General features: G+C 41.5%; 2 protein-coding genes across 3 annotated transcripts; one reads left to right on the top strand and one right to left on the bottom strand.

Annotated features, from left to right (window-relative positions):
• Positions 1-4307: 4307 nt before the first annotated feature.
• On the bottom strand, positions 4308-6049 carry ZNF830 (zinc finger protein 830). Its single transcript, XM_058560385.1, has one exon. The coding sequence runs from the start codon at positions 5932-5934 to the stop codon at positions 4822-4824; it is 1113 nt and encodes a 370-aa protein (XP_058416368.1). The 5' UTR covers positions 5935-6049; the 3' UTR covers positions 4308-4821.
• On the top strand, positions 6038-36176 carry CCT6B (chaperonin containing TCP1 subunit 6B). Of its 2 annotated transcripts, XM_058560365.1 has the most exons (14): positions 6038-6250; positions 8827-8890; positions 9458-9592; positions 14569-14742; positions 16730-16833; positions 21055-21165; positions 21324-21483; positions 23778-23860; positions 24213-24309; positions 24603-24750; positions 32224-32357; positions 33660-33762; positions 35099-35171; positions 35926-36176. In XM_058560365.1, exons 1-14 carry the CDS (start codon positions 6114-6116, stop codon positions 35996-35998), a joined length of 1596 nt encoding a protein of 531 aa, XP_058416348.1. In that variant the 5' UTR covers positions 6038-6113; the 3' UTR covers positions 35999-36176. The 2 variants fall into 2 exon arrangements, with proteins under 2 accessions (XP_058416348.1, XP_058416349.1); XM_058560366.1 differs by lacking the exon at positions 21055-21165.
• Positions 36177-60948: the final 24772 nt, after the last annotated feature.

The following is a 60948-nucleotide window of genomic DNA, read 5'->3' as shown; positions in this document are numbered from 1 at the left end:
TTGGTAACAGATCATAGCTAGGGTTGGGGGGAAACAAGCAACAATTAACGCAAGACATGTTGGTGGCTAGGACCAGTGAAGACAGAAGGAAGTGGACAGATTCTGGGCATGTTTTAGAGGCAGAGCTGCCAGGACTTAACTAATGCATTAGATTTGGGGGATAAGAAAAGGAAATGAAGAATGACTCCCGGGAGGCAGGTCAAGGCTGGGGGTATAAATTGGGAGTCATCAGTATATGGGTGATATTTAAACCCATGGGAATGGATGAGTCACTGAGGGAGGAAATGTAGACAGAAGATAGAATGTAGACTTTAGGATTTTTTTTTTGTTCCTGTTCAAATTTAAAGCTTCTAAATTCCTGGTGTCATACAGTCTACTAGACTCTTAGTATCAAAAAGCAATCTAAGGCCATCTATCCAGCCACCATTCCTACCCATATATTTACTTAAATCCCCTTACACAACATCCGGCCAAACAGCTAGCGAACTGGTGCATCATTAACAGGAAACTTACCATTCCCTTTAAGACCTTCCATTCTGTGTTTATTAGAAAGTGTTTTTTCCTCATATCAAAGTTTTACGTAGGTGAGCATATATATTTCCAAAAAGGGATAGTGTTGAGAGTGAAATTACACCAAGACAACTGGGACTATCCGGGGCAAACTTTGCAAGTAACAATACTTTAGCCATCTCTGTCTCCAGATAGTCAACCAAATGACTTTAAAAATCTCAAAGGTGAGATGCCACTTATCTCATGGCAAAATTAAGGATTTGGAGTTAAAAGAAATCTCAAGAAAACCATCTGTTCTAATTCCCTCATTTTAAAGAGGAAATTAAAGGGCATTAAATTATTAGCCTAAGATCAAGTTAGCAAGTTAGTAGCATGGGACAGACCAGATAGTACTAGTAGAAATAACTTTCATCACACTTCAGTTTATAAACCCCTTTCACACGTATGTGTCATCTGACTCTCACCACACCCTGTGAAGTACCATCATTTTTTTAGTAGAGTGAACTAAGGTTCAGAGAGGTGACTTGCCCGAGATCACTAGCCACTAACAGGTAAGAGTGGGAACTTGAACTTGTGTCTTCTGTTTTCTCTTGCTAGTTACCTTGCTCTTTCCATTACTCCATACTGATCAGGTGATTGTTGCTATTAAAGGTTTTATGCCTAAATTATGTTCTTTTTCCTGCAATTTTAACTCCACAGCCTCTTATTTTGTGCCCTGGTGTGTAAAAAGTAGTCATTACTTCCATCATTAAATGAAATATATGTGAAAGCATTTTGTAAATTGTAAGGCACTGGGCAAACGTACATGTGAAGGCTAGTTAGGAGATCAGCACTTTTTCCCCCCAATTTAGAGGAACTGTATTAAATTGGTAAGTGAAGTGGGTGAGAGGATTACTTTTGTAGCATTTATAATAATTCTAATACATTGTTGGCTGAATTAGGGGGTTCTCTAAAAAAGAGAACAAGTGACTGGACGAAATCCTTGGATTTGGGGACTAATTCTTACAACTTGGGAACATTGGTGGTGTCTTGACATGAGTGCAGCCATGTTTGGCCGTTCCATTAACCTACAGCCGCCAGCACACAAAGAAATATACAGCTGCTTTCTGTGTGTGGGAACTGGCCTTTCTCCCACGGAGACAGTTGCAACTTGTAAGAATTTCAAGGTCCTTTGGGCGTCGTAGCGTGGGACGGACCGGCCATCTGTGCCGGGCTGGGACGATAACCAGAGAAAACAATGCACGTACACAACTACTGGGCTGGGATGATAGCCAGGAAGCTCAGTGCACATATGCCACGATAACCATTTGGGCTTGGGAACACTGAATGCTTGCTCTGCAAACTCTGTAACTGCTTATATAAACTGATGGAAACTGAGGCCTGGTGAGAGTTCCACCTATGGAAGGGACACCTTGCCCAGGATGTGTGATCCCCACCCAGCTGTGTCGATTGACAGGACTCTCCCGGCAGTGGGGTGTGGATGTTTGAGTAATAGATTTATTGTGAAGTAATTGTTCTGATGTGTTCTCTTTTCAGTCAACCTGGTGTTTCCCTTTCCAATCGATCTGATGTTTTTCCCTCTTATTATATGACCTATTCGGATCTGTTTGCTGACTATCACCTTTACTATCCTCTATAATAATAAAATATACCTTCAGTCCATTTGTTTGGAGTGGAAAGTTTCTTTTACATCTCCAATCGAATCCCCGAACCTCTCATAACAGGTGGTATTCACCGTCCAATACCAAAACCTATTTGACCCAACTCAAAGAGGTATAAAGGAGCTCTCCACTATGCGGAGGATCAGGAAGGATCCACTAACCCCTGTAGTCGTGTATGTCGATCTCAGATCCAACAATGATTCACTTGATTTTGGTCAGGACCCCATCACTCACGCTCTGGGATACAGTGCTCTGTATCCCACACTTTGGGAGCAGATTTTGAGAGCTTTTTGGCTCTCCCAGAAACCCGATGGAGTTTATATGTTTAGTAACACATTCCTGGCACTTCTTAAGCACTTCTTTAACTGTGTTACAATTAAGACTTCAACAACCTCAAGGATACTTAACTGTTAACTTAGAGAAAGTTCCTACTCCTTAGAGCATGGCATTCAAGGCCCTCCACAAAGGTTCACAATCTACCTTTCCAATCACAACCTCCATTGTTGTCAGGAATGAACACTCTGCTCTAGTTAAATTGGTCTGCTCAATACCTCCTGAGCATGTTTCATTTTTCCACCTGCATACTTTTCTCTTTAAGTCTGCACTGTCATTTATGGTAGCCATTAGTCACATATGGCTAGTGAGTACTTGAAATGCGGCCAGTCCAAACTGAGATGTGCTGTGTTAGATACACTCAGATTTCAAAAACATAGAACCCCCAAAATGTAAAATATTTCATTAAGAACTGGGCCCACTGTTCAAGGCCAGCTTTGTACTTTCTCATATTCTGAAATAATAAAGCAGTGAATGATAGAAAACTCTGAATAAGTGTGGGTTCATACATTTGAGGCGGGCATGCCCTCTGTCATCAAACTGAAATTGCTAGCACTGATCAGTTGACCGCGCAAGAAAGTAGACTTTCTGCCAAAGGCAGAGTGATAACATGCTCAATGAGTGTTAGATAACTTCTTTTAGGCACTCGCTGTAAAAATCCCCCAAATCCTTGAATTCCATCTATATCCTTTTCTTCTCGCTACTAAAGTATTAGCTCTTCCTGCAAAATTCTTTCAATTCTATTCCTTTCCTCTCAATCCATACCTAATCAGAGTCTTGGTCACCTTGCTTTTAAAATCTAGTTTCCAAGAAGTCTCTCAGCTTCCTTTCCCCCTACCCATGTTCATTACATTCCATATACTGCAACTAAAATAACCTTCCATAATATTTTTTTGCAGATATAATTCTTTGCTCAAAAACTTCCACTTTTCCCTCATTGCCTACAGGAAGAACTCTTTCGTCTAGCATTCACAGCTTTTTCACACCCTATCTCTTGCTACTCTCCCCCATAAAACCTGGGCTTTAGGGAAACTAGGTTGAGTTTATGTAAAGCACTTAGAACTTTGCCTGGTCTATACTGTAAGAACTATATAAATCCCAGCTATTATTCTTACTGCTCACTTTTATTTGAATACGCTGTATGTACTTCTATCCCTTGAATACTGATAATTCCTTTTTCCTATTTGAGTACCTCTGTCTCCAAAGGGAAAAGGAGTGATTTAAACTATCAATGACAAGCACAAGCCAATTGTAACTCCTGGAGAAAACAACTTATACATTCCTCCTACAACAGATAGAACCTGTAACTCTGAACCCTAATTTACAAGAAAATGTAATAACAAAACTTAAGACTGGATGGACTATAAATAAAAGGTAATGTTTCTTTTATACGATAGACAGTAAACTTATGGAATGTGTTATTTAAAGAGAAAACAAAGCCTGAAAAAATATAAATGGGTTCTGGATTTAGGGCAGCGGCTCTCCAACTTTGGCATATATTGCAATGACCTGAAAATCTTCCGAAACAAATACGGATGCCTGGGCCCCACTCCAGATTTACTGACTCTCTTTAATGGCACGGCTCTGGCACATGAATTTCTTAAAAGTTTCATAGGTGATTCATGCACACACTTTAAAAAGCCTCATAAGTGATCTTCATGTGCAACTGCAATCCAGGAATCACTGGTTGGAGGATCAAGAGAAATTTTGGGTTAAGGAGGTTGATCATGTTTGGCATAAATATTTCTCCATGTTCTCCTAGAGCACGTTTTTGAAACAGAAACAGAATACTCAGAGAATGGATCAGCCTGAATGACTTACTTGTTTATGAGGAATGTTAAAAAAAAAACCCACAAAAATAAAACAACCCTCCTCCCAACCCTCTTGAGTTTGATTTAGGGGGTCAGAAAAGAAAAAGCCATATACATCCCAAATATCACACTTCGTTTTCATCTAAGAGCTTGTCTGTTGGTCTGACTTCTATTAATTTATAAATTTCAAAACAGAATTACTTGAGTAAATATATATTTAACTATGTACAATATTTACAGTTTACAGGTTTCACCAAAAGTGTACATTAAAATCCGTAAATGTGTGAAAAAGTTGGCATTTTAGTATATAATACTTCAAAAACTTCAAAAACAGCTTTACCTCAAAAATATTTTACACCAGTTTTCCAAAGTGCTACCATCACAGGCTCGTTGTATCTTAACCCAGTTGGGTTACCAAACGTCTAGGCAGGGAGTAACCGATATCCCATCGAGAGACGCACTTTTTATACAATGGGAGAGTGTAGAAAACTTGGGTCTTTGAAACCCTATAACAAAGCCCCTTTCACCCTCCAATCCTGAGACAACAAATCCTGTAGTTCTCCCTCATCATCGCTGTCAACGTTCTCCTCTTCCTTTTTCTGCAGTTCTTTTATGGTCAGAACCTCTTTAAGCTTACTTTTTATTTCATCCTGGCGATTCCGCAGCTTTTCCACCCGACGGTAACACTCTATCTGCTCATCGATCTCCCCAATCTGCCGGTCCAACCGTCCCTCCTCATCTTCTTCAGCAACGATGGCTTCGGAAATAGTGTTGACCTGTCTCATGGCCTTTTGAAATTCGTCCCACTCTTTGTCCATCTGATCCTTTGGGGCATCAACCTTTCGTACCCTCGCATCTATCTCGGGGTCGTCAAAAAACCCTTCCGGTAACGCCTCCGCGGTGTTTTCTCTCCTTTCCACTACTTTCTCATGTATCTCTGCTTTCTCAATTGACCCTGAATGAGGAATTAAAGGGGCCTTGGGAGGATTTGTATCCGAGAAATCCTTTGGCAGCATACCACTTGTTGCCTCGCGCGAGGAGGAAAGTGAGTGTTCCCTGCCTTGTGAGTCGGGCAGCTGCTTGCCGGCGTCCCCTCTTTTTCCTTCGCCTCCCCCCTCCTCCTCCTCCTCTTCCTCATCTTCATAATCAGGGAGTAAACCGAGTCCCGAAGCCTTACTGAGGGTAGCTCTAGCGGACTCCTTTCCTGCTTTGTCAAATCTGGTGGGCAAAGCGGACGTGGAGGGCTGTACCTGAGGCACGGGGGAGGCCTTCGCTCTTTTGGCATCTTGGCTATCCGCATCTGGCCCCTTCCTCTTGGCCGACTGAGGCCCTGCGCTGGCGGACGGACCCGGGGTGGCTTCCTTCGCGCCTTTCAGCTCTGCCACTTTCTCTCGGTGCTGCTTTCCCAGGACGTGAGTCTGCCACAGGAGCTCGCTCTTCACCGGGGTGTTACACAGGGCACAGCTCAGCTGCCCCAAACGGTTGTACTTCGCAAACGGAGATTCTATGCGCTTCCGGTTGGTGCTTAGACGCTGCTTCTCCTTCATCAACCGCCGCAGTTCATCCTGATTCACCACTCGCTTTCCCGCAGCAGTCCGAGCAGGGGCCGAGGACGCCATCTTTACGACCTGACCCAAGGCGATTCTGGCTTCCGTCCCGGCGATGCCTGATGACGTCACTTCCTATCCGGGCGGGGATTGGCTGAGGCCCAGGAGTGTGAGCCGTGGCGCCGGGTTTCCCTCCGAGCCGCGGGTCAGGCTGTTGGTGCCGGCTAGCTCGCTCTCTCAGCGGTCGGGGTATGGCTGCGGTAAAGGCGCTGAACTCCAAAGCGGAGGTGGCGCGGGCCCAGGCGGCCCTGGCCGTCAATATATGCGCCGCCCGAGGGCTGCAGGACGTCCTGCGGACCAACTTGGGTCCCAAGGGCACCATGAAAATGTGAGGCGGCGGTTGGAGCAGCGGTTAGGGCGCCGGGGTTTGTGGGGTGTCAGGGCGCGCTCCGAGGCGGACCTTCCGCGAAGATGTTGGAGCGGTGTGGACGCGCCTGTGGGGCTGGTTTCCCGCATTCTCATTCCTGCCCTGAGGTCCTCCCTAGCCGGCTGAGGGAGGAGGAGAAAAGCCTCCCCGAGGAAAGGGCCCCACGAGGGGAGCTGTGCCCCGCCCCAAGTTTTCGTTGTGTTTCATATGCAATTAGAGAGTTCATTTAGTGTGTCGTATCAAACAGAGGCCGTCTAACTCCCCTGCTCTTTGAGACTACGTACGCTTAGTTTTGGTTTCGTTGGGCGGTGTGTTGCGGAGAGGGTACGGGCTTTGGAGCCTGCTAGGCTTGGGTTCAGATCCAGGTTCCCCTTGTATCTGTGAGTCCTTAGGCAAGTTACTTGAACACTCTGCCTATGGTTCTTCATATCTGTTCATCCTTTCATCATATATTTATTTAGCACCATTATTTTCTTTAGAAGAGCCTGAGGGAAAGAGACTAGTGAGGACAAAAAGGTTTAAGAGGAGAGAGATACAGGCTCAGAGGAATGAGTAAAATAAATTAATGTTAACAGTAAAAGAGAGCCCTTATTATGTACTAACTGGGATGCTGGGATCACAGATGGCCAAGATACAGTTTCTGTTCTTAAGGAGATCTGGTAAAGAGGAAATGTGCTAAATATAGGTAGGTAGGTAGGTAGGTAGATAGATGATTATTCTGAGGAAAGGGACTAATTACTGATGGGAGAAGGAAAAGCGCCTCAAATAACATGATTTTTTTTTTTTATGGACTCCAATTGTTATTCAGAGCCCCATTTACTATATTTTTAAAAATAATTATTGAGCTGAAATTCACATAACATAAAGTTGAACAAATTCAAATGAACAATTCAATGGCATTTAGTACATTCACAGTTGTGAAATCACCACCTCATTTACCTTTAATCACAGTAACCTGACTGACTACAGCTTGTCATTCTTTCTTTCAAAAAATGCTATCTTTAAAAAAAAATTATTTTATTGAGTTCATATTGGTTCATAATATTGTATAATTCCAGGTGTACATTATTATATATCAGTTTCTGTATAGACTACATCTTGCGAACCCCTAATAGTCTAGTTTTTGTCAGTCACCATACATATGTGCCCCTTTACCCTTTTCCCCCTCCCCCTCTAGTAACCACTAATCTGTTCTCCAAATCCACGTGTTTGTTTATCTTCCACATATGAGTGAAATCATACAGTGTTTGTCTTTGTCTGGCTTATTTTGCTTAACATCATACCCTCAAGATCCATCCATGTTGTTGTGAATGGGATGATTTTGTCTTTTTTATGGCTGAGTAGTATTCCATTGTATATATATATACCACATCTTCTTTATTGATACATCAGTTGATGGGCACTTTTTTTTGTGTGTGTGTGAGGAAGGTTAGCCCTGAGCTAACATCCGATGCCAATCCTCTTTTTGCTGAGGAAGCTTGGCCCAGGGCTAACATCTGTGCCCATCTTCCTCTAGTTTACATGGGATGCTGCCACAGCATTGCTTGACAAGCAGGGCGTGGGTCTGTGCCAGGGATCCAAACCTGCGAACCCCCGGGCCACCAAAGCAGAACGTGTGAACTTAACCACTGTGCCAACCGGGCAGGCTCCAATGGGCACTTTTCATGAGAGTCTTGAAAGACTAGTTAGAGTTCACTAGTTGGAGAAGGGAGTAAAGGACTTCTAGATAGAGTAATTTTAGGAACAAGAAAGCCTAGTGGTGTAAATCCAGCACAAACAAAAACAAATGATGTATTTGAGGGAACCACAAGATTTGCCCACAAGATTTCTTTTAGTGGATGAGGCAGAAAAAATAGATATTACCCATATTGGGAAAGGTCAACGATGTCATTGCTAAATAGTTTGGATTTTATCTTGAAGCTGATGGAGAACATGAAAATCATTGAAGGATTTTTGATCAGGGAACTAACTGAGTTATATTACCTTTTAGAAAGATGAATGTGGTGTGGTGGATGGATTCAGATTCAAAGATATGAGGATGCTAAGTAGTCCAGACTACCGATGATGATGACAGTGGAAATGGAGAGGAAGGGGTAGATTCAAGAGACATTTAGATTGTAGAATTGACAGAACTTGATGATCTAATAAATGTGAGGGATGAGGGAAGAAACCAAGTTGAGTGACTGAATGGTAACATTTCACCAAAATAAAAAACCTGCTGGAAATTCACAAATTTGTGGTTTGTGTGGTTCCAAGTACTCTTCTTTGACCAAATCACTGTTCATAACTCTTCAACTGCTCTTATCCTTAACCTTGTAAATGCTCCATTTGGAATGAAATCGCCATAGCAGTGTATCTTGGGAGAAGTGATTCTGTGGGCTGCAAATGGTGGGAATTACTGTGGCGTCTCCCCATGGTACGATGGAAGTTTTCCAAGCTCAGTTCCCTATACTAAGGATAGTGGGATGGCAAGCACTGGGAGTGTCTCGCTTGACTCTTGCCACGTGAAGTTAGTAACATCACTGTTTTTTGAACAGGCTTGTTTCTGGTGCAGGTGATATCAAAGTCACCAAAGATGGCAATGTGCTGCTCCATGAGATGGTGAGCTGATGCTGCTGACTTTAATCAACCTTAATAAGCCTTAATTGAGAATATAGTACAATTTGTATATCTCTAAACCAAGGCTGTCAGCTAAATATTGCAGTCATGAGATATGCTTGTTGGATTAAACCTCAATGAAAGTTTGTTTTAGCTGTTTTCAAATCTTTGTATAGTCTAAGTAATAGCTTAGGGATACTTCCAAATTAGTTACATCTTTTAAAGGCGCTGCATTATGTTCTTTGTAATCATGGAAAAATAAAAAATCCTTTGCAATTTTAGTAAATACATTCATCTTTGAGATTGAAGGATTTAATCTTATTTTGGAAATGTCATTGCATTCTGAACCAAAGACCCTTTTATAAAATGTTCAAACTTCATTAGTTCTCAATTTTTAACTTTTGGTGTTGACGTTTATTAAGCCTTGATAATACAAAACTTGGGAGCTTGTAGATTGAAGCTTGTTTCATTTCTTGATTTTACTATTGACCCTTAGGTTATCTTGTTTTGGGTAGACTATTGCTTTATCTCATTCTCTCTCTTTTTTAACCTGTTGCTTACTTTTTGCAGCAAATTCAACACCCAACGGCTTCCTTGATAGCAAAAGTAGCAACAGCCCAGGATGACATTACAGGAGATGGTACTACTTCAAATGTTCTAATTATTGGAGAGTTACTAAAACAAGCTGATCTTTACATTTCTGAGGTATTAGAATTTCATAGAATTCACATTCCTGTGGTACTTTATTTTGAATGGAAAATTTTTTTTTTTTTGGTAAAATGGTTTAATTTTAGAGGGCAAAAGTTAATTTTTATCAAGATATTTTTGGACGATTATAAGTGGAAATAATAATGAACTTTTGTCAAAATAATGCCTTTATTGGAATTATATACCTCTTTTTAAAAAGAAATATTTAAGCTATGTAAAAAGGTAAAAAATTAGTCACGTATCCATGACTAATGACCTAAGAAAGAAAACATCACTGATAAAGTTAAAACCAAATTATGCACCTTTTAAAAAAAACTGGAGAAACATTGTTGAAGGTTTTCTACACTGTGAATTTACCTATCTTTCTAGTTTTATTTCCCTTTATAAACCATCTAGTCTAGCCAGACTCCTCCATTCACTAGCCTCTGAAATCATTATATACATTTCTACCTCTGTGCCTTTGTTCAATCTGTATTATTTTCTTAGTATTACTTATCTGTCTTCTCTAAGTATTTGAATTTTTCCTCTCCTTTAAGGATCGTTTCAGCAAAGCATAACCTGGTCAAAGTGCTAAAATTATTACTTCTTTGTGTTTCATTTAGTATTGGGAATTGCCTATTAATTTAGTACCTGCAACTTATCTCAGGATGCTTTTGGCTGTAAGCAGTAGAAACTTGACTAAAAACCACTAAACTAAAGAAATTATCTCCCATAACAGAACATAGATAAGGCAGGCTTTCAGGGTTGGTTGATTACAAAATGCAGTCAGTCACCAAATACCCAGGTCCTTCCGTCTCTCAGCTCTTCCACTTACATGCTGTCTCATCATGAGATTTATTTCCATCCTGAATGTGAGACTGTCAGAGGGGGCCGGCCCTGTGGCTGAGCGGTTAAGTGCGTGCGCTCTGCTGCTGGCGGCCCGGGGTTCGGATCCCGGGCACGCACCGATGCACCGCTTCTCCGGCCATGCTGAGGCTGCATCCCACATACAGCAACTAGAAGGATGTGCAGCTATGACGTACAACTATCTACTGGGGCTTTGGGGGAGAAGAAGGAGGAGGATTGGCAATAGACGTTAGCTCAGAACCAGTCTTCCTCAGCAAAAAGAGGAGGATTAGCATGGATGTTAGCTCAGGGCTGATTTTCCTCACAAAAAAAAAAAAAAGAAAAAAAAGACTGTCAGAGGAAATCAGGGCTACCTGCTTCCCTTAGCAACCCTCAGCAAGAGAGGGCAAGAAAAACCATTCACCCAAATATGGAATATGAGTTTTTCCTTTACATGATTGAGCCAACCTTCGTCTTATATCCATCACAAACCAGTAACAGTTATTAGGGGAATTGACTTAATCTAATTGGGATCCCCCCCTTGAGCTAGGGATAGGGTCAGCTTCCTCTGAAGCACTGGAGGAAGAGAGATACCTAAACAAAATTAGGGTTAGGTTAGGAAGAAAGAAGTTAGAGAAGGGGGAGATGCTGACAGACAATGACATAATGATGAAACTGTGTGGCAGTACGGTGATAGAGCTAGGCACAGGATATGATGGAAACGGGGAGGAGGGAGGGATCTCCTAAACTAGCCTGAGGTAGTCAGGAAGCACTTTCTGGAGGAAATAAGGCCTGGGCTAAATCTTTAGGATGAGGAGGAGTGAGCCAGATGAGAGAGTGAGGGGGAGGGAGAATGGCATTCCAGGCAGAAGGAACATGAGCAAAGGCACAGAGAAGAGAAGCACCATGGTATGTGTGTAGAGCTACAAGCAGTTTGGTGTTGGCAGAATGTAAAGTGACGTGGACAGTAGTGAATAGGCTGGAGAAGAAGGTGGGAGCCAGATCCTGGTGGGCATGTGGTACACTAACCAAGAAGAAGAATATTCATATTAACATATTAATGAGTGATATGGGCAGATTGGCATTTTAAATATTTGGGGGCCAGTTTTAAGGGAGTCAAGACTGGAGGTTTTCATAGCAGTCCAGGTGAGAACTTGTGAGGTCCTAGACCCAGGAAATATTTTGAAAATGGTTAATAACACAGGCCCTGGAGTCAGGCCTTGTGGGTTTAAATCCTGGCTCTACCTCTTACTAGCCCAGTGATCTAAGGCAAATTACATTATCCCTTTAAGCCTCAATTTCCTCATTTGTGTAACAAGAATAATAACAACACCCACTTCATAGTGTTGAGAGGACTAAAATAATATAAGTACAGCCCTTTAGAATTGTGCCTGGCAGAAATGCTCAATAGGGGCCAGCCTGGTGGCGTAGTGGTTAAGTGCGCTGACTCCACTGCGGCGGCACGGGGTTTGGATCCCGGGCGGGCACTGACGCATTGCTTGTCAAGCCATGCTGTGGCGGCGTCCCCCTCTGCTTTATATAAGCAGAGGAAGATGGGCACAGATGTTAGTCCAGGGCCAGTCTTCCTCAGCAAAAAGAGGAGTATTGGCAACAGATGTTAGCTCAGGGCTAATCTTTCTCAGAAAAAGAAAAGAAAAAAGAAAAAAGAAATGCTCAATAAACGTCAACTTTAAAAAAAATTTTTTTTTTTGAGGAAGATTGGCCCTGAGCTAACATCTGTTGCCAGTCTTCCTACTTTTTCCCTTTTTTCTCCCCAAAGCCCCAGTAGATAGTTTTATGTCATAGTTGTACATTCTTCTAGTTGCTGTATGTGGGATGCTGCCTTAGCATGGCTTGATGAGTGGTGGTAGGTCCACGCCCAGGGTCCGAACCCGCAAACCCTGGGCCGCCAAAGTGGAATGCACGAACTTACCCACTAAGCCACGGGGCCAGCCCCCAATAAATGTAAACTTTTAAAAGTTATAAATTATAAGACAGATGTAAAGGAATGGAGGAAAGGAATAAATTAAACCTAGTTCTTTCTAGCTTTCAGTAAGTTTTGTGTTATTTTTCAGAATAACCAATAGTGTTTTTTCTTTTTTTTTTTTTGGTGAGGAAGATTTGCCCTGAGCTAGCATCTGATGCTGATCTTCCTCTTATTGCTTGAGGAAGATTGTCCCTGAGCTAACATCTGTGCCAGTCTTCCTCTATTTTGTATGTGAGCCACTGCCACAGCATGGCTGCCGACAAGGGGTGAAGGTCTGCACCTGGGAACTGAACCTGGGCTGCTGAAGCAGAGCATGCCAAACTTAACCACTGGGCTACGGGGCTGGCCCCCTATAGTGTTTTTTTAAAAAAATTATTTTGTTATAATGTCAGACCTACAGAACAGTTGCAAGAATATTCCAAAGAATAACATTTCTCTCTTTCAGATGTATGTATATATATATACACACACATATACACATATATATATATATATGTAGTAATGTACATACTTTTTTTTCTGAATGGTATAAGAGTAAGTTACAGACACGATGATCTAAATATTTCAGTGTATATTTCTAAATCGGAATTCTCTTATATAACCATAGCATAGTGATCCAAAACAGGAAATAAGTATTAACATTGACACATTGATATGGTACTATTATCTAATCTGCAGATTTTTTTTTTTTGTGAAGAAGATTGGCTCTGAGCTAACATCCATGCCAATCCTCCTCTTTTTTTGCTGAGGAAGACCAGCCCTGAACTAATGACTATTGCCAATCCTCCTCCTGTTTTTCCCCAAAGTGCCCCAGTGGACAATTGTATGTCATAGCTGCACATCCTTCTAGTTGCTGTATGTGGGACGCCGCTTCAGCATGGCCAGACAAGCAGTGCGTCGGTGCATGCCCGGGATCCAAACCTGGGCCGCCAGTAGTGGAGCACGTGGACTTAACCGCTAAGCCACGGGGCCAGCCCCCAATCTTTGAATAAAATCTGAAATTTTATTCAAATTTCATCACTTGTCCCAGTAGTGTCCTTTATAGTAGAGGAAAATCTAGGCTCACACGTTGCGTTAGTTGTCCTGTCCGTTTTGTCTCCTTTAAGCTGGAATAGTTCCTAAGCCATCTTTTGTGTTTCACGACATTGCTACTTTTAGAGTACAGGCCATGGGCCAGCCTGGTGGTGGAGCGGTTAAGTTCGCACGTTCTGCTTCGGCGGCCTGGGGTTCGGGGGTTTGGATCCTGGGCGCGGAACTACTCACCACTTGTCAAGCCATGCTGAGGCGGTGTCCCACATAGGAAAAAAAAGAAAAAGAGGAGGATTGGCAACAGATGTTAGCGCAGGGCCAATCTTCCTCAAAAAAAAAAAGAAAAGAGTACAGGCCAGTTATTTTGTAGAAAGTCCCTGAATTTGGATTTGTCTGTTTTCTCATAAATTAGACTCAGGTTATGAACTTTTGGCTAGAATACTATAGACGTGCTGTAGTGTTCTTAATGCGGCATATCAGGAGGTAAATGAAGTCTATTTGTCACGTTACTGTGATATTAACACTGAACATTTGGTGAAGGTGGTGTCTGTCTGCCACTTTTCTCCAAATTAGTGCTGGTTCTTTGCATTAAAAGGAGTCTTTTGTGCCCATTCAGAAGGACACCACATCATGACAATGTGTCATAATTTTCAGAAATAGAAAGGATTTTTGGGGCCGGCTCTGTGGCTTGGTGGTTAAGTGCGCGCGCTCCGATGCTGGTGGCCCGGGTTCGGATCCCGGGCGCGCACCGAGGCACCACTTCTCCGTCCATCCTGAGGCCGAGTCCCACATACAGCAACTAGAAGGATGTGCAGCTATGACATACAACTATCTACTGGGGCTTTGGGGGGAAAAAATAAATAAATAAAATCTTTAAAAAAAAAAAAAAAAGAAAGGATTTTTGTAGTTTTTTGTACTGGACTTATAATTTTTCTGTAAGTTTGAGATTATTTTAAATATGAAGCACTGAAAAATTAATTTTATGAATTACGTACATAGACTTATATTTAGTGGCATTGATGTGGGTAGCATTACTTTTTTTGTACATACCTATTAATAGGAGAGGATGGTTACATTTACACTGGATGACTTATATACTTTGATAATTTATAGTTTTACGTTGATGTAATAGGGCCTGCACCCTAGAATAATAGCTGAAGGATTTGAAGCTGCAAAGATAAAAGCACTTGAAGTATTGGAAGAAGTTAAAATTGAAAAAGAGATGAAAAGAGAAATCCTCTTAGATGTGGCTAGAACATCTCTACAAACTAAAGTTCATGCTGACCTGGCTGATGTCTTAACAGAGGTATGTGATTAAGCTTTTGCATCCAGAACGAGTATAGACTAACACATGGTGATATTTTTCTTTTTCCTATAAGGTAATCAACCATTGCCTGTGGTTCTTTTTGAAGTACAATAAAATATGGAAGACAAACATTTATAGGCTTACTTATAGACTAGATTTGATTGGTCAGCATGAGATGTGCTGTCATATTAAGCCTTCTTTTAAGTTAACTTGAAAGTTGGAAGAGGCTTGGCTGCCCAGGGATCATCCCATGTGGAAGCCGTCCCACAGCCGTGGGGTGATGTACTAGTCTCTTAAACCTAGAGGTCCATGTTTATTATGTGAGGTGACACATGGGGAAGTTGTTTTGGTAGCGTGCCTTGTAGTTAAAGTTACCACTTTAATGAAGCATGATTGATCTAATAGATAATGTTCACATCTGGGAAATGCATATTTGTTTTGTTTATTTCTAAAGGTAGAATGTATGTAATATAAGGACAAGATTGGGTATTTCAGGAAGGCTTTTATCAGGTGGCTATAGTTTGATGATATCATCCTTGTTCCTCAGCTTTGTAGTTTCTGAAACTTGAATATATTAGTTTATCAGGAATGAGAAGGTTGTAACAAGCAAATTCACAAGTCATTGACATATAAATCAGAACACTATCTTACTAATTTGCTTTGAGAAATATAAATAACAAATGGACTGGAACACCTGAGTTGTTTCTGGTCAATTCTCTTTACCAATAGGAAAACCTACTCAGGAAATCAGATTAAGATCAGACAGTTTCTTGCTGAGCAGAGTCCAAATAAAGACTCGGCTGGATTTTCTGCTGTTGGAGTACATATATCAAGTGGCCCAGCCTCTTCATGCTATCTGGTTAGGGCCCCCATCCTCTTTTGGAGTTACAGAAACACCCATACTCTATGATTCCCTGGGCACCAAAACCAAATATCATGTTACCTCAGGCAAACTTTTCTAAGATAAATTTTTTTGCTTTATTTATATTTTAGGATGGTTGTACTATAGCTCTTAATTTCTGTAGTCAGTTATTTTCACATTACTTTCTGAGCTAAGCAATAGGGTGTGTCGTGCTATGCTTCTCAAATTGCATATCCCTGGGGATATTTGCCAGAATAAATGAGACATGTCTTTCTGGAGTGTTAATTTTGCTTTACGATTTTGGGGAAAAGCATTATTTTCACACTAAAACAAACATGTATATATTATGGTATGACATGGAAACTTTTCATGACAAAACACAAAACTGAAAAATTTCTTGTTATAGCCAGCAAATTTGAGCTCTTCCCTTAGATTACATTTCCTTCTTTTCAGGTATCCTTTTCTTTTAAGGTGTCTTTTGGTGGAGAAGTTTGAGTAGTGTTAGTACAGTAGAAAGAGTAGTGTCTGGGCAGTTAAAGATACCTGTATTCTAGTCCTGGCTCTGCTACTACCTGTTAGACCTTACTGTAAGACCATAATTTCTTTTTTTGTTTTTTTGTAAGGAAGACTAGCCCTGAGCTACCATCCAATGCCAATCCTCCTCTTTTTTTTTTTTTGCGGAAGAAGATTGGCCCTGGGCTAACATCCGTGCCAATCTTCCTCTACTTTATATGGGACTCCACCACAGCATGGCTTGACAAGCGGTGCGTTGGTGCACGCCCGGGATCTGAACCTACAAACCCCAGGCCACCGAAGCAGAGTGCACTCACTTAACTGCTGTGCCCCTGGGCTGGCCCCAAGACCATAATTTCTTAAAAGCTTATCTTAGTTTCCTTATCTGTAAAATAAAGGGTTTGGACCTGTTGATCTCTGAAGTTCCTTGCTGTAAGGTATCTATTGGCATTGGTTATTTTTAGTGTCCATGAAAAGTGGCACTTTTTTGCCTTGCCCTATGTTTTGGAGCCTGAAGCCCTTTACCTGCTTAGTCTGGTTATAGATTACTTGGGCCAGTGGTTTCTTTTAGTAGACCAAATAATTTACTGTTCTCATTCACTTCTCTTTCAGGCTGTGGTGGATTCTGTTTTGGCCATTAGAAGACCGGGTTATCCTATTGATCTCTTCATGGTAGAAATCATGGAGATGAAGCATAAATCAGAAACAGATACAAAGTAAATTATATAAACTTTGACAATACGTAGATTCTAGAATATTTGGTTATCTTCAAATATTTTTTCATTAACTTCATTGGTTACTTTTATTCCACATCAGTCTGTTCGTTCAACATATATTAATTGGGTACTTACTGTGAGCCAGTCACTGTTTTAGGTGCTAGGAGTGAAGAGTAAATAAAACAGAATTTCTTTCTCCAAGAAGTTTACATTTCTAGTTGAAGGAGATAATATACAAATGAGTGATAATAAATGCCATGAAGAGGCTGGAGTAACAGTGTGTGCGAGCGTGTGTGTGATTTTAGAGTGGTCAGGGAAGGTCGTTGTGAAAATAAACTAAACTAGAGAAAGCTAAGGAGGTCTCTGACGAATTAAGAGAGCTAGCTATGTGAATGCCTGGGAGACGAGTGTTCTAAGCGAGGAAATGACAGTTGAAAAAGCCCTGAGGCAGACGTGTGCTGGGGTGTTCCAGTGTGCCTGGCGCACAGTAAGAGGAGAAAGTAGTAGGAGACGAGGTCAGAGAGGTAAGGGACAGACCATTAACATTGTCTGAGTAGGTATGTACACAGAGTATGTAGCGTCTTGTTGATTTTGGACTTAACTCATTTAAAACTTTCTATCGTGGAAAATTCTAAACATATATAAAAGTAGAATAGAATAGTGAACTCACACATACCTGTCACTCATCTTTGTCAATGTTCAGTATATGGCCAATCTTATTTCCCCTTATGTACCCCACTTTCCTCCTGTTCCAAACCCGGATTATTTTGAAGCCAATCCAGATATCATATTCATCTGTAAATACTTTCTTATTTATTTTTAATATATGTGTGTGTGTCTTTACTTATTTATAGAAGTTCTATTTGGTTCTTTCTTAAATCTGCCATGTCACTTTTTATGGTTTTCTATTTCCTGCAGATCCTTCCAAACTTGCCTTTTATTTCTGTAAAGATATAGTTCATGTCTGATAATTACAATATTTAAAGTTTTGGCTTGTCTATTTCTGGTGTTTATCGTGTTCTGCTGGCTCCCACTCATTGTGCTTTGTTTCTGTATACGCCATTCATTGTGTATGAAAAAAGTATTTGTAGGAATAATTTGAGCCCTAGGATGAAGGTGGCTTTCTGCACAGAGAATCTGAATATGCTGCTGCAAGGAGCCCAGGGACTACTTTAAATTAAATCCACAGCTTGAGATTTTCTGAGAATATCTAGTTGTTGTGAATTCTAACTGCAAGTCGATGTGAGGGCTGCTTACTTCTGGTTCATCCTTCTGGTTTATACCTTGAGATGTAGCCCTTTGGCGTTCCAGCTTAATGTGAAGAGGGTCTTCTGTTAGTCTTTCTACCTTGGATGAGCCCTCAGTTTTTAATTCTGTCCCCCTCTCACTGTGAGGTCATCGAAACTGAAGTTCGGATTTGCCTGAATTGTCAAATGACTGTAGAATAAGAGTGCCTGCAGTTCTCTACTTACCTCTTGGAGTTCCTGTTTTATTTTCAGTTTGAAAAGAAAACTCTTGGGCTGGCCCCGTGGCTTAGCAGTTAAGTGCGCGTGCTCCGCTGCTGGCGGCCTGGGTTCGGATCCCGGGTGCGCAACGACACACTGCTTCTCTGGCCATGCTGAGGCCGCGTCCCACATACAGCAACTAGAAGGTTGTGCAACTATGACATACAACTATCTACTGGGGCTTTGGGGGGAAAAATAAATTAAAAAAAAAAAAGAAAACTCTTTACTATTTTATAACTCTCCAATGTTTTTAAGGTTTTCCTTTTTTAACTCAGCATTTTTAGTTGTTTTCAATAGTAGGGTTGGTCCAAGTTAGCCTACTATTGCTGAGGGCAACAAATTCTTGATTTGTATTTTAGAAGGACCTCTGTGGTGGTTGTGTGGTGGATACATTGTGGAGCAGGGTGGGAGGTGCAAGGGCAGAAGCAGGAGACCAGTTAGGAATCTGTTGTAATACAGGAGAGAAATGGAAATGGTTTAGATCAGGGAATACTTAGGAAGAAGGAGCAATAGGATTAGTTGATGGTTTGACATAGAATGTGACAGGAACAGAGGAGTTAGGATGTCTCTTGGGTTTTTGCATGAGCAGGTGGAAAACTGTAGGTGTCATTTCTTGGGATGGAGAAGACTGGGAGGAACAGGTTTGGGGAAATAAATGAAGAGTTTAGTTTAGGAATGTTATGTTTTAGATACCTGTTAGGTATCCATGAGGAGATGTTGAGTAGGGAATTGGGGAGATGTCTTGAGTTCAGAATAGAGGTTTGGACTGGAAATATATATTTGAGAGTCATCGGTGTATGGATGACTTAATGCTATGAGAGTTAATGAGATCATCTGGGTTCTGAAAATAGATAGAGAAAAGAAGAAATTTAAGGATTGAGTCCTGGAAACTCCAGTGTTTAGAAATTGAGAAGATGAAGAGGACTTAGCAAAGGAGACTGAGAAAGGGTAGTCTGAGACGAGAGTAGTGTCCCAGAAGCTAAGAGAAGAAAGTGTTTCAAGGAGAGAATGATCAGCTATGTCACATGCTGTTGAAAGTCTGAGCAAATTATTGTGAACTGAGAATTGACCATTAGATTTGGAAAACATTTAGTTTTTTGGTGGCTTTAATGAAAGCCGATTCAGTAAAGTGGTGGGTATGAAAGTCAGATTGAAGGTGGGCTCAAGAGGGAAAGTTTAGGGAAGTGAGGATGCAAATGTAGACAACTCAGAGGAGTTTAGCTATACAGGGGAGCAGAGAAGTCAGGCAGTAGCTAGAAGGGAATATGGGAATGGGGTTGAAGAGGAAGTATTCTTTGTTTTGAAGATGGGACTTATTATGGCAAGTCTGTATCCTGATGAGAATGCTCCTGTTGGCAGGAAGGATTGATGTGGGAGAATAGGGGACAGTGCAGGAGCAGAGAGGGGAAGTGGAATACAGTACACAAGTGGAGGGGTTAGCCTTAGAGAGGAACATGGACATTTCATTGATAGTAATAGGAGGTTCAGGTTCAAGTGCAGGTGGCTTGCTAGAGGTAGTGATGGGACAGTGTTTCTGTTTTCTCAAAGAAGCAGGGTCATTTGCTGAGAGTGAGGAGAGGGGAAGAGTGAAGGAGACTCGAAGAGTAAAGAATACTGAATGTAAAGTTTGTTTGTTTCTTCCTAAATAAAATATCTTCATATTCAGTGAGGAGAAGGAGTAATCTAGTTAGATTAAAGTTTTGAAAACTTCCTTATGTTTATTTAAAAACTATTTCTTTAATGTATAACAAATATTGGTTATAAAAGATTTGTAAGTAGAACTGCCATTGCCTAACTGGGTATAAATGAATTTTAAAAAGTTATAAGAATATTTACTCTTGAAAGAACATTTGAAAAACAGGAAAAAGTGCCCCCCCCAAATTGTCTGTATTCTTAATACCCAAGCATAACCTTACTCTTAGTTTTCTTCCATTTTTCCTTTTCAATGCCAAGGGGCTTATTATTTTTTTTGTGTGTGAGGAAGGTTAGCCCTGAGCTAACACCTGTTGCCAATCCTCCTCTTTGCTGAGGAAGATTGGCCTTGGGCTAACATCCGTGCGCATCTTCCTCTACTTTGTATGTGGGGTGCCTGCCACAGCATGGCTTGATAAGTGGTGCGTAGGCCCGTGCCTGGGATCCGAGCCTGCAAACCCCGGGCTGCTGAGGCGGAGTGCACAAACTTAACCACTGTGCCACCAGGCTGGCCCCAAGGTGCTTATTTTTTAAAATAATAGTTATAATTATGCTTTATATGCAATTTGTCATTCTCTGCTTATCAGTTACCCCTGTAAATATTTTTCCATATTATTACATAGTTTTCATGACCATCAAATAGTTGGGTCATTATTTGCTGAAGAGTACCCTATTGTTGGACATTTAAGTTAACAATTTTTAGTTGTTCTATATAATTATTTTGAACAAATGTTCCTAAGAAACTCATCGTGTGCCTACCTTTCATTACTTGATCAGCTGTGTCATATGTTTGAGCCACATTAGACACTAATTCTGGGTTGACTTTTCATTGTGACTTCACAGTCACACTGTGTTCAAGTAGATTCTCTTTCCTAATTTTACTAATTGTGTGTTAGGCTTAAAGATAGTGCAAGGAAACAATGTGTGCCCTGGCAGTTCTGTTACAACTTTAAGAGTATAGTTCTAATTTTATGCCAAATTTTAGTGTATATTCAAAGTAAGAAACATTACATATTTTTAATAGGTTGATCAGAGGATTAGTTTTGGATCATGGCACCCGTCATCCAGATATGAAGAAGCGTGTAGAAGATGCATTTATCCTTATTTGCAATGTATCACTAGAATATGAAAAAACGTATGTGTGTCAGTTACTCTTTATAACTTTTGAAACTGTTTTTGTAAAACAGTTTTTAAATCTCTTTCTTGCCTCCTAAATGTTTAGTGTAAACTCCTTCTGCCTTTTCCTCTTATTTCTCCCCTGCCTTTACTAGCTTGTTGTTATTACTCTTCTAGAGAGGTGAGCTCTGGTTTCTTTTATAAGACTGCAGAAGAGAAACAGAAATTGGTAAAAGCTGAAAGAAAATTTATTGAAGATAGAGTACAAAAAATAATAGACCTGAAAGACAAAGTCTGTGCTCAGTTCAATAAAGGATTTGTTGTCATTAATCAAAAGGTGAGAAAGAAAGTTTAGATTTGAACTACTTGTAAATGTTCTTCAGTGTTTCTCAAAGTGTGGTCTCTGGACCCCTCAGAGTCCCTGAGATCATTTGAGGGATTCTATGAGTTCAAAACTATTTTCATGATATTAATAATAATGCCTTGGCTGGCCCAGTGGTGTAGTGGTTAAGTTCACGCACTCTGCATCAGTGGCCCTGGGTTTGCAGGTTTGGATCCCTGGCATGGATCCACACAGCACTCATCAGGCCATGCTGTGGCAGCGTCTCATATACAAAATAGAGGAAGATGGGCACAGATGTTAGCTCAGGGCCAATCTTCCCCAGCAAAATTAATTAATTAATTAATTAATTAAATAAAATAAAAAATAATAAGGCCTTTTACATGTGTTGATATTTGCAGTGATGATGCAAAAGCAATAGTAGGTAAAACTGCTGGCACCTTAGTACAAATCAAAGCAGTAGCACCAGACTGTACTATTAGTCATCATATTCTTTATTGCCACACCACCACATACTTGCAGATGAAAAAAGGGCAGTTTCATTTAAGAATGTCTTAATGAGGTGGCAAAAGTTACTAATTTTATTAAATTTTATTTTATTTTTTTGAGGAAGATCGACCCTGAGCTAACATTTGCCAATCCTCCTCTTTTTGCTGAGGAAGACTGGCCCTGAGCTAACATCCATGCCCATCTTCCTCCACTCTATATGGGACGCTGCCACACCATGGCCTGACAAGCGATGCGTCGGTGCGCGCCCAGGATCCGAACCGGCGAACTCCTGGCCGCTACAGCGGAGAGCGCGCACCCAACCGCTTGCGTCTCTGGGCCAGCCCTAATTTTATTAAATTTTGATCCTTACATATGCATCCTTTTATAATTCTGCGTGACAAAATGTGAAGTATGCACAAAACACTACTACTGCATATCAAAATATCAGTCCTGAAGGAAAGCTCTTGTATAATTGAATTGCAAGCTAGACTAGCTACTTTTTTCATGGAATGCCATTTTTTACTTGAAAGAGTGACTGATAGACAAACTATGGTTTTTAGACAAGAGTATTTGGTAGGTTTTTCTCAAAAATGAATGAAGCAATCTTGTCACTTCAAGGAAAACAACGGACAGTATTTGTTGCCAATGATAATATTTGAGCTTTCAAACAAAAATTAGAATTTTTGAAACCTGTATTTGCCACTATGAGCTTGACAGCTTTCCAATACCTAAAAGACTTTTCTGATAATATTAGTGATGATATTAGCAGTTGTGATATTTTTGATATTGTATAACCATGAAATGTATCAACATGTGGAAGCTCTAACTAACTTAGTGAATCAGTATTTTCTAAATGAGTAAAAAATGCATGATTTAACAAAATCACACATGGGTAAATAATCCATTCAAAGTGCAAGATAGACAAAGGGCTTGTGATGTGAGAGAGTATGAAAAATTCATTGATATGGTTCCATCTTCCACATTGAAACTAATGTTTAAGAAACTATTACTTGTTGAGTTTTGGTATAGTATCAAAGAATAATATCCACATTTATCTGAAAAGGCTATTAAAATATTCTTCCCTTGTCTAATACATATCTGTGTGAGGCCAGGTTTTCTTCATATACTTTAATAACCAGAGCAACATATCACACCAAATTGAATGCAGAAGCAGGTGTGAGAATCCAGCTGTTTTCTATTAAGGCATACATTAAAAAGATTTGCAAAAGTGTAAAACAGTGCCACTATTCTCACTATATATATATATTTTTTGTTTAGGAAAGTATAGTAAATTTTTGTTAAAAATGTTATGTTAACATAAAATGAGTTTATTATTATTTTATTTTATGTTATTTTTTGGTGAGGAAGATTGGCCCTGAGCTAACATCTGTTGCCAATCTTCCTCTTTTTGCTTGAGGAAGATTGGCCCTGAGCTAACATCTGTGCCAGTCTCCCTCTATTTTGTATGTGGGATGCCGCCACAGCATGGCTTAACAAGGGTGTGTATGTCTGTACCCAGGATATGAACCCGCGAACCCCGGGCCGCCGAAGTGGAGTGCACAAACTTAACCACTATGCTGCTGGGCCTGTCCCTATTATTATTTTAAATGGATTAATACATATTTCTAAAATTTCCCAATTTTAATTTATAATATGATAAATATTGTAGATACAGCTCGCATAAACAAAAGCTCTTTGGGTTCTTAATAATTTTTAAGAGTGTGAAGCAGTGCTGAGACAAAAAAGTTTGAGAACTGCTGGCTTAAAACATGCTTGTAACTTTTATGTTACTTTGATTATAGGGAATTGATCCATTTTCCTTAGATGCTCTTGCAAAACATGACATAGTGGCTCTTCGCAGAGCAAAAAGAAGAAATATGGAAAGGTAAGCTTGCAGATAATTATATATCCTAAGTTTTTGAACAGATTAAATTGAAATTATCCCACGTGCGTTCCTTTTGCCTTATATGTAAACGTTGAGCAAAATAGTAGCGTACAAATTCCAAATTTTGTTCTTAATCTCATTAAATAACGGAATTGTCAAAAATCAGGATTGTTAACCTACCTCAGAACTTTGTTGAAGTACAAGGAAGGTTTTCATTTTCTTAAAACATATTTAAAAAACAATACAGTACAGCGATAATGTAGTCTTCTGTGTTAGATATCTTTTCGCCTTTAAAAAATTAGTCTTTATGTTTTCCATAACCAAAGCTATGGTGACATATCTGTAATTTCAGACTCTCTCTGGCTTGTGGTGGAATGGCTGTGAATTCTCTTGAAGACCTGAGTGTAGATTGCCTGGGACATGCTGGTCTTGTATATGAGTATACATTAGTGAGTATTTCTGTGGGCAGTGGTTATAAAGTGAACAGTGTACCTTTGTTATCTCTTTTAAGTACTAAACCTTTTAATTCAGGTTTTACATTTTGGGGCTGAGTAATCCACAGGACAGATTTTACAGTTTATTTGTTAAGAGTTCAAATGTAACTTAACTGCTTCTAACACATATTTAGTTATGCTTGATAAGAAAAATTCACATGAAGATTGGATTCTAATATTATAAATGAGGTCTTGATTTCATAATGACATTATATATTAAAGTTATATCTTCTTGTATTATCCTTTAGGGTGAAGAAAAGTTCACTTTTATCGAGGACTGTGTTAACCCTCGCTCTGTCACCTTGTTGGTTAAAGGACCGAATAAGCATACTCTCACACAAATCAAGGATGCTGTAAGGGATGGACTTCGTGCCATCAAAAATGCCATTGAAGATGGTAAGCTCTTCTTTGTAATGGATATGAACCTCATGTATTTTTAAAGTAATAATAAATCTATCATGGTATATATAGTATTTTAAAAGATATGAATGATTACTATTCCCTCATTTCACTTTGGACAATTCGTAGTTTAGATTGTGAAGGTTTTTCCTTTGGAATATTCTTAACAGTATGCTGCTCTTTTAATTAACTTCTGTTTATGAAATGAAAAAACACATAATTTAATGCTATGTTATCATTTTTAATTTTTATAAATTTATTTTTAAAACCATGAAAAAACTTTTACAGCTTAGAACTCATTCCATTACCTCAGGTGCAGTGTAATTTTAAGAAAGATTAGAAAAGAATATTAGCATTTATTATTTATTGATGATTTATTACCAGCTTCCTTCTAAAAGGAGTTAGGGTAGATAATTCAATAAAAACACACGTTTAAAATAGAATAATAAGCATATGAAAAGATGCCACATCATTAGTCGTTAAGGAAATGAAAATCAAAACCACAAAGAGATACCATTTCACAACCATTAGCTTGGCTATCATCAAAAAGCTAGATAATAATATATGTTAGCAAAGATGTGGAGAAATTGGAACTCTCATATGTTGCTGGTGGGAACTGTTGGAAAACAGTTGAGCAGTTCCTGAAAAAGTTAAACATAGAGTTACTATATGACCCAGCCAATCAACTCTTAGTTATTACACAAGAGAATTGAAAACATGTCCACACAAAAAACTTGTAGACAGATGTTTGTGGCAGCATTATTCATAATAGCCAAACAGTGGAAATAATCCAAATATCGGGCCGGCCCAGTGGCGTAGTGGTTAAGTGCATGCACTCCGCTGCTGGCGGCCTGGGTTCGGATCCCGGGTGCGCACTGACGCACCACTTGTCAGGCCATGCTGTGGCGGCATCCCACATAAAGTGGAGGAAGATGGGCATGGATGTTAGCTCAGGCCAGTCTTCTTCAGCAAAAAGAGGGTGATTGGCATGGATGTTAGCTCAGGGCTGATCTTCCTCACACACACACAAAAAATCTAAATATCCATTAGCTGGTGAATGGGTAAACAAAATGTGATATATCCATTCAATGGAGTATTATTTGTCCATAAAAAAGAATGAATACTCATATATGCTACAACATGGATGACCTTGAAAACGTTATGCTAAGTAAAATAATCTAAACACGAATGGCTATGTATTATATGATTCCATTTATATGAAATAGGAAAAGGCAAAACCATACAGACGATAGTATATTAGTGGTTGCCAGGGGTTGGGGGAGGGGAAAATAGGGAGTGATAGCTGATGAGTACAGAGTTTTTTTTGGAAAATGTTCTGGAATTAGATAGTGGTGATGATTGCACAACCTTGTGAATATATTAAAGACTACTGAAAAGTACACTTTAAAGGGTGAATTTTGGGGCCAGCCTGGTGGCGTAGTGGTTAAGTTCGCTCACTCTGCTTCAGCGGCCCGGCGTTCACAGGTTCGGATCCCAGGTGTGGATCATCAAGCCATGCTGTGGCAGCATCCCATATACAAAATAGAAGAAGATGGGCACAGATGTTAGCTCAAAGCCAATCTGCCTCACCAAAAAAAAAAAAAAAAGGCTGAATTTTATGGTATATGAGTTATATCTCAAAAAATAGAGCAATAAACTTTATAAACAATAGGTCAGATTTATCTGATAAGCAAGAACATAGATGTGAAATAATAGTAAAATAAAAGCTGGAATGGAAAATTGGAACCTAGGAAAAAAGAATATAAATATAGCAAATGTAATAGTCACTATAAATATTTAAGCTGCCAGAATATAAAGAGATGCAATCAGTTATATAGGTTTCATTATGAAAAAGGAGAAAACACATCAATTCCTAAGTTGAAAAAATATGGGGCTTTATATAAGGGTCACTGCCTTCTTTTTGTAGTTAATTTTGATAAAAGCTAGGAGCATTTTTTCAAGAAGATAAATGTATATGATTCAGGCATGAAGCCTTTAGTAGTTCCACCTGATTCTTAACATTTAGAATACACAGAAGAGTGAATGGACTACCTTTTTTTTTTATTACTTCAACCACCTGTTTTTTAAAAAAAATAATTTTACTGAGTTATAATTGACATATAATGAACTACACATATTTAAAGTGTACACCCATGAAACTATCCCCTCAGTCAAGATAATGAACATATCAATCACCCAAAAAGCTACTTCCTTGCCGCTTGGTATCCTTCCCTTCTGCCGCTCCCTGTGTCACCCCAGCCTCAGGCAACCACTGGTCTGCTTTCTGTGGCTATAGATTAGTGTGCATTTTCTAGAATTTTATATGAATGGAATAATACAATATGTATCCTTTTTTGTTTGGCTTCTTTTACTCAGATAATTATTTTTAAGTTAATTGATGTTATTATATCAGTAATTCATTCCATTTTATTGCTAAATAGTATTCTATTGTATGAATATACTACAATTTGTTTATCCATTCACCTGTTGATGAATGTTTGGTTGTTTACAATTCTCAGCTATTACAAGTAAAGCTGCTGTGAACATTTGTGTATAAGTCTTTGTATGGACATATGCTTTCATTTCTCTTGGGTAAATACCTAGGAATGGAATGGCTATGGAAGGTATATGTTTAACTTTTTAGAAACTGCCCATTTTGCCAAGTACCATTTTATATTCTTACCAGCAGTATATGAGCGATCCAGTTGTTCTGCATCCTCACCAATACTTGATATGGTCAGTTTTTTTTGTTTTTTGTGAGGAAGATTAGCCCTGAGCTAACAGGTGTTGCCAATCCTCCTCTTTTTGCTGAGGAAGACTGGCCCTGAGCTAACATTCGTGCCCATCTTCCTCTACTTTATGTGTGGGACGCCTGCCACAGCATGGCTTGATGAGCGGTGCGTGCCTGGGATCCAAACCTGTGAACCCTGGGCCACCAAAGCGGGGCACGCGAACTTAACCACTATACTATCGGGCTGCCCCAAAGTCAGTTGTTTTAATTTTAGCCATTCTGTGGCTAAAAATCTATGGTTTTAATTTGCATTTTCCTAATGGTCATTGATGTTGAACATCTTTTCATGTGCTTATTTGCTATCCACATATCTTTGGTGAAGTTTCTGTTCAAATTTTTTGCCCTTTTAAAAAAGTGGATTGTATGTTTTCTTACTGTTAAGTTTGAGAGTGTTTTGTATATTCTACATACAAATACTTTTCCAGATATATGATCTGAAATATTTTCTCCTTCTCTGTCTTGTTCTGTTATTCTTTTAACAGTCTTTCCAAGATAAATTCTTAATTTTGATGAAGTCTAATTTATCCGTTTTTTCTTTCATGGATTATGCTTTTGGTATGGTATTTAGGAAATCTTTACCTAACCCAAGGTCATAAAGGTTTTCTTCTATGTTTTCTTTTAGAAGTGTTATAGTCTTATGTTTTACATTGAGGTCTATGATTCACTTTAAGTTAATTTTTGTGTGTGGTGCAAACTATGGATCTCAGTTTGTTTTTTTTGCATATAGGTATCAAATTGTTCCAGCTCCATTTGTTGAAAAGACTATCCTTTCACCACTGAGTTGCCTTTGCATCTTTGTTGAAAATCAACTGTCCACATTGTGTGGTTCTATTTCTGGGTTCTTTATTCTGTTTTATTGATCTGTTTGTCTATCTCAATGTTAATATCATACTATCTTGATTACTATAACTTTATAATATTTCTTGAAATCAGTCTTGTTCTTTTTCAAGTTATTTTGGTTATTTTAAATCCTTTGTATTTCCGTATGAATTTTAGAATCAGCTGTCAATTTCTACTGAAAAGACTGCTGGGATTTTGATTGGAATTTCACTGAATATATAGATCAGTTTGGGAATAATTGATATCTTAACGATATTGAGTCAAGGTATATCTCTTTTTATTTGGGGCTTCTTGAATCTATCTCAGCAATATTTTGTAATTTTTGATATGAATCTTACACATCTTTTTTTTTCAGATTTATCCCTATGTATTTCATATATTTTGATCTTATCGTATATGATATGGTATTTTTAAAATTTCAATTTCTGGTTGTTAGTTGTTAACATATAAAAATACAGTTGATCTTTGCATATTGATCTTGAATTCTGCAACCTTGCTAAACTCATTTATTCTAGTAGCTTTCTTATAGATTTCGTTAAATTGTGTACATAAATGATGATGTTGTCTGCTAATAAAGACAATTTTACTTCTTCCTTTCCAATCTAGATATCTTTTATTTCTTTTTTCCCCTTATTTCATTGGCTAGAAACTTCAATACAGTGTTGAATAGAAATGGTGAGAGTGACGTCCTTGCCTCATTCATGGTCTTAGGGGGAAAACATTCAGTCTTTCTCCACTATGTATATTAGCTGTAGGTTTTTCATAGAAGCCCTCTGTCAGATTGAGGAAGTTCTCTTCTATTACTGAGAGTTTTTATCAAGAATAGATGTTGGATTTTGTCAAATGCCCTTTCTGGGGCCGGCCCCGTGGCATAGCGGTTAAGTGCCCGTGCTCCGCTGCTGGCGGCCCGGGTTCGGATCCTGGGCGCGCACCGATGCACCACTTGTCAGGCCATGCTGTGGCAGCGTCCCATATAAAGTGGAGGAAGATGGGCACAGATGTTAGCCCAGGGCCAGTCTTCCTCAGCAAAAAGAGGGGAATTGGCATGGATGTTAGCTCAGGGCTGATCTTCCTCACCAAAAAAAAAAAAAGGCCTTTTCTGCATCTATTGAGATGGTCATATAGTTTTTCTCTTTTAGTTTTTTTTTTTTTTAAAGATTTTATTTATTTATTTCTTCCCCCCAAAGCCCCCGTAGATAGTTGTATGTCATAGCTGCACATCCTTCTAGTTGCTGTATGTGGGACTCGGCCTCAGGATAGACGGAGAAGTGGTGCCTCCGTGTGCGCCCGGGATCCGAACCCCGGGCCACCAGCATCAGAGCACGCGCACTTAACCACCAAGCCACAGGGCCGGCCCTCTCTTTTAGTTTTTTAATGTAGTAAATTACATTGATTTTAAAATGTTCAATCAACCTTACATTCTTGAGATAAGCCCTATTTAATTATGATGTATTATCTTTAAAAAAATGGGTTACAATTTTTGAAATTGTGGATATGTATACATATATAAAATATGTCATTTTAACCATTAAGTGTACAGTTCAGTGGCAATAAGTACATTCACATTTTTGTGCAACCATCACCACCATCCATCAACAGAACATTTTTCATCTTGCAAAACTGAAACTCTATACCCATTAAACAATAACTCTCCATTCGCCTCTCCCCGCAGCCCCTGGAAACCACCATTCTACTTTCTGTGTCTGAATTTGACTATTCTATGTACCTTATATGAGTGGAATATAGTATGTGTCCTTTTGTGACTGGCTTATTTCACTTAGCATAGTGACTTCAAGGTTCATCCGTGTTGTAGCAGGTGTCAGAATTTCCTTCCTTTTTAAGGCTGAATAATATTCCAGTGTATGTGTATACTACATTTTATTTATCCACTTATCCATTGGTGGAAACTTGGGTTGCTTTACCTTTTGGATATTTGAATAATGCTGCTATGTGTATTACCCTTTTTATATATTGTTGGACTTGATTTGCTAAAATTCTGTTAGGAATTTTTATATCTAAATTTATAAGGGATATTAGTCTGAATATTTTTCTTATAATGCTTTTTTATCTTTTTTGCTGTTAAAATAATGCTGGTCTCATAGAATAAGTTGGCAAGTATTTTCTCCTCTCTAATTTTCTGAAAGTGTTGAATTCTTGTGTAGAGTTGGTATTATTTCTTCCTTAAATGTTTGGTAGAATTCACGAGTATAGCCATCTGGGCCCGGAGTTTTCTTCATGGGAAGATTTTGAACTACAAATTCAATCTCTTTAGTAGATGCAGGGATATTCAGGTTATCTGTTTTTTTTTTTTGGGTGGGCTTTAGTAGTTTGTGTCTTTCAATAAATTTGTCCACTTCGTTTAAGTTAAGATCATCAAACTACTGCCCATGAGCTAAATCTGGTTTGCTGTCTGTTTTTGGTAAATCAAGTTTTATTGGAACACAGCTACACCTATTCATTTATGTGTTGTCTGTGGCTACTTTCATGCTATGGTGGCAGAGTTGAATAGTTGCAAAAGAGATGGTTGGTCCACAAAGCCTAAAATATTTATTATCTGGCCTTTTGTAGAAAGTTTGCCAACCCCCAATCTAAATTTTCAAATTTATCGGCTTAAAGTTGTTTATAATGTTCCCCTATTATCCCTTTCATATGTGTAGAGTCTGTAGTGACGTTACTGTTTTCACTTCTGACACTGGTAATTTTTATGTCATTGATTTCTATTCTGGTCTTTACTATTTTCCTTCTTTTGCTGACATTAGGTTTCATTTTGTAGTTTCCTAAGGTGGAAGCTGAGGTTGTTGGTTTGAGACCTTTCTTCTTTTCTAACACAGGTGTTCAGTGATATAAATGTCTCTTTACACACTGCTTTAGTTGTAGCCCACAAATTTTGGTATGTTGTGTTTTCATAGGAGAATGGGATCAGGGAGGTTTTCAAAGCTACTCGTAATGTTCTGTTTCTTAAGCTAGGTGGTAGGTACATGGGCACATTTTTTGTACATTTATTCTTTATACATTATACATATAAATATTCTGTGTATTCAGTATGTAACAAGGAACTTTTAAAAAGTGTGAATAGGAGGTGAGGATATAATCACCTTGTGGGTGGACAACTCTTTTGAGCAGTTATGTTGTACAGCGAAGCAGAGAAGGGGGGGTAATTAAACAATGATGTGGGATAAAAGGAGAGATTCTTTTTCTGTTGTTTTGTTTTGAAGATGGGTGATTCCAAAACAAGTTTGCTGATTCAAAGAAGAGTCGTAAACTTTATAAAACCATACAAGTAGGTATAAAAATCATATCCTGGTGTGAAAACTGATGTGTTTAACCGGAGCTTTTGCCTTAGAAAAATAAGAACGCCTAAATTTTTTTCTCAGGTAGCAGTTTGGGTTCTGTTCCAGTACAGAAGTCAAATACTTCATTGAGTCCCAAGATTTCCATACCAAAAACTACAGCCAAATTATCTTGGCCCCAAAAATTTTTGAAATCAGTTATTATAATTAGTTACTTGCCACTATAAATTATAACTAACTACCTTTTAAATATAGTCATGAAGGAGTAAGATGAAGGTGGAAGAAATGCCTACTCTTATAAACAAGGAAATGAGCTGTTTGTAGCCAGCCTTCTGTACCATGCTTAATTATTTAATGGTGTATAACTTCAGGATGCTTCATAAGATATCTGAGTAATCACTGAGCTGTGCAACTTATTTTATTTCTGTATATATTTAAATACATCTTAGATGTGGGCAAGATAATAGAACACACTTGAATAGCTAGTTGCTTTTTTCTCTGGTTTTTCTGCATGGCATGTCTTGCCAATCATCTTTTTTTCTCCAATAGGTTGTGTGGTTCCAGGAGCAGGCGCAGTTGAAGTGGCAATAGCTGAAGCTCTTGTTAGGTACAAGCACAGTATAACAGGGAGAGCTCGTCTTGGAGTCCAAGCTTTTGCTGATGCCTTACTCATCATTCCTAAGGTACAGCTAACCTAATGGCCAAAGAACAACTGCTTAAACATAAGGTGTTTAATTATAAATTGCCCATATTATCTAGCAGTTAGCAGAGTAGAAAGACAGGTATTTATTTGCATCTCCCCACTCCATCTGTCCAAGATATTTTACAGCTAATGCAGGAAAACTTTTGGGATAACAGCTCAGAATCCTTATAGGAGTTTCATGAAATAGCTAAATTATCCCCTTGCTTCCATCTCTGAGCTCCAAAAATTGAAGTAACTCCAAAAATTTCCTTCAAAAATGGCTCATGATTAATCATAATGAAAAAGTTTTAAAGTTAAAATTTAATTTGATTTTTAGTAGACCTTTATTTTGTTGGTGGTATCCAAAGTGTTATCACTTCAGATTGTGGGAAGTGAGAACTTCCGGCTGTGTAGCACTCCCAAATACTGGCTTGCATTTGTCATTTTCCATATAATTCCTAGAAAAGGAGAGAAACCAGATTTTTTCCACGTATCAACAGAAGGACTGAGAACTACCATTACCTTACCTTTGCCTTAATCTGGTTGTGAACCACTTAGAAACACAGAAAAACAATTTCCAATATGCTATTACCGTGAATTAAAACATTACTGACAATGCTAGCAAAGTCTCTCTGATAATTGCTTTAAAATTATTCATAATTTGTGGAATGTTGTGAGTCAGATATCAACTTTTTTCTTTCCCCAAAGCAGCAGAGTCAGTAAGTAATGATCCTGTAGTTGACACGACTGGGTAAACCTGGTATACACTGGCGGTACCTGTTACTCATCAGCTGTTGGTTTAGGACCACTTGGAAATAAACCTGGTTTGGAGTGCAGGTATCTCCCTCCCTGTTGCCACAGGTCATGACTCTCCTCCTGTTGATCTCCTCAGAGATGCTGCAGGTTTCCTTTAGCAGGTGTCCAGGGAAAACTGGAAAACGTGCGGCTGGGGAGTTGGGGGAAACAAGAATACCATTCTACTTCCTTCCGTTGTTTTTTTAAAATCTTTTGCAAGGAAGGAAATTAATGTAGTGGGATGGGGTTTGGGGAACTCTAATGTCCTCCCCAGAATTTAGTGTGATATACATAGGGAAAATGTTTAAGTAAATAGAAAAACCACTAGATTCACAAAATAGTAATTTGATTTTGATTAAGAATGGAATTCTTCAAAAGGAGATGATTATTATCGATATGTTTTCACAAGACTAGAGAGCAGTGCCTTATTTTTTATATTTGATATTCAAATATATATATATATGAAGGTATTCCATACATATACTTGTTTTTGTTTTTATTCCTAAAGGTTCTTGCTCAGAATTCTGGTTATGACCTGCAGGAAACGCTAGTAAAAGTTCAGGCTGAGCATTCAGCATCAAAACGACTTGTTGGCATAGATCTGAATACAGGTAAGACAGTGAAGAAAAGTCGTGCTTCATAAAGAAAGAGGTTCTACTACAGTGACTCAGAACTTATAGTAAGGGGGCGAAGGTTTGGGTAACTTTAATATGTAAATTTTGGATGCCTTCAGTTTACATGTGCACTTCGTAAAAGAAAACATTCATTAAAGAGATCGTTATTGAGTGCTTGTTCTTGGACTCTTGGGATTCACACAGAACAAGATAGACAAAAATCCCTGCCCTTGTGAGCTTATGTTGTAGTGGGGGAGAATAGGCAGTAAATAGTAACCTTAAAAAGTTCCTTTAGCATTCTTAAAAGTAATAAATTCTATGGAAAAAATAAAAGAACAGTATAAGGATGACTGTGAATGCTAGCACAGGAGCGGGGGTGGGGGGTTCAATTTAAAGAGAATGGTTATGGTAGGCCTCATTGAGAATATGTCTACTGAAAAAAATCAAAGGAAATGAGGAAGTTAGCCATATGGGGCACCAGGGAAAGAGTGTCCTAGGCAGAGGGAACAGCCAGTGGAACAGCCAGTGTCTGATGTTTTTGAGGAGGAAGGAGATGAGAGAGGTAATAGGTCAGATCATGTAGGGGCATGTGGGCCAGTCTAAGGACTTTGACTTTCACTGTAGTGGAATAGGGAGCAATTTTGACCAGAGGTATGACATGGTCTAATTATATTTAAAAGGATCACTTGGGCTACTCTGTGGAAAGGAGTCAACTGAACAACTGCAGGTTGGAATTGCCACTAACTGCGTTGGAGAAGACTGTGGGTAGAGCATGTTGTGGTGGGGAGACATCAGCATTGACTTTTGGCAAAGTTCAGTTTGAAGTCTGTAGACTTTCAAGTAAAATAGACACTTGGATATATGAGTCTGGAGCTGAAGAAAGAGGTCTGGATTGGAGATAAAAACTTACGAGCCATCAGAGTGTATATGGTTTAAATCCAGAGGACTAGATGAGATCACCTAGGGAGTGAGTGTAGAGAGAGAACTCCAGGACTGAGCCTTTGGGTACTCCAACGAGAGCTCAGGGAGGAAGAGGAAGAACCAGCAAAATAGACAGAAAAATTGCCACTGGTGCAAAAGAAAAAAATCAGACAAGAGCGGTGTTGTGGAAGACAAGTGAAGACAGAGTAGTCAGGAGGGTGTGGTCAACTGTGTAAGTGCTGCTGATCCGTGAGACCTGAGAATCGACCATTGCATCTGACAGCATGGAGGTCACTGGTGACCTTGACAATAGTAGTGTTGGTGGTACAGTAAATATTGTTAAAATATACAGCCAATATTAACAGAATATATCAAGATCGTAGTATTAAAATAGTTTGTTTTTACTCTGCAGGTGAGCCAATGGTAGCAGCAGATGCAGGAGTTTGGGATAATTATTGTGTGAAAAAACAACTTCTTCACTCTTGGTAAGTTTATATTAATAAAAAGAGAAAGGGGCCAGCCTGGTGGCGTAGCAGTTAAGTGTGTGCGCTCTGCTTCGGCGGCCCGGGGTTCGCAGGTTCGTGATCCCCGGCGCGCACTGACTCACTGCTTGTCAAGCCATGCTGTGGCGGTGTCCCATATAAAGTAGAGGAAGATGGGCACGGATGTTAGCCCAGGGCCAATCTTTCTCAGCAAAAAGAGGAGGATTGGCATCGGATGTTAGCTCAGGGCTGGTCTTCCTCCCCCCCAAAAAAAAAAAGAGAAAGACTTAGGAACATAATTCATAACATTAAAATTTTTCTATTATTTTTGCCACCCTACAGTGGAAAAATGGTTAAGTATATGAAAAGGCATGGCATCCAGTTATTAAGACTAGTTTCTGTCATTTTACAGTCCCTTTTACATGTTAGTTCTAGCAGTCTAAGTTATAGGAAATGGTAATCTTACTGTTTATTTGAGGGAGAAGGGAAAGAAGGAAGTTTACTGAAGTAGTGCCACATGCATAGTGGGTAATGAGCTCAGTTTTGCTGGAATATAAAATCAGGTTTCCACTTTTATCAGCAAAGGAGTTGAAATTATAATACAAGGGGTGATGTTTGTATTTGTAATAGCGTTGTCTCATAAACTCTCACACCAACATCACTGAAGGACAAAGTACCTTTAGTAGCTGAAGATTGCTGGGGGGGAAGATAAGAGTGGGTTGGTGGGCTTAACTCACCCTGTCATGTTTTTCCTCAGCACAGGGATTGCCACCAACATTCTCCTGGTTGATGAAATTATGCGAGCTGGTATGTCTTCTCTCAAAGGGTGATTGAGTTCAAAATCAACTCTTCTAGAAGCTGAGATTTAGCACATCTTACATCCACCTACCATTATATAGCCTGAACCGTTCTCAATTTTTGCATAATAAATGCAGTTTATATTTGTTGGTCTTAGCAGTCTCAAACATATTTCCTCAAGGTGTAAAGAACACAAGAAATATTTTCACAATAAAGGAATAATAATGAAAATATTTTTCCCTAAGAGTTATAACTCCTTACCCTTTATTGTAGATGTGATATTATGATATAATAAGAAATATATATTTGGTCTTCATCCCCAGTTCCTGGCACAAGAGCTTCTAAAATCTGTGTAATTTCCTGAGTAATAGGGGTGATAGGAGCATTTTTTGTTATAATATTTGGTCTTAGTCCCCAATTCCTGACATCAGAGCTTCTAAGACCCTTGGAATCTCTGGAATAAATGAAAGTTTCTTTTTTATGCTAATGAGGTGGCTTGGTGACTCCTAGATAGCTTCAGGATGGAGGCTGGTTGCCAGAGGAACCAACCTGTGATTACAGGGTTAGAACTTTCAGCTTCCCCACCTCCCCCCATCTCCAGGGAAGGGAGAGGGGTGGAGATTGAGTTACTAATTAATCATGCCTATGTGATGAAGCCTCCATAAAAATCCCTAAACCATGGGGTTCGGAGAGCTTCCAGCTTGGTGAACACATCTATGTGCCAAGAGGATGGTGTACTCCAACTCCGTGGGGGTAGAAGTTCCTGCGCTCGGGACCCTTTTGGACCTTGCCCTATGTACCTCTGCATCTGGCTGTTTGCTATATCCTTTATAATAAACTGGTAAATGTAGGTAAGTGTTTCCCTGAGTTCTGTGAGCTGTTATAGCAAATTATTGAACGTGAAGAGGGAGTCATGGGAACCCCTGATTTGTGGCCAAGTTGGACAGAAGGGGTAACATGGGGATCCACTACTTGTGATGGGCCTCTGAAGTGGGGGGCAGTCTTGTGGGACTGAGCCCTTAACCTGTGGGGTCTGCGTTAACTCTGGGTAGCTAGTGTCAGAATTGAATTGTAGGACACCCAGTTAGTGTCTGGAGAGTTGGAGAATTGGTTGGTGTGGGAAAATCCCCACACAGTTGGTGTCAGAAGTGTTGTGAGTAGAGGAAACAGTTATCCTTTAGTATGCTGTTGCAGTTTTCATAAAATAGAATCTTTTATGATTCTTAGACCTTTTGGACAACTTTTAATCAACAAAATATGGAGCACAGGTTTTAGAGCACCCAAGTCAGTTTCCAAATTATCAAAGAGTATAAATGTAGCAGGACAAAATGTTTTAATTTTCTCTCAAAATTCCTTCAGTAACTTCCTTCTGTCACTCCTTCCTCTTGTAAATATGACATTACTTTGTGAGTAAAGGTTTGTGTTTCACTGTACCTGACAATTTATTTTGTATATAGTTTATTATATTTTTCCTGTCTCTTTGGTACATATGATCAGCAACTTAAGGCTACTGTTCTGGCGCTGGTAGCTCCCTGACTGGATGGTTAGATAGCGCAGGTCTCATCTGGAAAGGCGGGGATTGTTAGCACCATCACTGGGAAATAATTGTTTTTGGCTTTGAATGCAGCTGTTCTGTATCAGTATTATAGCAATGTCTTTCTTGTTTGAAACACTAGAATTAATCTATTATACTTTTTATTATTATTAGGCTCCTTGTAGTTAACTTCTTTCCATGGATGCAAGTTGATAAGAGATTAAAATATGGCAGGTGCATTAATGGAGCTTTGGCCTGTTAGTGCAGATAGGAGAAGATTCGTTTAACCATTTAGTGCCTTAGTTGAAAACCTATAATTTTTAGCCTGTTTTTTTCCATTCAATATGTTGTCAGCATCTTTCAAGTTAATAACCACACTTCTGAACTATAATTTTTTAATGGTTACATGACATTTCATTGTATGGCTATTCTACAATTTATTTAACTAATTATGCTTTCAATTTTTTCCCATGATAAACATCTCCTTTTTTAGCCTCTATCCTTATTTTATAGGACAGGCCTTTTAAAACAGGCATACCGTGCACATTGCCAGACCTTTCTTTGTAAAATGTTTAAATTATGAAATATCTTAAATATACTGAAAGGGCAGGAAAAATATAATAAACACCTTTGTACCCTCCACCTAGCTGTAACAAATAGTAACGTTTTGTCATGTTTGCTTCAGATTTTCTTTAAAGAAAAAAAAAAGTATAGATGTTGTGGGGTCGGCTTGGTGGTATAGCAGTTAAGTTCACGCGCTCTGCTTCAGTGGCCCTGGGGTTCGTGAGTTTGGATCCCGGACATGGACCTACACACCACTTACCAAGCCATGCTGTGGCAGGCGTCCTGCATATAAAGTAGAGAAAGATGGGCATGGATGTTAGCCCAGGGCCAATCTTCCTCAGCAAAAAGAGGAGGATTGGCAGATGTTAGCTCAGGGCTAATCTTCCTCACACACACACACACAAAAAGTATAGATGTTGTTAAATTGCCACCCTCCCTTCCCCACTCCCCATCATATGATTTTCCTACCCTTTCTTCCTAGAGAAAGACTACCTAGAAGTATATATTTGATATATATCATCCCTATGCACTTAAAAAAACCTTTTAGTATAGATGTACATGCTTGTAACAATGTAAAATTTAGTCTTTTGGGTTTTTAAGATGTGTAGGAAGTATATACTTTCACTGGTTTGATTTCCTACTTAACGTATGGTTTTGAGATTTATCCATTCATTCATTTTAGCTGTTTTTGAGTATTCCGGTGTATTTCTATATTGTAACATATTTCTCCATTGATGGACCTTTTGGTTGTTTCTAATTTTATACGGTTTTAAACACCACAGCAGTGAATTTCTGCGTACATGTCTCCTTGGGCGCATAGGTAAGAATGTTTCTAAAGATTATACCTAAAAATGGAATTGCTGGGGTTTAGGGCTCCTCATCTTTATATTTACTAAGGTATTATACCAGTTTACATTCTTCTCTGCAATGTATAATAGTTCCATGTCCTTACAATCTTGCCAATACCTTTTTGGTATTTTTGTGTGTGTGTGTGAGGAAGATTAGCCCTGAGCTAACGTCCGTGCCCATCTTCCTCTACTTTTTATGGGATGCTGCTACAGCATGGCCTGATAAGCGGTGTGCATGTCTGCGCCCGGGATTTGAACCCACGAACCATGGGCCACCGAAGCAGAGCCTGAAAACTTAACCACTGTGCCACCGGGCCAGCCCCAAGAGGTTTTTTTACAAAGTTATGATTGTTAAGTATTTTTTTTAAAGCTTCAGCCTGAGTGCCAGGTTTCAGTAGGCCAGTTTTGACCAGTTGCTTTTTTATTTATTTATATTTTAATTTTTGTTTATTCTTTTTTTAAGGAAGATTGGCCCTGAGCTAACATCTGTTGCCAATCTTCCTCTTTTTCTTTTTTCTCCCCAAAGCCCCAGTACATAGTTGTATATCCTAGTTGTAGGTCCTTCTAGCTCTTCTATGTAGGATGCCCCCTCAGCATGGCTTGATGAGCAGTGAGTATGTCCGCGCCCGGGATCCAAACCTGCGAAACGTGCGAACTTTGCTATGCCACCAGGCCGGCTCCCTGATTGTTGAATTTTATCAAATGTTTTTCTGTGTCAACTGAGACTTTTTTCTTTACTCTGTTAATGTGGGGACCTACTTTAATAGATTTTCTAATTTTAAGCTATTCTTATATTCCTGAGATAATCCCTATTTGATTGTGCTGTACCATATTTGTTGATTCTGAGATGCAGGTTTTTCACATTTCTCTAATTAGGATATGTTTTACAGTCAATGGCATTTCTAGTTGCTGTTGCTTGAACTTGGTCACCTGTAATTCCTTAGGGTTTCAGTCAACAACTGTTGAAGGACCATTTGAGGAAGGAATGTGAGTCATGATCGTTGCCTGAAAACTTTCTGTTGTTATCTTCTGGCAAGTTAAAGAAAATTTCAGCATCAAAACTTTTAGAATGTTGTCAGTGGCTTAGAAGAAAATGCCGGAGAGAATGGTAGAGACTCTTTTATGAAGTGTTGCACTACCACCTCTTGATGACAAGAATGAATATCAAAGACTCTGCGTTAAAAAGTGATTTAGAAGAGTTAGACTCTAGGGGCTGGCCCCGTGGCTTAGTGGTTAAGTGAGCGTGCTCCGCTGCTGGCGGCCCAGGTTTGGATCCCGGGTGCTCACTGACGTACCGCTTCTCCAGCCATGCTGAGGCCGAGTCCCACATACAGCAACTAGAAGGACGTGCAGCTATGACATGCAACTATCTACTGGGGCTTTGGGGGAAAAAAAAATAAATAAAATTATAAAAAAAAAAAGAAGAGTTAGACTCTAAGTATGAAGATCTTACCTGATTTATTTTGCCTATGTTTTCCTTGTTATGCATGCATAAGAATGATAGATGATGAAAATCTGTGTAAATAAGTCTAAAAAAGCTCCTTCAGTAAGTAAAAAATAAAATGTATGAGTGATAAGAGAGCATTATGCTATGGTTGAAGTGACAGCATTTTTCTTTCTTATTATGTAAAGTAATGGTGTATCTTACAATCGGTGACATTTTCCATTCTATGAAATATCGTATTAACTTTTTGTATATTGCGGGACTTGATGCTAATATTTATTTACGTTTTTGCTTGTGTTCATAAGCAAGATTGGGCTATAATTTATGTGTTCACTATCCTTGTCTAATTTTGGTATTAATGACATAGCCTCATGAAACGAGTTGAGGAGTTACTCCTTGTTTTCTTTTCTTTGGAACAGTTTGAGTCAGTAAGATGGAGGGTTCTCTCTTTCTTGACAGCTTGGTCTTGACCCAGTAGTTTTTTAAATGCAAGGGGTAGATTTTTGACTACTGATTCAATTTTCTTCATTGTTTTAGGTCTCGAGTTGTCTATTTCCTTTGAATCTGTTTTGATAATTTGTATTTTTATAGAAACTCTATACAATGATGCTTTTTCCGTTAAAGTGTTATCTTCTTTTGTATTATTCTAGCAATGCCAGCTCTTTTTGGCGTGGTGGAGTAGGTGGGGTGGGGGTTGAAAAAGGATAATATGGGGCCGGCCCCGTGGCTTAGCAGTTAAGTGCGTGCACTCAGTTACTGGCGGCCTGGGTTCGGATCCCGGGCGCGCACTGATGCACTGCTTCTCCGGCCATGCTGAGGCCATGTCCCACATACAGCAACTAGAAAGATGTGCAACTGTGACATACAACTATCTACTGGGGCTTTGGGGAGAAAAAGGAGGAGGATTGGCAATAGATGTTAGCTCAGAGCCGGTCTTCCTCAGCAAAAAGAGGAGGATTAGCATGGATGTTAGCTCAGGGCCGATCTTCCTCACAAATAAAAAAAAAAAAGAAAAAGAAAAAGGATAATATTTTTCTAGTGTATCTTTCCTGATTCTTTTACTTTCTTTGTTTTTAGTTTTTTTTTTAGGTTGTAAGTATGTCTCTAAAAATGGCCTATAGCTAGATTTTTATTATTTTTTAAAATTCAGTCTGACACTATCTTTTAACTGGCAAGATTAGTTAATTTTTTATGATTACTGATATATTGGATTTATTTCTACCATACAATTTTGATACATTCTGTTTACCCCTCTTTTTTACGCTTTTTATCCTTTTACTACCTGCTATTGGATTGATCCAATTTTTAAATTTAGTTTATTCCCCTTCTTTTCCCTCTACTAGTTTGGAAACGATATATCTTGCTATTACTTTTAAAGTTTTTTTTTTGTGTGTGAGGAAGATTGGCCCTGAGCTAATATCTGCCAATCCTCCTCTTTTTTTGCTGAGGAAGACTGGCCCTGGGCTAACATCCGTGCTCATCTTCCTCCACTTTATATGGGACGCCACCACAGCATGGCTCGACAAGCAGTGCGTTGGTACGTGCCCGGGATTGGAACCGGCGAACCCCAGGCCGCCGCAGTGGAGCGCGTGCACTTAACCGCTTGCGCCACTGGGCTGGCCCCACTTTTAAAGTTTTAACTTGCATACTTGATATAGTTAACAACTCTGCTCCTCCCTAACAATACAAAGTCCTTAAAACATTGTAAATAATCATCCCCTCTTATTTTACATGTGTTCTTATTCAATACTTTAGTACATCTTGTTTTTTAGATCTCCTGTATTAGTCATAATAATTATTATTATGTTATTATCCAGCCAGTTCCTCTTTAGATTTTCCATATGTTCACTCATTTCTTTGTTCACCATTCTTTCTTGCAGTTGTCTTCTATCTGCATTCACTTTCTTTCCTACTGATGTATAGCCTTAGTCCTTCTAGTGAGTCTGGTAGTAATACTCTCAGTTTAGCTTCCCTCGAAAGGTCTTTATTGCCCCTACTATTGAGTGGTAATTTAGCTGAGTGGAGAATTCTAAGTTAACTGTTATTTTCTCTCAGCGCTTTGAAAATATTATCCCGTTGTTTTCTATGCTTTGTAATGTCAACAAATATTGCCAACTTCCCCTCCATAGAGATTATTCCAGTTTGCACTCCCAACAACAGTTGGGACAGTTCATAGAGCATGGGACCCATTTTTACCTTTTTTGTTTTACTCAGGTGGTATAAATTCTTCATCTGCACCCGAGCATGATGCAGACCTTGGGCTTCAGTTTCTTGTAGGAGCCCTGAGCAGAGCAAGTTTCCTTACTGCTTACTTGGCAGAGGGGCAGAGTTTGTCTAGCATTATGGGGAGGCGGACTTTCCAAGGCTCCTGTTTCATTTAGGGGCCTGAGTTTCAGCTCCTTCCTTCAAGTGTGGCCCTGTTTCTGTGTGGGCATTAAAAGCTTGACACCTAGACTAGCTCTTACGTCTAGTTCTTATTTTCTCAGGTTTCTACAGTTCACCTTTAGAGCTTATCACTGTTTTGGTTTCCTCTTGAAGAAAATCTCTCTTTCTCTTTTTTAAGGTCAGCCATATAGCTTTTTTGTTTTTTGCTATTTATTTGTTTATTTTAATTGTGAAAAATATACATAACATAAAAGTTACCTTTTTAACCATTTTAAAGTGTACAGTTCAGTGGCATTAAGTACATTAACATTGTTGTGCAACCATCACCACCATCCATCTTCAGAACTTTTTTGTTTCGGACCTGAAACTTTGTACCCATTAAATAATAGCTCCTCCTTCTTCTCTCCCCCTAACCCCTGGCAACTGCCATTCTGCTTTCTGTTTCTGTCAGTTTGACTACTCTAAATACCTCAGATGAGTAGAGTCATGTAGTATTTGTCCATTTTTGACTGGCTTATTTCACTTAGCAAAATGACTTCAAGGTTCATTCATGTTGTGGCAAGTGTTAGAATTTCCTTCCTTTTTAAGACTGAATAATATCCATTGTATGTATGTACCACATTTCGTTGACCTGTTCAGCTGTCAGTGGGCAGTTGAGTTCCTTCTACTTTTTGGCTATTGTGAATAATGCTGCCATGAACATATGTGTATAAATACCTGTTAATGTCTCTTTGAGTTTTGGGGGGTGTATACCCAGACGTGGAATTGTTGGATCATACAGTAATCTGTGTTTAATTTTTTGAGAAACCACCATACATTTTGTACCTAGCAACAGTGCACAACGGTTCCAGTCTCTCTACAACCTTGCCAACACTTGTTATATTCTGCTTTTTTTTTTTTTTTGATAATATCCACCCTAATGAATGTGAAGTGGTATCTTATTGTGAGCCGTGTAGTTTCAAATATGCTGCATCTTACCTGGTGGCATTTTTCTGTGTTTGTGAATTGAGGGTGAGGTGGAGGGTTGTCCACATTAGCTAAATCTGCTATGTGCTACAACTGCCAGACCTATCTACTTTTAATGCAAGTTGTTTAACTAATTTTTCTCTGTTTTGGAGAGTAGCCAACTTTTAAGTATGTAAAAAAATGCATGACAGTTCCCTTAAAAATCCTAAGATTGTTTCATAAATCTCTCAGTTTCAGTTAGAGTATCATGAGCCAAGAGTCGTCATCCCCTGTCTGCCATTCTCCTAACAGTTTGTTTCTTACCTATCTTGTTTTTTACAGTCCTTTCCATAACACTATTTCTTTGAGATCACTTTATTGGTGCCAACACTATTGCTTTATGTTTTGAGCCTGCCTGATAGTCATACATTACTACCCTCCCAACCTCCCATAATACTGCTGACATTCCAGGGCTTTGGCTCTTGAACATAATTCAGTTTACTATCTGTAGGGGAAGAGGGAGAATCCCCCTCTGCCCTTTCCCTTAAGGTTCTTATGGCTGGCCAAATAATTAACAAGACAGGTTAGCAGGAGAAAATAATACCAAATTTAATAACATGTATACATGGGAGAAACCAGGGACACTGTGTTTCTCAACACAATAGCAGAAATTCTTGTCTTAAATACCATCTTCAGCTAAAAGACAAAGGAAGATGTTGGGGCTGGGGGGTGTCAGTTACAGGAGATTACCACTAAAGCACAGTAAACAAGAGTAAGGTTATTATGCAGATTTAAGGCCTCACCTTCCACATTGATAAGTTTCTAGAAATGAGGTCATCCCCCCTCTTCCCAATACAGAGAGGGAGATACCTTTACAAATTTAGATTTCCCTTATAAATGTAAATGTTTGTCTGGCAACTCTTCACAGGGCCATCCGGAGAATGTGGCCAGAGAGACAGAACTTCTGATAACATGGACTTGTTGGTGCCTTTTCTATTGTAACATCTATTTTACATTATGTTACAGCGATCAGATAGAAGATCTGTTCCAGGAAGGAGTTAACTACGTCAGATTCTGTAGGCAGTTAGTGGGGGAGGTCAAATGTCCCTCAAAGAAAACAATCAAGGTAAAGAGATATATTTCAGGGTGGCCAAATCTTGATCTCCCACATATCTAATACTAATACTAATACTAAGTGTTAAGGCCTTGTAAGAAACCATTCACTCTTCCTTTATAGCTGCCTATATAATTGTCAAAGAGATCTAGGGGAACAAGGATACAGTCATTAAGGACATTCCCAGTAACCCTGTAAATAATCTTGCTTTCCTTATCCTATTCTACATTGAGGTCTTTAAGCTTATCAACTAGGAAGTCAAGTGTCTCATGAATTAGGTTTAATCTTCAATCATACTTTTCCTGGCCAGATGTTTAGGCTGTATAGGAAAGGGACAGAGATGGGAAACTGGAAGATCAGTGTTTTAGTGTTTAGAAGATCAGTGATTTAGTGCTTTAGTGAAAAGCAAACATATGCTGCTAAGCTATTTATAAAGGTTGCCTTGCAACAGAGTCTTGATTGTGGATTCTGGATTAGGCTGCTCTTTAGTTATTTTATAAATATTAGCCTTTCCTTAAAAAGGAGACTTGGGGACCTGAGTTGGAGCCTTTACTGAGAGGCGTTATGTTTGAGGACAGAGAGAGAGGGAAGTACCAGGGTGCTGGTATTTGCCCAGAGCCCACAGATGGTAAGAATGGTTTTCCCATGAACTGACTTGCTGTCTTCTCCATGCTCAGTAGAGTCCTTGACAGTACAGAACTGAGCTGGTGACAGTCACAATGAGCAATGACTGCAGTATCCTTCCGTCTGAGACTTTCTCAACGTTTCTCACTTGCTTAGTGCAAGAATCAGCTGGCATAGCTCTGTGTCTGCCCACTGCCTGGGCCAGGATGGAGCCAAGTGTCTTGTTGGACAGATAGCCTGTGGGCCTGAATCTGGCTCCTGCCCATGCCTCGGAGATAAATCTAGATGTAGAGGTTGAGGAACAGGTTTGGGCCATATGCTTGCCTGGCAGGTGCTTCACAAAATCTCAAGATGCATAAGGTAAGGCTTTAAAGCAGTGAGCTTAAAAGGATCTTTCTACTGCCTCTTTATTCTGTAGCCCTGGAGCGGTAATCAAGGGCCAGTTTGTTATGCAGAGTTTGTTAGTGGGGGTGCTGTTAACATATGGGAGGCACCATTTATTGTGTTGACTATTCTGTTCATTGTGGGATGTTTCACATTCCTGGCACCTGGCACTAAAGGCCCATACACCCCTATTCTTTGTGACAGCCAAGAATGTCCCTGCATTTCCAGATGTCCTCTGGAAGGTGGTACCACTGAAGGAAACTTGAACTGTTCAGGAATCTACCCACTTGTATATCATTATTTGTATTACCTGATTCTTTGTCTTCACTAAACTTCAGCTTTAAGAGGGACTCTTTTTTACCTCACCCCCAGTCCAGGTCAGAGAATGTGATGGGCTGTCCAGTGGAGAGGGCAATGTTGGTCATGGAGTTGTCTTTGTGGAGTGGGGTTGTGCTGGCAGTTAATGCTGGCTCTGGAGCCAGAGTGCATGGGCTCATATTCCATCTCTGCTGTCTATTAGCTGTCTGATCTGGGACTGGTTACTTAACTTTAGTTTTCTCATCTGTAAAAGGGAGATAATATTGTACCTATCTTACAGGGTTGTTGTGGGGATAAGTTTGTACATGTAAATTGCTTCAAATAGTGCTTGGCCCATACTTTGTGCTTAACAACGGTTTAGCTGTTATCATTTTTATTACCATCAATGGTATGCATCAGAGAAGGGTTAGGGGTGCAGTTTGTGACATAAGTAGAGGAAGATCAACTAGTGACAGTAACCCTGCAAGCTTCTGGCTCTAGCCGGTGGAGCTTAAGAAGTGTCAACATTACTTTGACTGTAGGACCAGCATCGTGCTGTCTGGAGGCAGGTTGGACGCTTGAGAGTGTGCCAAAGGTTGTACCAAACGAGTGTTTGCTTTTCCGTCTGCCCGTTGGCACACTCAGTCTCTACCCCAGACTGTGCCTGATGAAACTTGTGCAGTTTTGGGGGCGCCTAATGTTGCTGAAAGGCCACAAGGCCTGTAAAGTCATTTTCCCTATAGTGCAGGGAGTGTTTCCACCTAAGTACTGCATGACGTGAGCTGTGAGGCCTCTTCTGTCTCTCCAGTTACACTTTCTAGAGATGCAGGCTTGACCTTACACATACATGTGGGTAAGCTAAAAGAGTATGGATTCAGGGCCCTGAAAATGCTCTGACACTTAAACCTCCCTACCTCTTGTGGCTAAAATTCCAACATTAGCATTTAATTCTTTTGTATTAACCATTATCTGCTTTCTGGGTTTTTGTTTTAAATGCAAGCGTGCAGAAAAGAGTTAACATAGCAGGCCTGACTCCTATCTTTTGAAAGGCCTGCTTCCAAGATTGGTCTTTGGTTGGCATCTGATAGCTTGGATTTCGAGAGCGTTCTCACTACCCCCAGCTGATAAGAGTGGCTCACTGTGCCTAAGCTGTCGACAATATGGTTTATGCTGAACATTTGCTTTCCTTTTGGGAGTCTGGAATTTGGGTACATATCAGGCATAGGGTGCCCATGTGACCAGCCTCCAATAAAAACCCTGGGCACCGAGTCTTTAATGAGCTTCCCTGGTTGGCAACATTTCACACATGTTGTCACAATTTCTACCTGGGGGAAGTAAGAGCATCCTGTCTGACTCTGCTGAGAGAGGGCTCTTGAAAACTTGCACTTGGCTTCCTCTGGACTTAATCCCATGCGCCTTTCCCTTTGCTGATTTTACTTTGTATCCTCCTTCCTTTCCTGCATGGTGCAGGGCAGAGAATCCAGGGTGCAAGGCTTTCTCATCCGCAGGGCTGGCCAGGTGCTGCGTGCCAGGCAGGCCATGCAGAGACAGGGCTGAAGGGCAGGGCTCCCTTCACCAACCCGGGCAGCATCCCCTGGCCCAGAGCCTGCTCAGGGCCAGGCCCGCTCCTCCGCTCCTCAGCCTCTACGTTTTGCTGCAGGCTATTAAGGGCCCCCATCTGCACATCTCTCATTAATTAAAAATGCTACAAACCATCTGTTTGAGAGGAAGCATCATAGAGGGGATGCCTGCCCGAGGCAGCATTCTCCTATACCTCCCAACTTTAATTGAAAACTTATTTTTAGAATGAAACCCAGGCCCATAAACCCTTCTTGTTGCTGGTGGCAGCGATGGTGGAGAGGGTGAGCCTGGTGAGCCCGGTGAGCCCACAGGCAACAGAAGCTTTGGAGTCAAGGACCTTGGTGTTGGGCAGAATTTAGGAGGCTTGTGTTAACAAGCTTCTCAGAGAGGGTGAAGACACAGAGGCTGTGTGCATAGGAGAAGAGAGGAGCTTAGACATAGAAGCCAGCAGCTAGACGGACAAAGGCAGAGTCGTATGAGTGGCCCAGCTTAGAGCAATACACCTTGGGCATGGGGGCAGCCAGGAGGCCCAAGTTGTCTCCTAACTCTGCCCGGATTGGATGTGGCCAGGGCCAATTCCCCAAGTCAGTTTCTTCTCCTCCCTGGGATACTGGAGTCGGGATGGGTCCTTGCTGTCTGCAATGGGATGGTTTAGAGATGGGGATATACTCGGGGATCCAGGCTTGTCACTGAGGTCCCCCTACGGGGAGTGGGGCAGACACCTGGCTTTTCTCCTGGCTCTTATTCTGCTTCCCTCTACCCTGGGTCCATTTTCCCATTGTTCCTGCCCTACCTGTCTCCCTGGGAATATTTTAAAGGTTTTGAGGTCACTGTTACTTTTGAGATGGGGGCAGGGGGTGGTGGAGATTTCAGCCAAGGCATGGCCCCTTGGATACTCTGTCCCATGGCTGGATTTCTTGGAGATGGGCAGGGCAGCTCCCTGGCAATCCTTCTCTTCCATCAACACACAGAAGGCCCTTGGGGTCACTAATGACATTCTTTTCAAATACCCCCTAGCAAGACAGAACAGGAATTATTATCCCCATTTCCCCATTTTCCAGAGAAGGAAACTGATGATAGATGTAGAAAGTGACTTGCCCAAGGCTACACAGCAATTAGAGCCAGAGCTGGTTCTACAACTCAGGCCTCTGGCACCAAGGCCAATTTTCTTTCCGCCCCATCTCACTGCCTTTTCTGGTCCTCCTCCTCCTCCGGGTCTTGGAGCAGAGAGATGATGGAGACAGGGCCAGTGTACTCTGAACCTGATGCTGAGCTGACCTAGTCCATGGTGAGCACTGCTTGCCTTTGATTTTCCTGAGGGTGACTGTGTGCCAGCCAGAAGCAGCTCATTCATGTCTGTGTCCCCAGTGCCTACTGCAGAGCCTCATGTAGGTCCTCAATCATATGTACTGAGTAAAGTGGTGAGTGAATGAATGGATGAGGGAAAGAGGGAGGCGAGCCATTCTGCCAGCCTCTGAGACTCGGAAATCAGAGCCATGCAAGCCAGGAGGAACCGTCTAATGAATCTGGACTAGCCCCACCTGCTCACTTTAAAGAAGAGGCCCAGGGGCTGGCCTGGTGGGGCAAGCGGTTAAGTGTGCACGCTCCACTTTGGTGGCCCAGGGTTCGCAGGTTCGGATCCCGGGCGCGCACCAATGCACTACTTGGTAAGCCATGCTGTGGTGGCGTCCCATATAAAGTAGGGGAAGATGGGCACGGATGTTAGCTCAGGGCCACTCTATCTCAAGAAAAAAGGGGAGGATTGGCACCTGATGTTAGCTCAGGGCTAGTCCTCCTCACCAAAAAAAAAAAAAAAAAAAAAAGAGGCCCAGACAGGAAGTGACAGGCCTGAGGCCACAAGCCAGCTGTAGGAGAGCCAGGCCTGGAACCCAGGTCTCCTGACTCCTACCCTTCCTCTTGCCCTGGGCAGGGATCAAGGACAGGAGGGTCTGAGTCGCTTAGAATGGGCCTCACGTCAAGTGACGCCAGCCTCTCTCCACCTAATCTCCCCAAATCAATTTGCAAAACTTCCATTAATACTGTAAGGAAATCTGCAAGCTGTTTAAAGCCAGGGCACCGCAGTAACTGCATAACGGCTACCTGGGGGAAGGCAGACATTAACTGCATAATTAAAGGTTAGCGTGGCCTTGGGCAGTTCAACAAAATTTACCTTTCCCGGCATCCAGAGCTGGAAGAACTTCAAGTGGTGGAAGAGCCTTACACTCACTAAGGCCAGGCCAGGTGGCTTTGCACCTCTCTTACTAACACTCTGTTGCCCCCGGGAGGCTGGGGTCTTCTCGGGAGAGGGGCAGTGGAGCAGCAACTTGTTTTGGTGGGTGGAGCGAGGCTGATCCAAAGTAATACTGTAGAACAGGGCTTCTCAAACTCTGGTGGGCAGCCACACCACCTGGGCGTCCTGTGAATGGAGGTGCTGATTCAGAAAGGCTGGGGTGGGGGCCTGAGACTCTGCATTTCTAGCAAACTCCCAGGTCAAGCCTGGGAGCTGTCTTAGAACACACAGTGAGCGGCAAAGCTGTAGAGGTAAGTCTGGAGATGAAGACGGGAGCTGTGGCTCAGACACTAATGAACGCAGGAAGAAGAGGCCAGGCACCAGGCGGTTTCAATGGTGTTTGTAAGCCAGCTCGGAGAGGGCGTTGTTTCTTACGTGGGAACTTGTGCCCCAGGGATGAAGACAGATGGCTCTGAAATTCCACCTTTCCCAGTGCAGAATCCTGGCTTTGGCATTCAGTGCCTGGAAGATGGAGATAATAATAGTACCTACTTTATAGAGTTGTAAGGACTACATGACATCATTCATTTAAAGCATTAGCTCTGCGCATGTAGGACGTGCCCTGTGTCAATGTGAGATTCCTTTCCATCCTCAAGACAGTTTGTATGGACAGAAAAAATATTCAGAAGATACTTGGGTTGTTGAAAGGAATATTTAATTTATTAAAGTTATAAATTTTATAAAAATCTAGTTCTTCCTTACATTTTAAGATTTAGCTTATAATTTTTCTTTCTTTTTCTAAGTCTACCAAAATTTAGCAATCTTTTTAAGGGGCTTTTGGATGATGTGTATTCCATTTACAAAGTTAATCAAATACCTTCAAATATTTAACATATCATTTGATAAATTTAATATATTTCATTTTATTTTTAAGTACTGTGCTTTATTACCTAACTGATAATCCTTCCCAAGTGATTAATTCTTATAAATCCAAGAGAATCTTAAGTTATCTTAAATGTTCTAACACTGTATATGAATTTAATATGATTTTTTTCAACTTAAAATCATAAATCTAACGCAGTTATTAAATTGCATTTTAGATAGAGACTGAGGGCTGTCTTGTTACTCAAATAGGCAAATTCTCAAATATTACAAATATTGCTTAAGGTACCAAATATCTCAAATATTGCTTAAGGTACCAATATGCACAGACCCTTTAACATCTAAAAATAATCATCCTGTGGGTTTGAGTTTCTCAAACATTTCTATATTTGAGGATGAAAGATCTTTACCCACTAAGGAGATTATTATACCTTCCCAAGTAGTTCTGGGGGTCACCTTCGCAGCCGGTTGAGGTTGCATAATAATCGGAGTTAGCCACAAAGCTGACTGGATTCCTATCAGTGGCTTTGATGGAACCCACTAAGCACCATGTTTACATGGTCTGTCAGAGACTCTGTAAATTAAAGAAGGAGGTGATCACACAGTCCATGCCCCAGGATTTGCATGCCTTTATTACTCAGTTCTTTAGTCCACTGCAGAAATTGGCAGCCCCCTCCTCGGCCACCACAACACGTGATCGGACTTTGCATTTATTGGCCTCTTGAGATATTTAAATATCCTCCTGTCTCCAGGCTCCAAAAAACCTTTGTCCTTGAGCAGATGTGCAGTTCTGTTTATATTCATTCTATTTCTTAGAGTCACAATTCCCTAGATATTAAAATGGTATCCTTTGGAATTCTGGTTCTCTTGTGGTTTGGTTTAGCTTCGTGGTCACAACTCCTGGGGTCACAGAGTGCTCTGGTAAATCAGTGTTAACACTAAATTATTATTATTGACACTGTCTTAAAATGAAGATGAGGTGATTCTCTGCAGACTCCTGGGATATCCAGGAGGATGCTGCACATTGATTCCCAGGCTCCTCGGATCCTGATGACCTCTGGTTGCCCCTTTTCTGGATATTTATAGTGCAAAAGAATGAGCAGTGGTTTGGGGGTCAAGTCAGAGACCTTGGGCAAGTAGCTTCATCTCGCTGAGCCTCAGTTTCCTCATCTGTATAACGGGGACTGTGGTATTTCCCTTGGTAGGGTTGTCAGGAGGAGCCGATGGGATGGACAAAATAGCATAGGAACTGGTACGTTGTAAGTGCTACAAAAAGTTGTATCCTTGTTTCTTTTCCTTCAGTCCATTTTTAAAATAGCAGCTGATTATATATATCTCCATAATTATAGCGTATGAGCAAATCTAAGCCAACAGACCAGACATCCTCTTCTTCAAAAAACCAACCACATCTACTGTCTACTACTGCATTCTCGCTGGGTGAGAATGTCACCCCGAGGGCAGGGGCTCACTCAGCACAGACCTAGCAATGTGTTTGGATTGGCTGGGTCCCCTGAGGTCGCAGCTGTCTGGTTTCAGGGAGCCATGGCCATTTGTCCACAGCCCTCCTTAACTCCACCTGGGGTCCACTCCAGCCTCGCTGCCTCCCCTGCAGCATCCTTCTCCTGGGGAACAAACTGGCAACCCTAGGGTCATAGGAAGAGCACAGGTTTTAGAGTCAGACACACTTGAGCTTGCATTCCAGCCCTGCCATTGGCTGGCTGTGGAGACCCAAGCAAGCCATTTCACCCCCTGGGCCTCTGTTTCCTCATCTGCAGAATGGGTATTGTGGGAGATCAAGATTTGGCCACCCTGAAATATATCTCTTTACCTTGATTGTTTTCTCTGACGGACATTTGACCTCCCCCACTAACTGCCTACAGAATTTGACATAGTAACTCCTTCCTGGAACAGATCATCTATCTGATCGCTGTAATATAATGTAAAATAGATGTTACAATAGAAAAGGCACCTACAAGCCCATCTTATCAGAAGTTCTGTCTCTCTGGCCACATTCTCTGGATGGCCCTGTGAAGAGTTGCCAGACAAACATTTTCATTTATAAGGGAAATCTCCATTTGTAAAGGTATCTCCCTCTCTGTATTGGGAAGAGGGGGGATGACCTCATTTCTAGAAACTTATCAATGTGGAAGGTGAGGCCTTAAATCTGCATAATAACCTTACTCTTGTTTACTGTGCTTTAGTGGTAATCTCCTGTAACTGACTCCCCCCACCCCCAACATCCTCCTTTGTCTTTGGCTGAAGATGGTATTTAAGACGAGAATTTCTGCTATTGTGTTGAGAAACGCAGTGTCCCTGGTTTCTCCCATGTATACATGTTATTAAATTTGGTATTATTTTCTCCTGCTAACCTGTCTTGTTAATTATTTGGCCAGCCATAAGAACCTTAAGGGAAAGGGCAGAGGGGGATTCTCCCTCTCTCCCCACAGTATGATAGAGTAATCCCTGCTTCACAGGGATGGCATGAGATTAAATAAGATGATGGGTACAATAGCACTTTGCAAACTGTAAAGCCCTATACATACACGTGTTTACTATAAGGACCATTGCAGTATTCGAATGGCATTATTAAAATGACGTTTTCCTCCTCATGTCATCTGCCTGGCGAATTTCTGAGGGGCAGCCCAAATGCACCGTTCACTGCAAAACCTTCCATAGCCAGAGTGAAGGCTTCCCTCGTCCTTGCTCCCTCAGAGCCTAGAACTGTCCCCTGTGAGAGTTTGTGGAATGCTGTCATCTAGTTAGTGCTATATAGGTCAGTGTCCCCCACTACATGGTGAATCCTGGACTGTGTCTTTCTCTTTTCTGTCTGCCCAACATACAACAGGGCCTGCCTCAATAGATACAGTTGAGTGAAAGATGGTTAACTCACTAAGGACACAGTAAAGCAAGCTGTGCCCATCCCCCCAAGAATTTCATTTCCAGCGGTCTTCCCCTCTGAGTCTTCTTCCTGAACTCCACCCACGCTCCCACGGCCCCTCCCTGGCCTTCTCCCTCCCTCCTCATTTCACGCATGCAACCAGATGTGTAGCTCCTGTTCCCTGCCTGAAGGATTAAATGCAGTGATGAGAAATGTGTTTTCTTATTGTTTTAGGAAGCCGAGCAGGGTAGGGGCGAGGGAGGAAGAAATAGAAGCAGAGGCAACCATTTATCTTGTGCTAAAGGGCCTACGAGGATTCCGGGAAGCCTTGCTCTTACTGCACACCCCTCCCCCAGTGCCCACCCCTCCTTTACTGGGGGGGTAATTAGCCCAGACAGCTGGCAGCCCACATGTGCCAGCCCTTGTGTGTGAGTGAGGGGGTGGGGCTCGATGGCCTTGAATGGAATTCCGGTTCTGCTCAGGGACCTCTCATCAGTGTAGACACGTGCAGGGGGACTTCACTTACCTTCCCTGCCATCACAGCCTTTGCCTGGGTTTCTTAGGCATTGAGGGGCCACAGAGAGATGCAGTAGGAAGGAGACACGGTGACCTGGGTCTGCCATTGCTGGCTGTGCCACCTTGAGCCTGTTTCTGTCTCTGAAAGTAGGGATAAGGTCAGAAATACATGTCACTCATGGGCTGGCTGGCTGGGTCCCATGACCTGGCCCATGACCTCCTACACACCAAACCCCAGTTTTGTCCTTGTGCTCAGAGAATTCCTGCCTTTGGGGCTGATTCACCTTGACAGCTACATAGAAGAAGCAGATGCATACAAGCCAGGATGCTACCTGTGGTTTATAGAGAGAAATACAACTGCCAGGTGGATGGAATGGCCACCTTGGCAAGGCTGATGCAACAGAGACCCAGGCCCAAATGTGGGCTCTGCCACTTTCTTGCTGTGTGAATCCCTCCAAGTTGGAGCATCGGTTTATAAACCGAGAGGAAGAATAATATACCTATAAAGTGGGAAGAATAATTATACCTACCCGATAGAGTTGTGTAAAGAATAAAGAACTATTGTATGTTAAACGCTTAGCTCTGTTTGACATTTAGAAGACAAATCACGAAACATTAGCTGTTACTGTTATTATTAGTAGGTCTTTATTAAGCAGGGCTTTCACCCATCAGTTGAGTAGATAACCCGAGAAAGGAGGAATGGTTCAGTCTGCTTAGCAAAAATGCTCCTCCCGGGGCGAGAGCTGGGATGGGCACTGCCTAGGTTTGCTTCTGAGAGAGCCATTTTTTCTGTTTCCATTGCTGACCAAGCTTCTGTACATGTCAGACCTAATGCAAAGACTGGGTTTCTACTTAGTTACAGCTGCAATCTCGTCTTGCCTCCCTGAGATTCCTCCTTAAAGGAAGAGATGGGCGATGTAGCTATTCCTGAACTCCTCACTCATGTGATCAGCACCAGTCTCTAGGTTGAGTCCCACTGGTGACGACGTTGATTATAATAATGATGTGAACGGTAACACTTGCTGAGTACTTTTACCCACCAGGCGACTGTTGGAGGGGCTTTACATACATACATGACTCAGCAACCTCTGAGGCAGGTTCTGTTCTTATCCCTATTTTACAGAAGAGGAAACTGAGGTCCAGAGAGGTTAAATAACTTTGCCCAAGGTGCCACATTTGGTTCATTACCCCCACTGTTGTGGGATTTATTATGCCACAGTGATATCCTTTGTACATAAATCATTTTGTGCATGTGGAAAGATATCTGTAGGATGAGTTCCTAGAAGTGGAAGTGCTGGGTCAAATTTTGCCAAATTGTCCTCCATATACCTCTTGTCAATTCACATTCCCACCAGCAAAGTGTGAGACTCCCTCTTTCTCAAAAAGAGTATTATCAACTTTAAAATTAAAATTTTTTCCAGCTTTATTGAAGTATAACTGACAATTTTTTTCTTTCTTTTTTTTTTGTGAGGAAGATCAGCCCTGAGCTAACATCCATGCCAATCCTCCTCTTTTTTTTTTTTTTTTGCTGAGGAAGACTGGCCCTGAGCTAACATCTGTGCCCATCTTCTTCCACTTTATGTGGGATGCCGCCACAGCATGGCCTGACAAGCCGTGCGTTGGTGCGCGCCCAGGATCCGAACCCGGGCCACCAGCAGTGGAGTGCGAGCACTTAACCGCCCGCCACGGGGTCGGCCCTGACAATTTTTTTCAATGATAGATGAAAAGCCATAGCTATCCTGCTTCAGGTTTTGTATGTTTCCTTGTTAACAAGGTTGAGGATCTTATCATATATCTGACAGCTATTTCTGTTTCGTTTGTTTCTTTTCTGTGATCATATTCTTACCCATTTTTAAAATTGTCTTTGGTATTTTCTTATTCATTTCCAGTTATTCTTTAAGAAGTTAGGCCTGGGCCGGCCCGGTGGCTTAGCGGTTAAGTGCACGTGCTCCGCTGCTGGCGGCCTGGGTTCGGATCCCGGGCGTGCACCGACGCACCGCTTCTCCGGCCATGCTGAGGCCACGTCCCACATACAGCAACTAGAAGGATGTGCAGCTATGACATACAACTATCTGCTGGGGCTTTGGGGGAAAAAATAAATAAATAAAATCTTTAAAAAAAAAAAAAGTTAGGCCTTTTTCTAAAATATGTATTAAAGTGTATTTTCCTTGACCTTATCATTTGTCTTTTAATGTTGTTTATATTGTTTTTTTTTTTTTTTTGGTGAGGAAGATTAGTTCTGAGCTAACACCTGTTGCCAATCCTCCTCTTTTTGCTGAGGAAGACCGGCCTTGGGCTAACATCCATGCCCATCTTCCTCCACTTTATATGGGACGCCGCCACAGCATGGCCTGACAAGCAGTGTGTAGGTCAGTGCCCGGGATCTGAACCTGCGAACCCCGGGCCACCGCAGCAGAGCAAGTGAACCCAACCACTACGCCACTGGGCCGGCCCCTGTTTATAATTTTTTTCGTGTAAAATAAACAATTTTATGTAGTTGAATTTATCCATCTTTTGTTTTATGGTTTCTGGGTTTTGTGACCTACTTAGAAAGGACATTTTAAGATTTTGCTCACTTGAAGATTCATTATTATTTTTTTTAGTACATTTATGGTTTCATTGTTTATGTTTAAATCCGAGATCCATCTGGAATTTATTCTGGTGTGTGGAGTGAGGTAAAGATCTAACTTAAAATTTTTCCCAGATGGCTAGTTCCTCAAATATGAAGAAACGGAAGTCCTTCGTATTTGCAATGAAACCCAAACAAATCAAGAGGCTGTGATTTGTCTGGGTTCTCACAGATCCTAGGACCCACAATAATCCTGGGTCATCCTGAGTATCGAGGGGCTGCAGTGATGGAACATGCCCGCAGAATCATCCCCCAGGACCCAGCAAAGGGACAGGCACTTGCTACAGGAATTTTCCTGGGGCAGCAAATGATGAATCTGTGATTAAATACCCATAGAACCTAATGATAGTTAACACTGAGCACTTATCACGGGCCAGGCAGTGTCTTCAGTGCATTACAGGTGTTGACTCATTTAATCCTCCCCACACCACTGGAGTCTATTATTATTCCCATTTTATGGACTGAGGTTTGGAGAGAAGTGGCTTGCTGAGGCTCTCACTGCAGAGGGGTGCCCCTGACATCGGCTCCGCTGCTTCTATAGGGTGTGAGCAATGATTGCACCCAGGAGGCTGAGCCCAGAGCTTCCACACCAAATGGAGTGGGGTGAGCAACGGAGGCACCGTTCTCCTGCAGGTGCACTTCGAAATCTCCTGGGAGCAGGGAGGAGTTAGCACATGAAAAAGCAAATTCAGTGTTATGATCTTTAGAAATGAATCTTCTCTTCGGAAAGTGAAAGTTTGTTTTGGAAAACAAATAAAAACCCCTCTGTGTTTTTCATAATATAGATCACAGAAAGGGTATGAGATTTTAATGTTGCTGAAATGGGTGCATATATTTAAAAGTATATATTAAGAAACATCAGTCCAGGGCCCGCCCCGTGGCTTAGCGGTTAAGTGCGTGCGCTCCAATGCAGGCAGCCCGGGTTCAGATCCCGGGTGCGCACAGACACACTGCTCCTCCGGCCATGCTGAGGCCGCGTCCCAGATACAGCAACTAGAAGAATGTGCAACTATGACATACAACTATCTACTGGGGCTTTGGGGGAAAAATAAATAAATAAATAAAATTATTAAAAAAAAAGAAACATCGGTCCAAACCATTTGCAGATGAAAAACTAAGGTCTAAAGAGGTGCCCGAGGCTACGGGGTGGTGGTTGGGAAGCATGCCAGCTTTGGAGTCAGGGAGGTGAGAGATTCAAGGTCGCCTCCTACTAACTGCGTGACTTTGGACCAGGTATGTCCTCTCCTGTAAAATGGGAAGACCACCCAATTCTCAGTGGGAAGGCACCACGTAAATGCGTTTTTGTTAATGAAGTGACCAGCCTAGCTGTGATGTGCGGTGGGATCTGTTACTGTTGTTATTGTTTGTGAGAGGCAGGGCTGGTCCTTCAGCCCGGCCTGTCTCAGGACTCATTGTTGAGTGCTCTGTCTGACCTTGGCTGAACAGGTGTGGCAGAGTGAACCTCAAGGGACTCATCACCTGGTTCTCTTTTCTGTCTCCTGCCCTTGCTCTGACCCTTCCCTGCTGGAGCACCCCTGTCCCTAGAGCAAAGAGGTACCCCTTTTCTGCAGGGGTGGAGGGAGAGAGGGTGCTGTGCCAATGAGGAGATGGTCAGTGGGGGTGGGGAACCTGCCTGGGATCCAGGAGCTGCAGCTCCTGTTTGGAAATACAAATTGCAGCAAATTTGTCATCTCCAGAGAGGAATTGCATTTGGCAATTTCAATGTTTTTCGCGCTTTGATGCACCCGTCTGTTTAAGGGGAGGGCAGAAGGCTCCGTGGGAATCAAACTGGGCTCAGTGAGTGGGAAATGGAGGCTGACAAGTGAGCAGGAAAAGTGAGCGAGGGGCTACGGTGGCCGTGATGTTTTGAAAAAGGCTCCTCTCCCAGTCCTGGCGGGGTGAGTCTGCGCTCTGGGGCTGAGAGCTGTCGTGCGGGCCATCCTCCAGCCCTGGTTGTGGCGGGGTGGTGGCCTGGGCACACCACGGCTGTGTTTACAGAAACGTCACCAGACTCAGACCCGGGGCTGACTGGCAGAAGTCCGAGCCTGTCACTGTCCCTCGCTGGTGGCCTTGCCCACAGGTAGGGGCGTGGGCCGGATGATGAAGTAAAGTAAATCATCAGGCTGGAAAGGGCTCAAGCCCAGGGGTTAACCTTCCCTCAACTGGTAGATAAGAGTAGCTAAGAAACCCCTCCACCATAGCACTTCCTCTGTGCCTGGCACTACTGTAAGGCCTTAGGTCTGTTAATTCATTTAATCCTTCCAGCAACTTTATCAGGAGGATACTGTTATTTCCCCATTTTATAGATGGAAAACCTGAGACACAGAGAGGTTAAGTGACTGTTCCAGGGTCACACGGGGAGTTGTGGCAGGAACTCAAGTCTCTTGACTCCTAGCCTAGATTTGTTCCCAAGTGTCATTTGTGAGGTCAGTCTAGCGTTGACCCTCCAAGACCAGGTGTGGGGGAAAGTGGTGGGAAAGTAACCAGGTGTTCTAAATCAATGAGGATTCCTGGGCCCTACCTTGTTAATGGTGGGGGCTTCCTGGAGCGGGAGAGATTTCTGGAGCAGTTAGAAAGGTCTGAGAGGTTTCCCCAGGTTGGTGTGGTGGGCACCCCAGGCATATGACCCTGCATAGGCAAAGGCTGGGAAGCTAGCGTGCGATGATTAGGCATAGGGGACTCTGGGCAGCTTAGCAATCCGGGCGGCTTGTCTGAGGAAGAAGGGGAAGAGACATCAGTGGGCGGAGCATTAGCCGCTGGGGTCGTTCATTGATTCACTCATTCGTTCATTCACCAAACATTTCTGAAGCGTCTTCCATCTTCATGGAGGCCCTGTGCTGGGTGCTGGGGATAGAGAAATAAACTAGACCCCGTCCTGGGGTTGATCACAGGCTTTGCAAGTCAAACTTGTAATAAAGTCAATTATAGTGTAATGTGATAAGGGCTTTGATAGTTGGAGGTACCAGGGGACCTGGGAGCTCAGGGGAGCGGCATAGAGCCCAGGCTGGGGTGGAGGGATGGTTGACAAGGCTTCCTAGAAGAGCTGGCTTCTGTGCTGAGGTATGATGAAGAGCAGCAGTTCCGCTAGAGGTGCTCACGTTGGCATGGTAGAATCACCTGAGGAGCTTTAAAAAATGCTGATGCCCAGGTCCCACCCAGACCCATTGAATCAGAATCTCCCCTGGTGATTCTAATGAGAAGCCAACAGTGAGAACCTCTGAATTACAGGAGGCATGGAGGAGCTGATGCGGAGGGGATAACAGTGTGAGACCAGGGTGGCATGAAGGTGGGAGAGACGGCGGTGTGTTCAGAGGCCGCAAGCCAGAGGCAGGGGCTGGGAACCAGTGGGCTCTGGATGAACGCAGGGAGAGGTGTGTGGGCTGCGGATTCGGGGAGAGTGGGTACACACCGGCAACCCAGGTCCTGGCCGTCCTGGGCAGGGACTCTCCATGCTGCCAGCCCACCCCATGCCCTGCACCCGTCCTAGGGGTGCTGGCCGCCTTGGTGAGGGGCAGGAATTCAGCTACTACTTCTGTTCCCATCACTGCTTTTCCGTGGAGCTGCCAGCCGTGCTGCCAGCTGTGTGCAGAGCCTACCGCTGGGAATGGTGCCGGATCAATGATAAAAGCCCTTGGCTCTCAAAGGCAGCTCAGGCTGCTAGCAGAGCATGGAGCCTCAGGGGTGGATGGCCATTGCCTATCAGAGGCCCTGGGCCTTGGAGGAACCCTGGGAGGGGGCCGATGACTCACCATAGCAGCCCAGAGTTCCTGGGCAGCGGAGGCCATGGCCCCTGGAGGTGAGAGAAGGCAAAGGGCTCATTGACTGGTTTATGCCCTGGTTCGGGGAGGTGTTTTCATGTGGCAGCTGCCCTGTGGGTGCTGGGTGCTCTGTGAAGGCCTGTCTTTGAGCAGGTCCTGTCTCACAGACTCCTGGCGCCAGCCCTGAAATCCCAGTGTCCTGGGGTAGGACAGGTCTGAGTTCCGACCCCAGGGCTGCCACACATCTGCTCTCTGATCACTGGCAAGGACCTCTCTCCTCTGGGCCTTGGCTGGTTTGTCGGTAGAATGAGGATTGCAGTCCTAACCTCACGGGGTCTGTGGATTGAGATCCTGTGTGTGAAATGCTCG

This window comes from Diceros bicornis, chromosome 18 (assembly GCF_020826845.1).
Source record: "Diceros bicornis minor isolate mBicDic1 chromosome 18, mDicBic1.mat.cur, whole genome shotgun sequence".
Lineage (NCBI taxonomy): Eukaryota > Metazoa > Chordata > Mammalia > Perissodactyla > Rhinocerotidae > Diceros > Diceros bicornis.
The sequence above is the reverse complement of the archived record's forward strand: the minus strand, read 5'-3'. Positions and strand labels throughout refer to the sequence as shown.

Coding starts and splice junctions, on each gene's coding strand:
- CCT6B (XM_058560365.1), top strand. CDS start 6,114: ATGGCTGCGGTAAAGGCGCTGAACTCCAAAGCGGAGGTGGCGCGGGCC. Junction 16,834..21,054: donor AAATCAGAAACAGATACAAA/GTAAATTATATA, acceptor TATTTTTAATAG/GTTGATCAGAGGATTAGTTT. Junction 32,358..33,659: donor CCTTACTCATCATTCCTAAG/GTACAGCTAACC, acceptor TTATTCCTAAAG/GTTCTTGCTCAGAATTCTGG.
- ZNF830 (XM_058560385.1), bottom strand. CDS start 5,934: ATGGCGTCCTCGGCCCCTGCTCGGACTGCTGCGGGAAAGCGAGTGGTG.